Source organism: Triticum aestivum, chromosome 1B (assembly GCF_018294505.1).
Source record: "Triticum aestivum cultivar Chinese Spring chromosome 1B, IWGSC CS RefSeq v2.1, whole genome shotgun sequence".
In the NCBI taxonomy this organism is placed as follows: Eukaryota; Viridiplantae; Streptophyta; class Magnoliopsida; order Poales; family Poaceae; genus Triticum; species Triticum aestivum.
In genome coordinates this window covers 325,406,942-325,479,030 of record NC_057795.1, presented here as the reverse complement: position 1 = coordinate 325,479,030, position 72,089 = coordinate 325,406,942, and the positions used below count along the sequence as shown (strand labels likewise).

Genomic DNA, 72,089 nt, shown 5'->3' with positions numbered 1-72,089 from the left:
GTCGATGCTAGCTTCGACACAGATCTGGATGACTCTAAGTCACAAACCGGATACGTGTATATTTTGAATGGTGGGGCAGTAAGCTGGTGCAGTTGCAAGCAGAGCGTCGTGGCGGGATCTACATGTGAAGCGGAGTACATGGCAGCCTCGGAGGCAGCGCATGAAGCAATTTGGGTGAAGGAGTTCATCACCGACCTAGGAGTCATACCCAATGCGTCGGGGCCGATCAAGCTCTTCTGTGACAACACTGGAGCTATTGCTCTTGCCAAGGAGACCAGGTTTCACAAGAAGACAAGGCACATCAAGCGTCGCTTCAACTCCATTCGTGAAAATGTTCAAGATGGAGACATAGAGATTTGTAAAGTACATACGGACCTGAATGTAGCGGAGCCATTGACTAAACCTCTCCCTAGAGCAAAACATGATCAACACCAGAATTCCATGGGTGTTCGATTTATCGCAATGTAACTAGATTATTGACTCTAGTGCAAGTGGGAGACTGTTGGAAATATGCCCTAGAGGCAATAATAAAAGCATTATTATTATATTTCCTTGTTCATGAAAATTGTCTTTATTCATGCTATATTTGTGTTATCCGGAAATCGTAATACATGTGTGAATAATAGACATTAACATGTCCCTAGTAAGCCTCTAGTTGACTAGCTCATTGATCAACAGATAGTCATGGTTTCCTGACTATGGACATTGGATGTCATTGATAACGAGATCACATCCTTAGGAGAATGATGTGATGGACAAGACCCAATCCTAAACATAGCACAAGATCGTATAGTTCGTTTGCTAGAGTTTTCCAATGTCAAGTATCTTTTTCCTTAGACCATGAGATCGTGTAACTCCCGGATATTGTAGGAGTGCTTTGGGTGTACCAAACGTCACAACGTAACTGGGTGACTATAAAGGTATACTACGGGTATCTCTGAAAGTGTCTGTTGTGTTGACATGGATCAAGACTGGGATTTGTCACTCCATATGACGGAGAGGTATCACTGGGCCCACTCGGTAATGCATCATCATAATGAGCTCAAAGTGACCAAGTGTCTGGTCATGGGATCATGCATTACGGTACGAGTAAAGTGACTTGCCGGCAACGAGATTGAACGAGGTATTGGGATACCGACGATCGAATCTCGGGCAAGTAACATATCGATTGACAAAGGGAATTGCATACGGGGTTTGATCGAATCCTCGACATCGTGGTTCATCCGATGACATCATCGAGGAGCATGTGGGAGCCAACATGGGTATCCAGATCCCGCTGTTGGTTATTGCCCGAGAGCCGTCTCGGTCATGTCTACGTGTCTCCCGAACCTGTAGGGTCTACACACTTAAGGTTCGGTGACGCTAGGGTTGTATGAATATGAGTATGCAGCATACCGAATGTTGTTCGGAGTCCCGGATGAGATCTCGGACATCACGAGGAGTTCCGGAATGGTCCGGAGGTAAAGATTTATATATAGGAAGTCTTATTTTGGTCGCCGGAAAAGTTTCGCACTTTATCGGTATTGTACCAGGAGTGTCGAAAGGGGTCTGGGGGCCACCGGGGGGGCTCCACCTGCCCCGGGGGGCCACATGGGCTGTAGGGGGTGCGCCTTGGCCTATATGGGCCAAGGGCACCAGCCCCAAGAGGCCCATGCGCCTAGAAGACTTGGAGAGGGGAGAGTCCAAAGAGGGGAAGGCACCTCTGGGGTGCCTTGGGGAGGATGGACTCCTCCCCCCCTCTTGGCCACACCCCTTCCTTGGAGGAAGGGGCAAGGCTGCGCCCCCCCCCCCCCTCTCCCTTGCCCCTATATAAAGGGAGGGGAGGGAGGGGCAGCCGCATCCATAAGCCCTGGCGCCTCCCTCCTCCCTGCAACACCTCCTCCTCCTCCCGTAGTTGCTTAGCGAAGCCCTGCCGGAGTTCTGCTGCATCCACCACCACGCCGTCGTTCTGCTGGATCTTCATCAACCTCTCCTTCCCCCTTGCTGGATCAAGAAGGAGGAGACGTCATCTGCTCCGTACGTGTGTTGAACGCGGAGGTGCTGTCCGTTCGGCACTAGGTCATCGGTGATCTGAATCACGGCGAGTACGACTCCATCAACCCTGTTCCATTGAACGCTTCCGCACGCGATCTACAAAGGTATGTAGATGCATCCGATCACTCGTTTCTAGATGAACTCATAGATGGATCTTGGTGAAACCGTAGAAAAAATTTTAATTTTCTGCAACGTTCCCCAACAGTACTAGTATCTCCTTTCCGGTTTGCAGGGCTTAATTCAAACCTCTCACCAACCAAGGTACTCCCTCCGTCCGGGTTTATTAGTCCCGTGAGCAAAGCAGCAAGACCAAGGCATGGCAATAATTAACGGCATGCAGAAGTTTAAGCCTAATTAATTCCAGCGATTTAAGTGGCTGCATGCGTGCCCTCGGCTGCGACTCATTGCATGCTGCTTCGCATACTGCCTGCGAGCGATTCTGAGTGCCTGCATGCAGCCGGCCGTAATTAAGGCAGCTAAGTGAAGCAAAAAAAGATACGCTTTAATTGTTGCGGGCTTTTTAAATCCATGGAATCATTACTGACAAGGAGGGAGATGATTCGAGTTCACTCGTTTGACCGCCATGCCGGCGTGCGACCCAGACGGGACGGGACAGCACAGTCATAAATTCAGTTTCTCTAGTTTTCCACGGCAAGCTGGCGCGCTAAGCCATTATGCATTGAATTCCGATGATCGTCGTGCTACCTTCCCCCTATAAGTACTGTTTCTCGGCCTTCTCCGGTACCACCGTGACCCAACTCGCCATATCCTCATGAGCCCCCACCGGCCCGACGTTGCTCGCCACGTCCGCCATGCCCCCGCCCGTCCGCGGTAGGTGACGCCGGAGGCGGTCACTGCCGGAACTAGTGTTCGGTTTTTCACCGGAAGGTAGATGGAGGGAGGAGGCATTCTATCTGTCTTTAGATGGCAATGCGGAGATCGAGGAGTTGTTGGAGCACGACCGCATGGCGGAGGAGCAAGAGTTGTTGGAGCGCGACCGCCTGGCGGAGGAGTAGCATATCGCTGATTTGTGCCGCCAGCGGGACATGGAGCAGCAGCGCACCGACGCTCTGAGTCGCGAGCAGAGCGCCCACAACTGGGCCGACTACGTGGAGGCCGGCGCCCGACAAATAGCCCTGGAGGCTGTCGGGCATGCACGCGTTCGCGACGCTGATTTTTACTACCAGCTCGTCAAGTGGGTTTCCCGCTTGGAATCCGAAGCTTCGGTGGACCACACCGGCGTGGAAAGGGCCAACGCGCACGAGCAACGCGCCCTATCGCACCTCTTGCAAGTCCGAGGCGAGGCACAGGACGCCGGTGCCGACGTTTAGCGTGTACCATAGATGGCGGCCGACATCGTCTAGTTACCTAAGAGTAAGTTAGTACTTGTACGCTACTAGAGTATTAGTGGGAGTAGATAGTTAACTTGGCTATGATGGTTGTCAACGTGGAAGTTCAGTACTCTATATGTGGATCAGACCTGTTACTTTGCTCTGAATGTTGAACTTTCTGTTTGAACGTATGGAATGGGCTGCTATCTTTTTAAATGGGTTGTATTTGTCCTCCACGGGTTTAAGGCTGGCTTGTGCGCCTAGCAAGTTGACACGTACACAATCAGGAGATGATTGTACATGGAGAGGATGACAGTAGGGACCCGCCAAGGTCATGGCAGTATGCAAGCAAGTGCCTCCTTATTTCAAGCCAATAAAAAATGGCTCCTCAGTGGATTTCTGACATCTGGGTCCTATGCCATTGTCAACGTAGTCAATAAATGAGAGAATTGCACAACGAGCGGCTGACACCAGGGACCCAGCAGCTCGCCCAGTTATTTTTGTTTTGGGTTAATTTGATAAATGCCACTCCAAATCTGGTGTATCCGAGAAATGCCACTTCAATTTCCAAACTTTGAAAAATGCCATTTCATGCCATTTCTAGTGGCATTTTTCAAAGTCTGGAGTGGCGTTTTTCAAAGTTTGCAAACTGCAGTGGCATTTTTCAAAGTTTGCAAAAATTGCAGTGGCATTTTTCAAAGTTTGGAAATTGCAGTGACATTTTTATGAATCGCCATAATTGGAGTGGCATTTATCTAATTTGGTTTTGAGACGGAAGCAAGGTGTCAACTGGGCTGTGCGGGACACTCTGGCCTGTCTAGACAGCCTTTTCTTTTATGTTTACCACAGACCAGCCCAGTAGTTTTTTTTCTTTCTGAAAATGGCTCGCCCAGTTTTTTTGTGATTTGTCAAGTAAGTCGCTTTATCAGGCCTGTTGGGCTGGAAATCTTTCAAGACGAGGAGAGCTTCATTCGGCTGGCCGAGAAAATGGCCTATCAGTAATGAGAAATGGGTTGTACATTTGTAAAACACATCAAACTGGCAATTAGTTTCAAATATCTTTTTTTCATTTCGAGATTTTAAATTGCATTGATTTTTATGCGTGGACAATTTATTGGATTTTATATTGATATACATTTATTTTTAAAATCAGTCTGAATGTGACTCGAAATTTCGGGATTCAAAACAGTTCAGACCGCACCGACATATGCAAAATTTCGTATAATTTTTTAACCGTGGCCACAATATGGGCTGTAATGCTAACAAAAAGAATATGGGCTCCAAAAAACTCGTAAGAATTAGCAAATGGGCTATAAATTATTTGAAATAATGGCAGATGGGTTGTATGCTGTTTTCCACAGATTTGAGGCTTTCCACAGATGGCATGTATACTGTTGGATGTCCATCCAACGGCCGTCGTGCTTCTTCAATCTCTGCTCTTCCTGCTCCAGCCGCTCAAACAAGAGCCGGCGGGACCGCCTGCTCCCTCCTCCCCGCGGCCGGCTGTGCTACCGCGCAAGCCTCACTGCCCCATCGTACTCCCATCGCTGGCCTAGCCATCCCTCTACTCACCCACAGTCCCACACCTGCTGTTATTCTCCGGCGACGGCAAACGAACCAGTAAACCCTCGTACAGTCGTACTCCCCTCCGCGTGGGAAACAACTGCCGAGTCTTCCCTGACTCCGTGTCGTTCCCTTCCTAGGCCTCTCCGTCGTCCATCGCCCTGGTGCTCTCGGCATGGCGTGGTCAACGTGGTCAACGACCGACATGCATCTGAAGTGGACTGTACGTGGAGAGGCTGACAGCTGGGTCCACGACCGCACGCAAGGAAATGCCTCCTTATTATGCGCAAAATAATGATTCCTCCACCTGACATCTAGGACCCACCGAAAGGGCCTCTATATTTCGCGAAAAAAACGTTACTGCCGCTGACAGCTCGGACCCACCAGCTATATCTTCGCACGCAAGTAAGTGCCTCCTTATTACGCACAAAAAATGAATACTCCCCCTGCTAGCTGGGACCCAGTATAGTGGGTCTACTAAGTTGACGAGGACGAAGGGCTTTGTCAACTTAGTTAATGTGCACGATTCTAGCTTGACTGACCGTACAATGTCCATCCAAGGGCCGTAATGCTTCTTCAACCTCTGGTCTTCTTGCTCCAGCCGCCCAAAGCAGCGCCGGTCGTGTCGCCTGCTCCTGCCTCCCGTGGCCGGCTGTGCTGCCGCGGAGGCCTCACTGCCCCCATACTACTCCCACCGCTAGCCAGGCCATCCCTCCACTCCACTCACCCACACCCCCTATTATTCTGCGGCGACGGCAGCGCAACCGAACCAGTGAACCCTCGTACTCCTCTCCGCGTGGGCATCCACTGCCGCGTCTTCCCCGGCTCCACGTCATCCCCTTCCTAGGCCTCGCCGTCGTCCACCGCCGTGGTGCTCTCAGCGCGGCGTGGTCAATGTGGTCAACAACTGAATTCCATCGGAAGAATACTGTACGTGGAGAGGCTGACAGCTGGGTCCACGGCAGCCGCAAGGAGGTGCCTCCTTATTATGCGTAAAATAATTATTCCTCCACCTGACAGCAGGGACCCACCGGACGGGCCACCGGTATTTCGTGAAAAAAACGTTTGCCCCTGATTGTTGGGACCCACCCGACGGGCCACCATATTTTGCGAAAAAAACGTTCCCCCTGCTGTCAGCTCAGACCCACCGGAAGTGCCTCCTTATTACGCTCAAAAAAATGAATACCCCCTGCTAGCTGGGACCCACCTTGGTGGGAGGCTGACTTGTGGGCCTACTAAGTTGATGGGGACGGAGGGCTTTGTCAACTTAGTCAATATAAACGATTCTAGCTCCAGTGATCGTACGATGTCCATCCAATGGTCGTAGTGCTTCTTCAACCCCTGGTCTTCTTGCTCCAGCCGCCCAAAGCAGCGCCGGTCGTGCCGCATGCTCCTGCCTCTCGTGGCCGGATGTGCTGCCGCGGAGGCCTCACCGCCCCTACTATTCCCACCGTTGGACAGGCCCTGCGGCGACGGCAGCCTCACACCGCAGCCGAACCATTGAACCCTCGTACTCCACTCTGCGCGGGCTTCCACTGCCGCGCCTTCCCCAGCTCCCCGTCGTCCCCATCCTAGGCCTCGCCGTCGTCCACCGCCCTGGTGCTCTCGGCGCGGCGTGGTCAACGTGGTCAAGGAACGACTTCCATCGGACGTGGACTGTACGTGGAGAGGCTGACAGCTGGGTCCACGGCCGAAGCAAGGAAGTGCCTCCTTATTACGCGGAAAATAATTATTCCTCCACCTGACAGCGGGGACCCACCGGACGGGCCACCGTATTTTGAGAAAAAAAGTTTCCCCCTGACTGCTGGGACCCACCATCTACATCTTCGCACGCAAGGAAGTGCGTCCAGGCAAAAAAAATGATTCACCCCCCTGACTTCTAGGACCCACCAGCTACATCTTCGCACGCAAGGAAGTGCCTAATAGTCGGGACCCACCTGGTCGAAGCGTACGTAGCATTGTCATTCTGGTCGCGAACGTCTATGTACATATATACTGGTCGATGTAGAGGCACGCACGTGCCGTAGTAGAGGCGCACACGTGTCGTAGTAGAGGCGTGCACGTAGCATGTACACGTACATACAGCGGCCAGGGTGCAAGAAAGAAAATACGGCCACGTACGTACATACGGGCAGGGTCTCGAACGCCTACTCGCGCACACATACATGGCTGGGTCAGAACGGAGAAACAGCGTCGTCGTCGTGTTCATGGGGAGCCAACCAGCTGGGTCAAAACGGAATGCGTGGTCGTGTTCATCAGGAGGGCTTGGACGGAACAGGCGATGGAAACGAGGCCTAGCGTACCTCAGAACAGAGGAAACGGACCTCCTATGTTCGAAACAGGGTCATGTTGATCAGGAGGGGTGTGGCGTACCGCAAAACGGAGGAAACGGGCCTCCAACGGTCGAAACGGGGGTCCTGTTGATCGGGAGGGGTGTGGCGTACCGCAAAACAGAGGAAACAGACCTCCTACAGTCGAAACGGGGGTCCTGTTGATCGGAGGGGTGTGGCGTACCGCAAAACGGACGAAAGGGACCTCCTACGGTCGAAACGGGGGTCCTGTTGATCGGGAGGGGTGTGGCGTACCGCAAAACGGACGAAACGGACTTGTGTTGGAGCGCTACGGTCGAAACGGGGGTCCTGTTCATCGGGTGCGGTGTGGCGTACCGCAAAACGGGACTCCATGGGATACTGTTCATCTCCACCGTCGACCTCCTCCAGCCTCCACGGGCTACCGTCGACCTCCTCCAGCCTCCACGGGCTCCTATTCATCCAGCCTCCACCGCGCGCTACTCCACCGGCTACTGTTCAACCACCCCTCCACGGGCCCCCCTCCATCGTCTACTGTTCATCCAGCCCTCCACCATACCACGGGGTCCTGTTCAACCACCCCTCCACAGGCACCCCTCCACCGTCTATTGTTCATCCAGCCCTCCACACCATGGGGTCCTGTTCATCCAGAGGCAACACCACCGCTCACTGTTCATCCAGCCCTCCACCATACCACGGGGTCCTGTTCAACCACCCCTCCACAGGCACCCCTCCACCGTCTATTGTTCATCCAGCCCTCCACACCATGGGGTCCTGTTCATCCAGAGGCAACACCACTGCTCACTGTTCATCCAACCCCCCCCCCCCCCGCAACGCTCACTGTTCATCCAATCGATCGGCTTCAGTTAGCAGCAGTAGCGAAGGAATCGCTCGATCGGGTTCAGTTAACAGCCATCGATCGATCGCTCGGGTTCAGTAATGTGTAGCCTGCAGTGCAATCGCTCGGGTTCAGATAGAGCCCAACGCCTCGCTCGGGTTCAGTTAGAGCCAACGCCTCACACACACGCGCGTACGTGTACGAGAGAAACACGCATCGCTCAGCCCCCGACCTCCCACCGTAACCGGGAACTCCCCGAAATTTTCCTCGCCCTCGCTTCTACCATGGTTTTTTCCGTCATGGACGGCCCAAAGAATGTCATGCAGCTGCGTCTCCGGCCCGCCCAGGACAAAAAGCCCATTTTCTGTCATGATTTTTTGTCATAGAAGTAGGAGCCCACCACATCTATGATGATACCGGGTTTCGTCACAATTATTGTCATAGAAGTGTCATATGTAGGACAGAAAAAAAATTGTTCGGCCCAAAATGTCACGGATGTGTCTTTTTTTTGTAGTGTTGGTGGGCATTGGAGCGCACAGCCTTATTGATGATCTTGTCGGGCCCGTAGGAGGAGAGCAGCAGCAGGAGGAGCCACTAGGGGCCACCCCCGACACGCTGCCCCCATCGACTACGCCAACCAGAGGGGCGTCCCTAGCAAGGGCACCCACCGAAGAGCCCATGCGCATGGAGGAGGAGGTGGCGGGCACAGGTGCTGGTGACCCTATCCGGCAACGGACATTGCCGGGGAGGGGGATGCATCCTTCCCACTTGACGTGGGTAAGTTACTCGCCTCTGCCCATTGCCATCGTCACCTTGATTTCTTTCGTTTTCTCTGTCTTGTATTCTTTTGATTTTCGCCTTGCCTCACTCCCCTCTTTTTTTGCTTCAGATCCTCCCCTAGTAAACCAGGCGGATGTCAACACTCTGATCATGGAGAACACCAAGGACGCCGAGGCCGAGGCCACCAACATCGCTGCCCAGGAGGCCGCCAGGGGATCCGCTGGGGAGGCCGGCAAGGGCGCCACTGAAGAGGCCGCCACGGGGCCCGCCAGGGAGGACGGCAAGGCTGTTGCCGAGGAGGCCGCCACGGGGCCTGCCGCGGAGGCCGGCGAGGCCGCCGCTCGAGAGGCCGCCAAGGATCCTGCCGGGGAGGAGATGCATAATGATCAGCCTTCCTCCTCCTCAGCCTCTACCCGAGCAGTTACTTGAAAGTTGGAGATGATCTTTTCGTCAGCATCCCAGGAGCGGCAAGCACCACGGCGCCAACCGAGGGGGAGGTCTTTGATGAGGAGATCCTCATTGCTACCGGGCTCCAGGTTGTTGACGAACCGAGCGTCGGCAGTGGTGGTTCCAAACAGGACCAACTCCTTCAGGCCATGAGCGCCAACTTCCACAAGCTCCAAGCCCTCCATCGGGCTCACAAGGAGAAGGTGGATTCCGGGATGGAGGCCATGGACAAGGCCGAGGCAGACTTCCAAGAGCGCGTCACTCGAATGCAGGGCTGGTTTGCCGAGGCCCGGCAAGATCTGAGGGCCGCCTGGGACTAGCTGGATGAGCGCCGGCGCGAGCTCCTCTTGAAACAGGCCGACATCGAGAAGGCTCAAGAGGAGGCGAAGATGAAGGCCGCCAAGGACGAGTCTGACCATACGCAGCGTTGCATCTCGCTCGATGCCCAGGAGGAAGACTTGGTTGCTCGCAAAGCGGCATTTGCCGCCACGCTTCACACCAAGGACGAAGAAATTGAAAAACTCGTCGCGCAGCGGACTCAATATCTGATGCAGAAGCACCAAGAGGCACTTGATGCCCTGACCCTGGACCGTGCCGGCAAGCTGAAGGAGGCCATCGAGCGTGCTGAGGCCGCAGAGACCGCCAGGGTAGAGCTGGCCGACAAGGTGAAGAAGCTGGAGGTGGACCTAGCAAAGCTCGACAAAGAGCTCTCCACACTCAAGGGCGATAGAGAGAAGACTCTCTACAACCTGGCGGAGCTGCATACCACCATATCTGACAAAACCAAGCTGCCCTCCAAGGCCGACGATTCCATTGCTGATCTAAAGCTGAAGCTGGATAGCCAGGAGACGATGCTCTCGGAGTCCCAGGCTCATGAGCAGACCCTGACCAAGGAGCTCGCGGACGAGCAGCTGCTGCTGCGGACTGCCGTCACTTCCCACAATGAGCTCATGGTCAGTGTGAAACTTTGGACCAGCCGCCTTGTGGACATCGCGGAGAAGCTCACTGCACAGCTATCTGCCATGGGCATGCCAAGTTTCAGGTTCTCCCATGAGGCGAACGTGACTGACAGTGCCAGGTTGACTCTGTTCTTCAAGCGTCTCCTTGACGCCCTGAAGTTGCTCCTTGTCGAGCTTTGGATGTAATATAACTTTTGTAACTTAAGTTAGAATCGTGGCAATTTTGAATGTAATATAACTTTTGTTGTGCCTTGAACTGATTGAATGTTATCTTCCTATTTAGTTCCTCCTTGTATGTTCTGCACCGAACACTTGACTAGATAGGCTTGTCGGCGCATGCACCCCTTGCCGCAGGCGCTAGAAGGACGGATGCTAAGCAACCTGCAGAGGGCGTCGATACCAACAAGTTACTCCCTCCGTTCGGAATTACTCGTCCAAGAAACGAATGTATCTAGATATATTTTAGTTATAGATACATCCATTTTATCCATTTTTGTGACAAGTAATTCCGAACGGAGGGGGTACCTTGCTGCTCTTGGCGCAGTCACTGAACTGTCGAGCGGACTCGAAACAGAATAGGGGCGTTGTTGATTATGGCAAGGTACCCTGCCATCCTTAGCAGAGCGCAGCACCCAAACTGTTGAGCAGACTCGAAACAAAACAGGGGCGTTGCCAATCGCAACAGGGTTCCTTTTGCGTGCAGGTTCTTCATACAATTACCATAACCATCGAGGAAGATAACCTTATAAAAAAGCAAGAATTACTCATGGTTTGGCATGACTTAGCTCTAAGTTGTTCTGCGGGTCGCCGTCGCGGCTGCAGACAATGCCACTCGCCTGGCTTCTCGTACCAGGGCGGCGCAGACGATATTGATCTCCTTCACCACTGGCATCCGCCTCATCACCCGTCTGCGTGGGCACAAGCGGAGCGGCTTTGGACAGGCCGATCGCCGCGGTCGTCTTCTTCTTCGGCACCATGGCAATGAAGAAACTATTGTACTAACTAACTGACCAGATTCCCACAGCTAGCCCCCCCCCCTACCTGGCGCGCCAAAGATGTCGGGGAAAACGAACACCTATGGGGTCACAAGGATCCCTTCTATGTTCGGTGGGGGATTACCTGCATGAAGAGCAGGTCGAGCTGTTAGCACACAGGGGATTTTACCCAGGTTCGGGCCGCAAAGATGCGTAATACACTGGTCCTGCTTGTGTGGATATATGTGTTCTTGAGCTTTTGAACTAGCTACGATGTGAGCACGGTCCAAAAGTCTGAATCCCCTCTCTGTATGCCTTGGGCCTTCTTTTATACGTAAAGAGGTTGCCATAGTGGCACACAGGAGGTGGCAAGCTATAGTGTACGAGCTTCAAACGCATTTAATGCACTGCCTACGTGCCCTCTTGCTTTATCGGGGACGGCAACAGAAGCCTTCCTGTATGTCGCCGCTCCTCCATGTTTCGACACGCGTCCAGGCCGACGAGGCATGCGGTGCCATGCTGGCTAACTAGCTGCTGTGTTGGCGTGATGGTAGAGCTTCCACAAAGATCTGCATGCCGCCATGGAGGCGCCTGCTTAGTTGGCACGCCGATCGTCGCACTGGAGTGGTGGTGAGGTGGCGAACCCTTGCCGGGCGCGGGTCTGGCCACGGCCCAACGATCGTCCCCGGCAAGGGTCTTGCCAGGGGTCTTCATCTTCTGGTCCCACATGGCCCATGGGCTATCAATCTTTATGAGGATCTGCATGCTACCAAGCATGTGTTCTCGGATCTCGGTCTTAACGTTGTCGATGGTGCCAGTGCTCTCAGCCCCAAGGGTGATGGGCTTGCTGGTGCTGCACAGGTTGCCCCAGCAAGGGTGTTGCACAAGTTGCCCTGGCAAGGGTGTTGTCGGGGGAGGTCCAGCCTACCTTCTGCTCCTTGTTCTTCGAGTATCTGTCTTGGTAGTCTTCGGGTTTTGTCTTCCTCTACCTCGCCAAGCCCCGCTGCTGGTGTGGTTGCGACTGCCCGTGCACTAGTAAGGGGTACAAAAGTACCTATACTTTTGTACATTGACACCCCTACAAGGTCCAATTTCTAAGCGACTACAGCACTATTCAAGTCGAACATATGGTACAAGTTTCCTTCAAGATCGGAGCATACGAAGACACTTTGGAGTGTGATGTCATTTCGATGTTCGTTTGCCACCTCCTTCTTGGACGTCCATGCTAATTTGACCGAGGCATCATCCACAACGGGCGAACGGATCACTATAGCTTCAAGATGAAAGGAAAGGAGTATGTGCTGCGACCTATGTCTCCAAGTCAAGTGATCGCCGACAAGTAAGCCACCCATCATGGAGAGAATAGTGAGAGAGCGAACCACCAAAAAGAGAGTGAGCGCCACAAGCCAAAATCGAGTGCCTCCACGATGAGCGATAAGAAAAACTTAGTCCTATTTTCTACCAAACGTGAGATGAGAGAAGTGTGTGAGAACCCATCAAGTGTTATGCACTATGTCCTCTTGTGCAAGGATGGGGCAACTATAACTAACACCTCACCCAATCTACCTCTAGTGTTGTCTTCTCTTTTGCAGGAATTCCAAGATGTTTTCCTCGACGAGCTACCTCCGAGACTACCACCCCTTCAAGGCATTGAACACTGCATCGACCTCATTCCTGGAGCACCTCTCCCTAACAAAGCACCCTACCACATCAACCCCGAGGAAACCAAGGAGATCCAACGGCAAGTGCAACAACTCATCGACAATGGCCATGTACGAGAGAGCTTGAGCCCATGTATCGTATCGGTAATCCTTGTTCCTAAGAAAGATGGCACATATGCATGTGTTCGGATTGTCGTCCCATCAATGCTATCACCATTAGATATTGTTACCCCATTCCACGCTTAGATGATATGTTAGATGAGCTTAGCGGAGCCACCATTTTCTCTAAGATTGATCTTAAGAGTGGCTATTACCAAATCCGCATACAAGAAGGTAATGAATGGAAAACCGCATTTAAGACCAAATTTGGTTTATAGGAATGGCTTGTTATGCCAGTGGGTTTACCCGAAGCACCTGGTACTTTCATGAGAGTCATGCATTTTGTTCTTCGACCATACATTGGTGTATTTGTTGTGGTCTATTTTGATTATATCCTTGTCTTTAGCAAATCCCTCAAAGATCATGTCACCCATCTTAGAACTGTGTTGCAAACCCTTAGAAAAGAGCGACTTTATGCTAATATGGACAAATCCTTTTTGGTGTTGACAAGCTTGTTTTCTTGGGTTTTGCGGTATCTTCTAAGGGTGTGCATGTTGATGAATCTAAGATCAATGCTATTAAAACTTGGCCACAACCAACCAACTTGCAAAAAGTGCGAAGTTTCCTTGCCCTAGACGGTTTCTATCATTGATTCATTAAGGACTTTAGCACCATTGCTTCTCCTTTACATGCTTTGAGTAAGAAGAATGCACCTTTTGTTTGGGTACCATCCCAAGATACCGCATTCAATGAGCTTAAGAATTTGCTTATGCATGCTCCTTTGCTTGCATTACCCAACTTTGATCAACCATTGGAGATACATTGTGATTCTAGTGGGTATGTCATAGGAGGTGTGTTAATGCAAGAGAAGCGCCCCATAGCTTACTTTAGTGTGAGAAACTTTCCGGAGCGCAACTCAATTATCCCATATATGACAAAGAGCTTTATGCTTTAGTGCGAGTTTTGTGCGAGTGGGAACATTATCTTCGCCCTCATGAATTCATCATCCATACCGACCATGAAACTCTCAAGTATCTTAAGGGTCAAACTAAGTTGAACAAGCGTCATGCTAAGTGGAGTGAATTCATAAAGTCTTTTCCTTATGTCATCAAGTACCTTAAGGGAAAAGAGAATGTTGTGGCGGATGCGCTTTCCAGCAAATGCATGCTTGTTACTAAAACTAGAATTGAATGTCATTGGTTTTGAGCACATAAAAGACTTATATGCGCATGATCCTACTTTTGCTATTACATATGCCAAATGTTTGATGCATACATCTTGGGAACGCTATTACCTCAAGGATGATTATCATATGAGAGCTAACAAACTATGTATCCCCGAGTCTTCTCTTCATTTGTTACTTTTGCAAGAGGCTCATGGAGGAGGACTAATGGGACACTTTGGACGCGACAAGACATTCGCCACGCTCTCCAAGAACTTTTTTTGGCCCAAGATGTTCCACGACGTCTCATGCTTCATCAACCGATGTTCGACATGTCGCAAAGCTAAGTCAAAAGATCAATCCCATGGTCTCTATATGCCACTTACAATTCTATATCACCCATGGGAAGATATTAGCATGGATTTTGTGCTTGGTTTGCCTTGAACTAGAAATAGCAAAAAAATTGTGTTTGTTGTTGTGGACCGATTCTCTAAAATGGCTCATTTTATCCCATGCAACAAGATAGACAATGCTTCACATATTGCAAATCTTTTTTGTAGGGAAATCTTGCGACTCCATGGAGTGCCAAAGACGATTGTCTCAGACCGCGACGTCAAGTTCTTGAGTTACTTTTGGAAGACTCTATGCGCCAAGCTCGGAATCAAGCTCTTGTTCTCCTGGGCATACCATCCTCAAATCGATGGCCAAACGGAGGTGATGAACTGAACGCTCTCCACTCTACTATGTGTGTTGATCAAGAGGAACATCAAGGAGTCGGAAGAGTGTCTACCCATCACCGAGTACTGTTGGGGAACGTAGCATGCAATTTCAAAAAAATCCTACGATCACGCAAGATCTATCTAGGAGATGCATAGCAACGAGAGGGGGAGAGTGTGTTCATGTACCCTCGTAGACTGAAAACAGAGGCATTATGTTAAGGCGATTGATGTAGTCGAACGTCTTCATGATCCAACCGATCTAGCACCGAACGTACAACACGTCCGAGTTCAGCACACGTTCAGCTTGATGACGTCCCTCGAACGCTTGATCCAGCAGAGGGTCAAGGGAGAGTTTCGTCAGCACGACAACGTGATGACAGTGTTGATGATGTGATCCGCGTAGGGCTTCGCCTAAGCACTGCGATGATACTACCGGAGGAGTAAACGGTGGAGGGGGGCACCTCACACGAATAAGAGAATAACTATTGTGCTTTGGGGTGCCCCCCTGCCCCCGTATATAAAGAAGGGGGGAGGAGGCGGCCGACCTAGAGGGGCGCGCCAAGGGGGGGTCCTACTAGGACTCCCAGTACTAGTAGGATTCCCCCTTCCTTTCCGGAGAAGGGGGGAAGGGGAAAGAGGTGGAGGAGAAGAAGGAAAGGGGAGCCGCGCCCCCACCCCTAGTCCAATTCAGTTTGGGCTTGGGGGGCGCGCGCCTCCACCTGGCCGCCGGCCTCCTCTCTCCACTAGGGCCCATGAAGGCCCAATAGTCCCCCGGGGGGTTCCGGTAACCTCCCGGTACTCCGAAACTTATCTGGTACTTCCCGAAACCATTCCGGTGTCCGAATGTAACCTTCCAATATATCAATCTTTACCTATCGACCATTTCAAGACTCCTCGTCATGTCCGTGATCTCATCCGGGACTCCAAAAAAACTTCAGTCATCAAAACACATAACTCATAATACAAATCATCATCAAACGTTAAGCATGCGGACCCTACGGGTTTGAGAACTATGTAGACATGATCGAGACACATCTCCGATCAATAACCAAATACATTGTTCCCTTTGTCATCGGTATGTTACTTTCCCGAGATTCAATCATCGGTATCTTCATACCTAGTTCAATCTCGTTACCGGCAAGTCTCTTTACTCATTCCGTAATGAATAATCTCGTAATTAACTCATTAGTCACATTGCTTGCAAGGCTTATAGTGATGAGCATTACCGAGAGGGCCCAGAGATACCTCTCCGATACACTGAGTGACAAATCCTAATCTCGATCTATGCCAACTCAACAAACACCTTCGGAGACACCTGTAGAGCATATTTATAATCACCCAGTTACGTTGTGACGTTTGATAGCACACAAGATGTTCCTCCGGTATTCGGGAGTTTCATAATCTCATAGTCAGAGGAACATGTATAAGTCATGAAGAAAGCAATAGCAATAAAACTTAATGATCATTATGCTAAGCTAATAGATGGGTCTTGTCGATCACATCATTCTCTAATGATGTGATCCCGTTCATCAAATGACAACACATGTCTATGGTTAGGAAACATAACCATCTTTGATTAACGAGCTAGTCAAGTAGAGGCATACTAGGGACACTATGTTTTGTCTATGTATTCACACATATACTAAGTTTCCAATTAATCTCTCCCTAATAATAAAGCACGGATTGACTTTGTCGGGTTCACCGTCACAATACGCTTTCTTCTCATGTCATAATACGCTTTTACGATTTATAAAGACAAAATCGTAATATAAACGAGGTGGTACTAATCTGGGTTCGCACGTCCTTGTGGAAGCTCCTTCCGTCGCTCGGATGGGCCTGGCTTGGCTGCGCGTGGACTAGAGAGAAGGAGAGAGGGGGGTCGGAGAGAGAGAAGAGAAGGCGGGGAGGCTGGGTGCGGACGGATGAGGAGAGGAGCCACGGAGGAAAAGGGGGTGCCTGACTGCGCAGGATATCGGCCTCCTGACGGCGCGGATCCTCGGATTATAGGCGGAGGCGGCTGGAGCATCATAACAGTGTGCAAGAACTAACGGGAGGGAGTCCAGAGCGGAGGACCACTGGAGGCGGGGGGCGTCCATAGCCGCGTGCAGCAGAGCCAGCGGCTCGGGCGAGCTGCGGGAGGGCGCCAGGAGTGGCGGGGCAGCAGCGCGAGGAACGACGCGATGGTGGCGCGGTCTGCCTTGCCGTCTAGAGCGGGGGAAGATGGCGGCACTGGCGGGACTAGCAGTTGATGGCGCTGGCGGGACTAGTAGAGGTGGCTCTCGAGGGGAACGAGGGAGAGTGGGATCATGGAGGAGGACGAGGGGATTGGATTAGGGTTAAAGTTTAGGTGGGCCGCTGGTGGGCCGATTGCAGAGCAGACCGAGCTGCTAGGCTGCGCTGCTGCTCTTCTTCTTATTTTCTTTTACAAAAAAGGATATGAGATAGAGAGGGTTAGGGGATGAATATGTGCAAGGGATAAATTTTCTTTCCTTGAAATATTTTTTTTGCGGGGATCTTCCTTGAAATATGTGTGACCCAAGAAAACTGGTTGTCGGCATGATTTGGCAATTAGATTCCAAATCATCTAAATTTAATTAAAATGGGTTTGAAATAGGCCTAGGTTTTAGAAGTGTCCAAAATTTATGGAAATTTTGGTGGAGCTTGGATAAATACAACAAGAGTCAGTGGCAATGTTTGGAGAGCAAACTTCAACTAGTAAATGCATAGGATTTGGAGAAGTTTGGAACGGAAAAAGAAAGCACTTAAATTTAAAATATAGAAGGGGTGCTCATATTAAATTCTGAAGATGTTTATAGTTTTTAAAAAGGTGTGGTATATTAAATGGCACGATGACATGATGCAATGCAAAAATAACATAGGGCAAACAATATAATAATTATATTATGACAAGAAATCTAGAGAACCAGTCTAGATTCATGAAATCACTTTTATGGCCACGTGAAAAAATAGAAAAAGACACCTAAAATCTTGAACCATGTGAGATATTTTTTTCCCGTTGCAACGCATGGACTCTTTTGCTATGTATATTTAGACATGAATTATATTGAATCATCAAATATATATAGGCTCCGTTGCAACGCATGGGATTTTTTGCTATCTTTCCCTAATAATAAAGCACGGATTGACTCCGTGGATTCACCGTCACAATACGTTTCTTCCCGTGAATTAACGCTTTCAGGGTTTTTTCTTCAACACGTCTATATTTATTTTTTATATCCAAAGTGGTACTAATCTATATATATATCCCCCGTTGCGTTGTTATTTTCGTCCGCCCCGTTTAGGTGATATTTTTTGTCCTATATATGTTGCCCACTTGGAGTCTTTTCGTTCGCAAGCACTCCCGGTCTCCCCGCTCATGTTTGTTTCCTACACGAGACACCAATCTCCACAACCCTGGCTGTCGTCTCTAACCCTCCAATAAATACTGGCTCATGAAAGAGAAGGCAAAAGGTGGATCCGGCGGTAGAGCTGGACTAGAAGATGGAGCCATCGGACGAGAGGAGGCATACGATGAGGAAAATTCCACAGGGTGCTTTGTCCCTCCTGCCGCCCGTGAGCGAAAAGGGTGGAAGAGGAGGGCTAGGCGGCAAACCTTGGGAGTAGTTGAGAAGCAAGTCTCAGAGCCCTGTGGCGCTTTCTGGCAATGCTCAGACCGTCCGTCGCCTACGCGCCCGCCTAATCTTTCGAGGGAATTAGTATTTCCCGATTGGAGAGGAGGAAGAAGGGAACACGAGGATGAGACGTCCGAGACGTCCGTTGTCTAGCAGCAGATGGTGGGTTTGACGAGGACAACGGCTGTGCTGGTGTGCCACATGCGTCCAGTAACTGTGTCTAGCGAGCGTGACGTGCGAAGCGCGCTCATGTGCACCACTCGGGCGGCAAAGCATGCTGGCCGGCTGCATGTGTCTCCATCGTCATGTGTGTGGCGTGTGTCCAGCGTGTTGGGCTTGGTGTGCGTAATTATCTCATGGTCTGCTCTCTACACAAGCCACGGTCCTTCGGCATCAAGAACAACATGCATCAGGAAGGAAGCATCCGTGGGCTTTTTTTTGTTCGCTTCAGTGCTCTGGTACGCATCTCTAATTGTATGGTTGCATAGTAGGGGACGAGGGGTGGGCTGTGACTTGAACATATGATTTGGTCATCTTGATGTCATTTGTGAACTAAATTGACTATATTTCTTTGAGTTAAAAGAAGCACGGAATAGATATAGATAATAAACATAGGAAGTAACATGAGGGAGAATTCAGAGTCATAGCTTCAGTTCAGGGTATCGAGCATATATTTTACAAATTCTTTTTTTCATGGAATATATTTACATATTCAATTCAAACCCAGGAAGCATCAAACATTTAATATGAATTCCTCCAAGAAAAGATAAGTGTCTATAATTTTTTCCTAATAAAATACGTTTTGACGCGAGTTCCACACAAAAAAATATTTCCTAACTAAAAAATATGAGCTGATTATGCTTGCTGCATTATTATTTTTGAATAGATTCTTACTGCAACTATCACACTCGATTGGTTAGCTTGCTGCGGCTATTAATTTAGATTTGTTGATATTGCTCTTTATTTCATGTTCTACTTTTAAATTTTAGAATGTATCAGTAGTTATCTAAAGAATGAATTAACAATAAAGTTACGCTCTTCAGTCAGATCAATTTATTGGGAATCATAGCCATGCATGTCCCGATCAACGATCCATCCATTGTCTTATGGCATAGTTGCTTGACCTGGCCCACTCATAGGAACTGTTGTTTTTTTCCCGTTGCAACGCATGGGCATTTGTGCTAGTACAATTCTAGCATGAATAATAAACATTTATCATGATATAAGGAAATATAAATACCAACTTTATTATTGCCTCTAGGGCATATTTCCTTCAAGTATGCGTACAACCGAGCAAGAAATTCCACTACCGGCAAGTCCCCCTTCGAGGTTGTCTACGGTTTCAACCCGTTGTCCTCATTGGACATTCTTCCTCTACCACTACAAGAGCGCATCAACATGGAAGCGAGTGCAGGAGTGAGCTACCTCAAGAAGATGCATGAAGATACAAGGCACACAATCGACCACCAAGTACAACGACTCGCAAACAAGCTCAAGATCAACAAGCAACCCATGATATTCGATGTTGGAGATCTCGTCTGGCTACACCTTCGCAAGGAACGCTTCCCCAATGAACGCAAGTCCCAGCTTCTACCTCGAGCCAACGGACCCTTCAAGGTACTAGCACGCTACAACAACAATGCATACAAGATTGATCTCCCACGCGACAAGTACAACATGAGCGATGTCTTCGACATCAACGATCTCTCTCCCTTCCATAGTGATGAGGCTTTTGATCCCAGGTCGGATCTTTCCCAAGAGGGGAGATGATGCGGAGCATCCCAAGGTCATCCCCATGGACCTACCTACGTCTCCCACGACACCACTTGGACCAATGACAAGATCTCGAGCGAAGGCTATCGAAGATAAGGTGAACTCGCTCCTCTCTGAACTACCACTCTCTACCTATGAGACATGGATGCTACCTCAAGCGGGGACCCTATGTGTGATCAGGTACTTGGAAGAAGGACAGGGAACAACTACACCAAACGGACAAGACGGCGTGGTCACCAAGTACAAGGAGCGAGAAGAGAAGCAGCGTGGAAGTCTCCAATCGTCGGACGACCGACCCCGATCGAACGACCGACGCCTGAAGCTCCAGCCAGCCGAACAAGCCTAAGCCAGCGGACACTACAGCGGTCGGACGTCCGATGTTCATCGGACGACCAACACCTCCCAGCGCCTGGATGATCGAGCACCACCAAACGACCGGCACCACCACACCTGATCCAAAACATCAAAAGTATGGAAGCCCCCGGATGACCAACGTACCGGATGACCGACCGCAACCGGACGTCCGACAAAGCCCCGACAAAGCCAAAAGATCGGAAGTCCGACCCTTCTCAGACGTCTGATCCCTCGAGAGCCTCGGGATGACCGATGACGGTCGGACGTCCGACGCCTGTATATCGGCCATGTGTTGGGCTGAAGCCCACTTACCCTTTCGTGACACTATACTATAAATAGACCTCCTCCTCCCTCTTTCTAGGGTTAGCAATGGTTTAGCTCATTTGTGAGATAGAGCTTTGCTCATCCATCCAGATCTACTCCATCGAGAGAGACCGCTCCCTCTTCGGAGAAGATCCACCTTGGATTCAAGACCCCTTCATGGGAAGACACTTCAAGACCTCCTCACGAAGATGAACTAGTTACCTCTTTTATCGTCCTTTATTGGATTTGGATCTTGTATCTCTTTGTGTTTCGAGGATATAGCACATGTGTAATCGAATCTTGTTGGTTTGAGTGATTTCTCTCCTCGTGTTTTCCCCTCGTGTTCCTCGTGTTCTTCGTAGGGTCCTCTCCAATCGTGAAAGATCGGGCATCTAGGGTTCCACCCTACATCAGTAGTTGTTCGGGTCAGCATCTTGTTCGATGAAGAGTGGATTCGAAGAAGTAGTTGGCCTATCCATCATCTCAAGCAACATATGTAAGTGGAAGAAAGAAAAGAACTATACCAAATGTACCTTATCTGATGTTGAGAATGAATCAATGATCACTCGATAATGTACAAGGAAATAGCACAATTTGTACCGGATCCGATGTTGAGAATGAATCAATTGTGTGCACACGGAAACACACACATGGAAAGATAAATGGGGTCGTGCAACCAAAGAACGAGCTCAAAATGTGGAATCCACGAAAAATGCTTTTGTTGCGCAAGGCTATAGAGACGCTAACACGATTGCTCAATAGGCGGAAACGAGAGTTGTGCACAACCTACAAAGCAAAAATGCAACGACTTCTATCCCAAGTATGCTATATTTATGGTGTTCCGGTGATATGATCCAAGATGATCGAGTATGACAATCTTAATGTAGTATGATGTTATGGTTCTTGCTTAAAAGCTTTTTGGCTCTTTCTCTTTTGATCTCTTTCTTTGGCCACTTATGCAAAACTTCACAAACCAAGATAGCAATTGTGTATGCGGGAACAAGGATGTTGCACTAGTGATGATACCAAGATGGCATAGAATGTATGCAATGGGAAAGACGATCGCTAATGTGCACAAGTAACGTTGCCGACAATACTCAAATGGCTAGTCTCGATAGGTAAGTGACACAAAGATGGTCTCGGGGGGTTAACAATGCAATGGCAAGGGAGTACACAAAGGTGTCGTCGAGGTTACCGTCCCTTGCTTATGGAGGATGGTGTCAAGGTGATGGAGTGGTTGATGTCGATGATCAAAATGAGCGGTGGTGATGTCGATGTTGAACCAATCCTAGTTAGCCAAAACACCCTAGAAAACAGAGAACCACAACTCAAATTCTCAAAGAACAAAATGTGTCCAAATTGTCGGAGGTTGTAGCGGTTAAGTGATGGTGGTTGCGGAAGGCGGTGGTTGTATGCAAAGATGCAATGAGGGGTTATTGGAGTGGCGGTGCGGAAGTAGTGGTGGTTGAAAATTTTCGGATGAAAAAAATCGGTTTCGTCAGGTTTTGTCGAACGACCGGAGGTCGTCGGGCGTCCAGTAGCTACCGGATGTCCCGTCTCTGGGCGGCTGCAGGATGAACTCAAGAGGTCGTGGTGGAGAGGGAATTGGAGGTCAAAATTGGACGAATTTCGCGGATGGAATTGAGAAAATATGGGGGAAAGCTAGATCCACTCATGGCAAAAGAAATCCATGGATCAAATCCAACAAAACTTCATCAAACCAACAAATCACAAAAAAATTGGTATGGCTATTTTTGTGGAAATTTTCGAAATTGGACAAAAACACACAAATTAGGCTAGAAAACGGGGGTAGGGACTCCAAATTCGTGATCAACATTGGCTCATGATACCAAGATGATGTAGGGTGAAACCCTAGAGGCTGATCTTTCATGATTTGGAGGGGATCCCATGAAGAACACACGAGAGGGGAACAAGGGGGAAACACTCAAATCAACGAGAACGATCACACATGTGCTAGATCCATGAACATAAAGAGTGATACATGATCCAAACACAACAAGGGATGATACAAACGATAGGTAGTCCTTCCCGATCCGTGAGGATACAGGGTCTTGAATCCACGAGGGGGTCTTCCCTTTCGGGGCCTTGAATCCACTTGGGATCTTCTCTGTGGAGGCCTCAATCTCTAATTAAGTATGTATCAAGTAGATGAGCAAAGCTCTGTCTCAAAAACGAGTTAAGCCAATGTTAACCCTAATAAGAGGGAGCGGGAGTATATATAGTCTAGGGTGTCGAATGAGTACATGGACCTCAGCCCTAGTCACTGTGCACAAACAAGCGTCGGACTTCAGGAGGGTCTCGGATGTCCGGTAGCTCGTGAAGGTCCGGTTGTCCGGAAGGTGTCGGTCATCCGGAGGGCTTAGACTTCCATTAATTTCTCTTTTGTTGGGTGGCAACGGATGTCCGGAGGGCAGCGATCGTTCGGGCGCTAGGAGGTGTTGGACGTTCGGTCCGTGTCGGTCGTCCGGACACTGTAGCACTCGCTGACTGAGACTTGGGCTGGCTGGAGCTTCAGGCGTCGGATGTCCGGCGTGGTCCGGTCGTCAAGTGGCTCTGGTTTTTTTGGCAGCTCTTCTTATTGGTTCTTGTACTTGGTGTCCTCGTCGTCTTGTCCATTGGGTGTAGTTGCTCCGTGGCTTTCCTCTAAGTACATGATCACACATAGGGCTCCGCTTGAGGTAGTAGCCATGTCTCATATGAGGAACGTGTAAGTTCGGAGAGGAACGAGTTCACCTTAGTTTCGATAGCCCTTGCTCAAGCTCTTGTCATTGGTCCATGTGGTGTTGTAGGAGACGAAGGTAGGTCCATGAGGATGACCGGTGGGATGCTCCACATCATAATGGCAAGGAAGGAAAAGTTTATGGCATAATGGATACCTTCATCACACTTAACCTTTCACGAAGTCAGGGGTAACTGGCCGTGCTTCGGGTTGAAGATGGTCTCAAAGGATGGATGATCGTCGTTGATGCGGAATGTCATTGTGGTCGATGGAACAATACAAGTGTCCAGTGGTGGATGACGATGTAATCGTCCCTAAGTAGCCGAAACACCTTAGCAGACTCATATCACAACTCAAACAACCACAAATGCAAAAATGCACAAAATAAGATGGATTCAAATGATGGTGAAACCAAGATGCGCAGCTTGGGCACGTCGCTAGCTTTCCAATGAGCCAAAGAACACCCAAATCAGAGTTCAAAAGTGGGAGATATGACCGAAAACGTGAAGTGTGCGTGGTTGTACTACAGGGGGGCGTGTGCACGGGGTCAAAGGCCCGTGGTGTTGGGGAACGTAGTAAATTCAAAATTTTCCTACGATCACGCAAGATCTATCTAGGATATGCATAGCAACAAGGGGGAGAGCCTCTTCATACCCTTGAAGATCACAAAGCGGAAGCGTTTATCAATGCGGTTGATGTAGTCGTACACCTTCACGATCCGTCCCAATCAAGTATTGAACGTACGGCACCTCCGCGTTCAGCACATGTTCAAAAAGCTTGATGACGTCCTCGCCTTCTTGATCCAGCAAGACGGGCGAAGTAGTAGATGAGTTCCGGCAGCATGATGGCATGGTGATGGTGTTGGTGAAGAACAATCTCTGCAGGGCTTCGCCAAGCACAACGAAAACTATGACGGAGGATAAACTAGAGGGACGGGGTTGCCGGCACACTTCTTGGTGTTTCTTGATTTTTCTTGGGTGCTAGCCCTGCCCCTCTATTTATATGTTGAGCCCTGGGGTCGAAACTTGGAGTAAAAGCCTCCTCAAAGTCGGTTTTTTCCGAAAGACAAGAGTCTTTCCCGGACTCCAGGACTAGACGCCAGGGTTCCCGGCGTCTGACCCAGACACCAGGGACCCTAGCGTCTGGCCCCTGGGCTCCGCAAAACTTCCTTTTGCCCTTTCCAAAAACCTCGTGGGCTTTCCCCTTTGGCCCAAATAAAGTGTTCTCGTACCCAAACATTTTGGAAAACATCCGGAACCCCTTCTGATGAATTCCGGAACCCTTCCAGAGGCCGAACACTATTATCCCATATATCAATCTTTACCTCCGGACCATTCCGGAGCTCCTCATCATGTCATTGATCACATCCGACACTCCGAACAATATTCGGTCACCAACATACATAACTCATATAATACTATATCGTCAACGAACGTTAAGCGTGCGGACCCTACGGGTTCGAGAACTATGTAGACATGACCAAGACACTTCTCTGATCAATAACCAATAGGGAACCTAGATGCCCATATTGGTTCCTACATATTCTATGAAGATCTTTATTGGTTGAACCTTAAGACAACATACGTTATTCCCTTTGTCATCGGTATGTTACTTACCCGAGATTCGATTGTCGGTATCTTCATACCTAGTTCAATCTCGTTACTGGCAAGTCTCCTTTCTCGTTCCATAATACATCATCCTGCAACTAACTCATTAGTCACATTTCTTGCAAGGCTTATAGCGATGAGCATTACCGAGAGGGCCCAAAGATACATCTCCGAAACACGGAGTGACAAATCCTAATCTCGATCTATGCCAACCCAACAAATACCTTCGGAGACACCTGTAGAGCATCTTTATAATCACCCATTTATGTTGTGACGTTTGATAGCACACAAGGTGTTCCTCCGGTATTCGGGAGTTGCATAATCTCATAGTCTAAGGAGCATGTATAAGTCATGAAGAAAGCAGTAGCAATGAAACTATAACGATCATAATGCTAAGCTAACGGATTGGTCATGTCCATCACATCATTCTCCTAATGATGTGATCCCGTTCATCAAATGACAACACATGTCTATGGTTAGGAAACATAACCATCTTTGGTTAATGAGCTAGTCAAATAGAGTCATACTAGGGACACTTTATTTTGTCTATGTATTCACACATATACTAAGTTTCCGGTTAATACAATTCTAGCATGAATAATAAGCATTTATCATGAAATAAGGAAATGAATAATAACTTTATTATTGCCTCTAGGGCATATTTCCTTTAGTCTCCCACTTGCACTAGAGTCAATAATCTAGATTACAAAGTAATGATTCTAACACCCGTGGAGTTTTGGTGTTGGTCATGTTTTGCTCATGGAAGAGGCTTAGTCAACGGGTCTGCAACATTCAGATCTGTATGTATCTTGGAAATCTCTATGTCCCCTTCCAACATTTGAGGACGGATGGAATTGAAGCGTCTCTTGATGTGCTTGGTTCTCTTGTGAAATTTGGATTCCTTTGCCAAGGCAATTGCACCAGTATTGTCACAAAAGATTTTATTGGACCCAATGCACTAGGTATGACACCTTGATCGGATATGAACTCCTTCATCCAGACTCCTTCATTTGCTGCTTCCGAAGCAGCAATGTACTCTGCTTCACACATAGATCCCGCCACGACACTCTCCTTGGAACTGCACCAACTGACAGCTCCTCCATTTGATAAAAATATGTATCCGAATTGTGACTTAGAGTCATACGGATCAGTGTCAAAGCTTGCATCAACGTAACCGTTTACGACGAGCTCTTTGGCACCTCCATAAACAAGAAACATATCCTTAATACTTTTCAAGTATTTCAGGATGTTCTTGACCGTTGTCCAATGCTCCACTCTAGGATTACTTTGGTACCTCCCTGCTATACTTATAGCAAGGCACACAACAGGTCTGGTACACAGCATTGCATACATGATAGAACCTATGGCTGAAGCATAGGGAATGACTTTCATTTCCTCTCTATCTTCTGCAGTGGTCGGGCATTGAGTCTGACTCAACTTCAAACCTTGTAGCACAAGCAAGAACTCTTTCTTTGACTGATCCATTTTGAACTTCTTCAAAACTTTATCAAGGTATGTGCTTTGTGAAAGTCCAATTAAGCATCTTGATCTATCTCTACAGATCTTGATGCCCAATATGTAAGCAGCTTCACCGAGGTCTTTCATTGAAAAACTCTTATTCAAGTATCCCTTTATGCTATCCAGAAATTCTATATCATTTCCAATCAACAATATGTCATCGACATATAATATTAGAAATGCTACATAGCTCCTACTCACTTTCCTATAAATACAGGCTTCTCCAAAAGTCTGTATAAAACCATATGCTTTGATCACACTATCAAAGCGTTTATCCAACTCCGAGAAGCTTTCACTAGTCCATAAATGGATCGCTAGAGCTTGCACACTTTGTTAGCACCCTTTGGATCGACAAAACCTTCTAGTTGCATCATATACAACTCTTCTTCTAGAAATCCATTCAGGAATGCAATTTTGACATCCATCTGCCAAATTTCATAATCATAAAATGCGGCAATTGCTCATGATTCGGACAGACTTAAGCATCACTACGGGTGAGAAATTCTCATCGTAGTCAACTCCTTGAACTTGTCAAAAACCTTTCGCAACAAGTCAAGCTTTGTAGACAGTAACATTACCGTCAGTGTCAGTCTCCTTCTTGAAGATCCATTTATTTTCTATGGCTTGCCGATCATCGGGCAAATCCTCCAAAGTCCACACTTTGTTCTCATACATGGATCCCATCTCAGATTTCATGGCCTCAAGCCATTTCGCGGAATCTGGGCTCATCATCGCTTCCTCATAGTTTGTAGGTTCACCATGGTCTAGTAACATGACTTCCAGAACAAGATCACCATACCACTCTGGTTGGTTCTCACTCTGGAAGACCTACGAGGTTTGGTAGTAACTTGATCTGAAGTTTCATGATCATCATCATTAGCTTCCTCACTAATTGGTGTAGGAATCACTGGAACTGATTTCTGTGATGAACTACTTTCCAATAAGGGAGAAGGTAAAATTACCTCATCAAGTTCTACTTTCCTCTCACTCACTTCTTTCGAGAGAAACTCCTTCTCTAGAAAGGATCAATTTTTAGCAATGAATATCTTGCCTTCAGATCTCTGATAGAAGGTGTACCCAACAGTTTCCTTTGGGTATCCCATGAAGACACACTTCTCCGATTTGGGTTCAAGTTTATCAGGTTGAAGCTTTTTCACATAAGCATCACAGCCCCAAACTTTAAGAAATGATAACTTTTGTTTCTTGCCAAACCACAGTTCACAAGGCGTCGTCTCAACGGATTTTGATGGTGCCCTATTTAAAGTGAATGCAGTCATCTCTAAAGCATAACCCCAAAACGATAGTGGTAAATCAGTAAAAGACATCATAGATCGCAGCATATCCAACAAAGTACGGTTACGACGTTCGGACACACCATATCACTATGGTGTTCCAGGTGGCGTAAGTTATGAAACTATTCCACATTGTTTCAAATGAAGACCAAACTCGTAACTCAAATATTCACCTCCACGATCAGATCGTAGAAACTCTATTTTCTTGTTATGATGATTTTCCACTTCACTCTGAAATTCTTTGAACTTTTCAAATGTTTCAGACTTATGCTTCATTAAGTAGATATACCCATATCTGCTGAAATCATGTGTGAAGGTAAGAAAATAACGATACCCGCCACGAGCCTCAACACTCATTGGACCGCATACATCTGTATGTATTATTTCCAATAAGTCAGTAGCTCGTTACATTGTTCCGAAAAACGGAGTTTTAGTCATCTTTCCCATGAGGCACGGTTTGCAAGCACCAAGTGATTCATAATCAAGTGATTCCAAAAGTCCATCAGCATGGAGTTTCTTCATGCGCTTTACACCGATATGACCCAAACGGTAGTGCCACAAATAAGTTGCACTATCATTATCAACTTTGCATCTTTTGGCTTCAATATTATGAACATGTGTGTCATCACGATCAAGATTCAATAAAAATAGACCACTCAGCAAGGGTGCATGACCATAAAAAATATTACTCATATAAATAGAACAACCATTATTCTCTGATTTAAATGAATAAGCATCTCGCATCAAACAAGATCCAGTATAATGTTCATGCTCAACGCTGGCACCAAATAACAATTATTTAGGTCTAAAACTAATCCGAAGGTAGATGTAGAGGTAGCGTGCCGACGGTGATCACATCGACCTTGGAACCATTTCCCACACGCATCGTCACCTCGTCCTTAGCCAATATTCGTTTAATCTGTAGCCCCTGTTTTGAGTTGAAAATATGAGCAACAGAACCAGTATCAAATACCCAGGCGCTACTACGAGCATTAGTAAGGTACACATCAATAACATGTATATAAAATATACCTTTCACTTTGCCATCCTTCTTATCCGCCAAATACTTGGGGCAGTTCCGCTTCCAGTGACTAGTCCCTTTGAAGTAGAAGCACTCAGTTTCAAGCTTAGGTCCAGACTTGGGTTTCTTCTCCTGAGCAGCAACTTTCTTGATGTTCTTCTTGAAGTTCCCCTTCTTCCCTTTGCCCTTTTTTCTTGAAACTAGTGGTCTTGTTGACCATCAACACTTGATGCTCCTTTTTTGATTTCTACCTCCGCAGCCTTTAGCATTGCGAAGAGCTCGGAATAGTTTTGTTCATCCCTTGCATATTATAGTTCATCACGAAGCCTTTATAGCTTGGTGGCAGTGATTGAAGAACTTTGTCAATGACACTATCATCAGGAAGATTAACTCCCAGCTGAGTCAAGTGGTTATGGTACCCAGACATTCTGAGTATGTGTTCACTGATAGAACTATTCTCCTCCATTTTGTAGCTGTAGAACTTGTTGGAGACTTCATATCTCTCAACTCGGGAATTTGCTTGAAATATTAGCTTCAACTCTTGGAACATCGCATATGCTACATGATGTTCAAAACGTCTTTGAAGTCCCGATTCTAAGTCGTAAAGCATGTCACACTGAACTATTTTTTGACTATAAACAGTAGGGTAAAACCCCACTGCAATTTTTTATATTATAGAACAAAGAAACAAGTAGTCTTGCAGGCTTGAGGTAAGCCCACGGAAAGAAAGAAAAGAAGAAAGAAAAACTAAGAAAAGAAATAGAAATTACAAACTATAACTAAGAAAAGAAATAATAAAAATTACAGCAGGGTCTCCAGCCACAGGTTGAAATGATTCACATGTTTCCTCTTCATTCTGAACCTTAAAAGCTTTAGCTCCTCCAGGAAAATGAACTTCCAGCCTTGAAAAGATGGTGTAATGCTTTCAAATATTTTATTATTTCTGATTATCCATATGGCCCATGCTCCAAGAATGATGATCTCCATGTAAAAAGGGTAATTTAGTTTGTCCTTTAGATCTTGGAATGCTTCCAGTACTGACGGATTTGGTGTTCTTGTTGGACAAATGAAGTCCCAGCATTGTTGCACAAATGGGCATCCCCAGAAAAGATGATGAAGTGTTTCTTCCTGTTGACAATCATTAATTGCACAGTTGTATGCTTCCAGAACAAAATTCTTCCTTCTAAGCAGGTTTCTTGTGTTAACTCTGTCATGAAGTAGTTGCCAGAAAAAAACTTTATGTTTTGGCTGACATGCGCTTTGCCAGATCCAATTGAAATGGGGAGGTGTTTGCTTGTGACCTATTAACACTTTATATGCTTTGATGGATGAGTATGTTTCATTACCCCAGATATAACTCCAAGTATCTAAAGATCCCAGAAATTCAGATTGCCTCATAGAGATGCAAATGTCCTCCATTTCAATGAATTCCTCATATGCCTCTGTTGTCAATGGTAAGAAGAAAAGGTCTTGAAGGTATTCTGTCTGCAATACCTGTTGTATGTTCAACTGTGGGTTTCTCACAAAAGAGTACAGGTGGTGGAATTTGTGTTTGAGTACAGCCTGTTGCCAAAGATCATCCCAAAAATAAGCACTGGCCCGATCTCCCACATTGCATCTAGCAATAGCTTTGTAATGATCCAGAAGTGCCAAGTTTGATTTCCACCAAAAAGAACCTACCATGTTGTCTCCTGGTAACTGCCCATCATTGTAGTATGTTTCCCAAATCAAGTTGACCCATGGTATATCATGTCTGTTGAAAAATTTATGCAAATTCTTCATTAGCAAGGTTTTGTTGTGGGTATATATATCCAATACTGCTAGTCCTCCCTGATCTTTGGGTCTGCACACAGTAGTCCAAGCAACTAGAGCAGGCCTGCGGTCTTCCATGTCTGGGCCCCTCCAAAGACAGTGCCTAAGGTACTTTACTATCTGCTTTTTATAGTGATTGGAATATCCAGACATGTCATGAAGAACACTACCAAAGAAGTTAGCACTGACTTGACCAACATCAATTTTCCAGCCTGTGTCATGAAGATGGATATGCCTGCCAACCTTTTAGCAATCCTGTTGACCAGAGGTAAACATTGCTCCACAGTGGGCTTGTAGATTCCCAATGGAAGCCCAAGGTAATTGAAAGGGAAGTGTCCTCTAGCACATTGGAGTGTGTTTGTGAATAGTTCAACCCTGTCTTCATTAATGTTTAGAGGAACCAGAAAAGACTTCCCATAATTCACTTTGAGCCCTGTAGCTGAAGCAAAAGTGTTGAGTAAAGCTTTTAGATAGAAGAGTTGCCTAGTATCAGCTTGCATAATCACCAGAGTGTCATCTGCATACTGCACAATTGGGAAGTGTGGGCAAGAGTTCACTTGCAGTGGTGCAGATAGTAAGTTTATCCTCATTGCTTTGTTTAGGATAGATTGTAACAGATTTGCTGCCAGCACAAAAATTAGTGGAGAATAAGGATCTCCCTGTCTTACTCCCCTTTTGATGTAGAATTTTTTTCCCTGGTACTCCATTCAGTAGTACTAAAGATGTTGCTGTTGAAAATAGACTTTTCATCCAAGAGATCCATCTGTCACCAAAACCTTTGGCCTTAAAAATGTCCAATATTGCATCATGCTCAATTGTATCAAATGCTTTTTCAAAGTCCAGTTTAATAACTAAAATGCATTATGCACACTGAACTATTGAGTAGTCATCAGCTTTGCTGTGCCAGACGTTCTTAACATCATCACTAGCATCTGCAGCAGGCCTGGCACCCAGCGATGCTTCTAGGACATAATTCTTCTGTGCAGCAATGAGGATAATCCTCAAGTTATGGACCCAGTCCGTGTAATTTCTGCCATCATCTTTCAACTTAGCTTTCTCTAGGAACGCATTAAAAATTAAAGGAACGGTAGCACGGGCCATTGATCTACAATAACATAGACATGCAAAATAACTATCAGGACTAAGTTCATGATAAATTAAAGTTCAGTTAATCATATTACTTAAGAACTCCCACTTAAATAGACAACCCTCTAGTCATCTAAATGATCACGTGATCCAAATCAACTAAACCATGTCCGATCATCACGTGAGATGGAGTAGTTTTCAATGGTGAACATCACTATGTTGATCATATCTACTATATGATTCACGTTCGACCTTTAGGTCTTAGTGTTCCAAGTCCATATCTGCATATGCTAGGCTCGTCAAGTTTAACCCGAGTATTTTGCGTCTGCAAAACTGGCTTGCACCCGTTGTATGTGAACGTAGAGCTTATCACACCCGATCATCATGTGGTGTCTCGGCACGACGAACTGTAGCAACGGTGCATACTCAGGGAGAACACTTATACCTTGAAATTTAGTAAGGGGTCATCTTATAATGCTACCGTCGTACTAAGCAAAATAAGATGCATAAAAGATAAACATCACATGCAATCATAATATGTGACATGATATGGCCATCATCGTCTTGTGCTTATGAACTCCATCACCGAAGCATCGTCATGATCTCCATTGTCATCGGCGCGACACCTTGATCTCCATTGTAGCATCATTGTCGTCTCACCAACTATTGTTTCTATAACTATCGCTACCACTTAGTGATAAAGTAAAAGAATTACATGGCGATTGCATTGCATACAATAAAGCGACAACCATATGGCTCCTGCCAGTTGCCGATAACTTTGTTACAAAACATGATCATCTCATACAACAATTTATATCACATCATGTCTTGACCATATCACATCACAGCAAGCCCTGCAAAAACAAGTTAGACGTCCTCTACTTTGTTGTTGCAAGTTTTACGTGGCTGCTGTGGGCTTCTAGCAAGAACCGTTCTTACCTACGCATCAAAACCACAACGATTTTTCATCAAGTGTGTTGTTTTAACCTTCAACAAGGACCGACCGTAGTTAAACTCGATTCAACTAAAGTTGGAGAAACAGACATCCGCAAACCACCTATGTGCAAAAGCATGTCGGTAGAACCAGTCTCATGAACGTGGTCATGTAATGTCGGTCCGGGCCGCTTCATCCATCAATACAGCCGAATCAAAGTAAGACGTTGGTGGTAAGAAGTATGACAATTATCGCCAACAACTCTTTGTGTTCTACTCGTGCATAAAACATCTACGCATAGACCTGGCTCGAATGCCACTGTTGGGGAACGTAGTAATTTCTAATTTTTCCTACGATCACGCAAGATCTATCTAGGAGATGTTGGGTTCGACGGTAGGGTGCGTCGACTTCAAATTAAAATTTTCCTACGCGCAGAACAACAAGAACATGCTACGGGAGATGGATCACGGTTCATTACCACTAGATGTGCAGTGTCGTGTAGCGAAAGAAGAGTTGGGGCAGTGCGTCCGCGTGGATCGTCTACTCCTCGTCCGATCTCCCTCGAACAGTTGGTCGTCCGATCCCACGTACAAGTTCGCTGGAGCGGCGCAAGTGCACCGCCTCTAACGGTATCCGTGCGTGCAGGAGGAACACCGTGCGGCGGACTGCTAGGTCCGATCACACAGTCGGCGGCGAGTGGAGGTGGCTAGTTGCAACACATGCAAAGCCCTAACGATGGCGCCGAAGCGATCAACCTTTTTGAGTGTGCCGCACCTCCACTTTATATAGGCGTCCATTGCGGGATCAACACTTGGGCCTCGCACGGACCCTAAAGCCCAAAGTCTACTCGGTTGCGTTCCAAGTCCAGTTCGGATCACATCCGACCAGTGTCCTCCGGACCGACCTTGTAGGTTCCTTCCCTTAAGCGCGCGACCCCTTAGGTTCAAGTCGGCTTGGTCAGAGTTCGGATCACCTCCGACCTGCACGGTTGGTAGCGGCCTCTAGCAAGGCATGCCGACCACCAAGCAGACTATGAAGCTGGTTAGGCGAACCTGTACAACGTGTCACACTTCTGTTCCCTTTGCCTCACGATATATGTTGTCGGGCTCAAGGCGAGACTGTCATCCTTGTGCTAGCCCGACCTCTTTCTCGTTCCAGTGATACCGACCACAAACCAGATTATCTCATAATCCCTGTCGCATGGCCATGCTTATCCTAGTCGGATCACACGAGGGGCCCAGAGTATATCTCTCCTGATCGGAGGGGCAAATCCCATCTTGCTCGACCATGTCTCGCAGCATGGGACTGGACAAACCCGAAACCTACCTTTGTAACTACCCAGTCACGGAGTAGCGTTTGGTCGGCCAAAGCAAGTCTGTCACCATCCCGAGTACATGCGTCATCTCAGGTCTTAGGACATAGAACATATGTTGTACTAGAGACTCACAGATGACATATCGCTGTGTCTCATAGTTGGGTCTGTCCGTCTCGGACCTTATCTTGACTCGGATTTGACTACGTCAAATCCGACCAGATCCTTCTGAGTCCATATTATCCGGTGAGCATCCAATGCTCCATGGCTAGTGAGACCGAGCCATCCACCGTGTCATACGCTAGTCTAGTCTGGCGTGTGCCCACACGTCACTTGCGACTAGGGACAATTTAGGACGTATCATACAATACAAGATCTCACAGACAAGTCACGCACTTGCCAACAAGTATCATTGATTACATCCAAGGACTATCTTTATTCATAAACACACAGGAAATATCATCGTACATGATTGCCTCTAGGGCATATTTCCAATAGGAGATGCATAGCAACGAGGGGGGAGAGCATCTTCATACCCTTGAAGATCGCAAAGCAGAAGCGTTTATCAACGCGGTTGATGTAGTCGTACACCTTCATGATCCGTCCTAATCAAGTACCGAACGTATGGCACCTCCACGTTCAGATCGATGACGTCCTCGCCTTCTTGATCCAACAAGACGGACGAAGTAGTAGATGAGTTCCGGTAGCACGACGGCGTGGTGACAGTGTTGGTGAAGAACAATCTTCGCAGGGCTTCGCCAAGCACAACGGAAACTATGAAGGAGGATAAACTAGAGGGACGGGGTTGCCGGCACACGGCTTGGTGTTTCTTGATGTGTCTTGGGTGCTAGCCCTGCCCCTCTATTTATATGTTGAGCCCTGGGGTCGAAACTTGGAGTAAAAGCCTCCTCAAAGTTGGTTTTGCCTGAAAGGCAAGAGTCCTTCTCGGACTCCAGGACCAGACGCCAGGGACCCTGGCGTCTGGCCCCTGGGCTCTGCAAAACTTCCTTTTGCCCTTTCCAAAAACCTCGTGGGCTTTCCCCCTTGGCCCAAATAAAGTGTTCTCGTACCCAAACATTTCGGGAAACATCCCGAACCCCTTCCGGTGAATTCCGGAACCCTTCCAGAGGCTAAACACTATTATCCCATATATCAATCTTTACCTCCGGACCATTCCGGAGCTCCTTGTCATGTCCTTGATCACATCCGGGACTCCGAACAATATTTGGTCACCAACATACATAACTCATATAATACTATATCGTCAACGAACGTTAAGCGTGCGGACCCTACGGGTTCGAGAACTATGTAGACATGACCGAGACACTTCTCTGGTCAATAACCAATAGCGGAACCTGGATGCCCATATTGGTTCCTACATATTCTAAGAAGATCTTTATCGGTCGAACCTTATGACAACATATGTTATTCCCTTTGTCATCGGTATGTTACTTACCCGAGATTCGATTGTCGGTATCTTCATACCTAGTTCAATCTCATTACCGGCAAGTCTCTTTACTCGTTCCGTAATACATCATCCCGCAACTAACTCATTAGTCACATTCTTGCAAGGCTTATAGTGATGAGCATTACCGAGAGGGCCCAGAGATACCTCTCCGAAACACGGAGTGACAAATCCTAATCTCGATCTATGCCAATCCAACAAATACCTTTGGAGAAACCTGTAGAGCATCTGATAGCACACAAGGTGTTCCTCCGATATTCGGGAGTTGCATAATCTCATAGTCTAAGGAGCATGTATAAGTCATGAAGAAAGCAGTAGCAATGAAACTGTAACGATCATAATGCTAAGCTAACGGATGGGTCATGTCCATCACATCATTCTCCTAATGATGTGATCCCGTTCATCAAATGACAACACATGTCTATGGTTAGGAAACATAACCATCTTTGATTAACGAGCTAGTCAAGTAGAGGCATACTAGGGACACTTTGATTTGTCTATGTATTCACACGTGTACTAAGTTTCCGGTTAATACAATTCTAGCATGAATATAAACATTTATCATAAAATAAGGAAATAAATAATAACTTTATTATTGCCTCTAGGGCATATTTCCTTCACGTGGACACGGGGTCCGTGCGCACAGTACAAGGGCCATGGACACGGGGTCTCCTGGGAGTTTGCGGGGGGGCGTGGGCACGAGGTTGGGAGCCCCTGGACATGGGGGTGGCGGAAAATGCGTGATTTTGAGGTCAAAATTGAAGGGGGGAGAAAACTTAGGCTATGGGGACGCAATAGGAGGTGGAGCTACTTGCTAAACACCAGATCCATGGATCAAAATCAACAAAAACTCACATGGAAAAACAAATCACAAAAAAATTGGTATGCCCCTTTTTGTGGGGAATTTTTGAAATTGGGCAAGAACAAACAAAATTAGGCTAGAAAACTGTGGGGGAGACTCCAAATTTGTGATCAACGTGGCTCATGATACCAAGATGTTTTAGGGTGGAGACCCTAAGTGGAGATCTTTCACAAATTGGAGGGGGGTCCATGAAGAACGCAAAGAACACGAAGAACAAGAGGGGAAACCACAAGAGGAACACTCAAAAACAAGTCCAATCACACATCCACTAGACCAACAAACACATGAGATTCACAACGTACAAGAACAATCAAAGGGAAACAAGATACATGGTAAAGTTCATCCCAAATCCTATGAAGGAGATGAGGTCTTGATGATCTAGATAGATCATTCCCACAAGGAGGTCTTGATGATCTAGATAGATCCTTTCCACAAGAGGTCTTGAATCCCTAAGGATCTTCTCCAATGGAGGTCTTGAACTCCGATGAAGTGTTATCTCTCTCAAGAGGAATCCCACAAGGGGAGATACATGAGCTAAGCTCTAATGTCTAGATCTATTCTTAGCTAAGTCTAAATGGAGGAGGGAGAGGAGTTTATATAGGTCCAAGGCATGAAGGGTTAAGGAGGGACGAAATGGGGATTACATGGCAAAGCTCGCAGCAGTATACAGGGGGGCCCGTGCGCACAGGGTAAGTAGAGACCATGCGCACGGGGTCTCCAGCGACCTGACGTAGTAGCCCATGCGCACGGGCTTGTACCATGGGCATAGGGGTCCCGTGTGCATGAGGTCCAGGAGCCCGTGCGCACAGGGTGTCCTGAAGCTCGCAGCATGTCTTCTTCTCATGGACACTCGCTAGTGCAGATGGAACCTCGCCTTCTCCTTGCTGGTTCCTTCTCCGTTTCCAGGCTTCTCCCGTCGATGGTGTAGGCGCTCGCTTGTGGATGACCTCCTCCATGGCACGTTCATCATTAGGGTCAAACCTATATGTGCACATGGTAGGATGGTCAAGTAGTATACCATCCTCGAGGGAATTAAGAGGACACACATTAAGGATGGAATTCACCTTAGTATGATTGAAGTAGGAGTTGGGCGTGTCTCTTAGCAAATGGACTCTTGACATGCTGATGTCCGTAGGATGCTCCGCATCAATAACTTTTCAACGGTATATCATACACATCATTCCGACAAACGGTTTAAAAATTGGATCAAAAACAGTACCAAAAAAGTGTGCAGTTTTTTGCGACAAGAATTTCACTCGTCTTAGTATTACAGTACTCTTGCTTCAAAAATGATGTGCACTTGTGTTGAGCATGCAGTTCAAAAGTGTTAGCAATATATTATTCTACTAATATTAACAGAATAGATCTATACTATATATATAGCATAGCACTCTTAGAGCAACTCTAGCAGACCCCGCATCCCGCCGGCCCGCAAAACGCATTTGCGGTTCGCACAAAACTTTTTTGCGGGCTGACTCGAGCTGGCACAGATGCAGACCCCCCAAACGGATCCGTAAAAAAGTATATTCACGGAATATACCCTAGTACGGGTCGGCTTTGCGGGGTCTGCTCGGGCACCACCGCGATGACCCGCAAACAGAAAAACTGCAAATCTCGCATTTGACATAGGGTTTCACAAACAAGTTCAAATTCAAATGACATAAACAGTTTTACGCGCAAATAAAAGCCAAGTTCATGTCCGGCATCATCTTGGTCGATCTTCACTCCGCGCCATCGAGTCCATCTTGAAGTTCATCGACGCAACCGAATACACCTCCGGCGCTTGTTCCAACTCCCGCACCGAAATCATCCACATTGCCACCATATGGAGCAGAGAAAACATCACCGTAACTGTAACACGGACCGGCCGATGCGACCATTCTCCTCTTCAAGATTTCTCTCCTTGCCATATCATGCCATGTTTTGGTGAGGTCGTCCATGTCATTGTGGTTCATTGTCATGATCTTGTTCTCTTCGGCGAGCAACATTGGCATGGATTTGTTTTCAGGGGCGCGTGCTCTTCTCTCCTCAATGTCAGCTTTGCGGAGCCCCTCTTCCTTGAGTATTTGCCACCTTTCTTGCTTCTCTTTTGCCTTCTTCTCGGACAACTCTTTCTTGATCTCCAACGACTTCAACAACATCGACTCGTTTGATTGCACCATGGCATCAATCTTCTCCCTCAAGCTCGATGCTTCTTGCTCTCTTTTCATCTTCTCCTTAGTCTTCTTGTCGCCATCGGGCTTGTGCAAATTTCTTGGGCCATCATCATCCTCATCTTCATCCATGTTTGTAAGTGAGCCTCTCTTTGGTGGGGATTCTTTGTCGATCAACTTCCACTTCTCGCACTTTTGGAGCAACTCCCAACAATGCTCAGTTTGAAGAATCTGCCTTCCGAAGCTTCCATGTCCTTGTATTGATGTTGAGCAATCTTGTCCTACACAATGTGAACAAAGTAATCCAATCATTTCCCATGATGCAATATGATGATGCACAACTTGAACAAAGGCAAAACAAACTCACATAGTCCGACTCCACGGTGCCACTTGGAGGTGCATTGCGTACTTGCTCCAAGCAAGCTGCCCAACGGCTACACATAGGCTTTGTTGGGGATATAACTACTAGGTGTGACCCGCCCAGGAGGGGCCGGGTTATACCTATGGCGATTCATAATATGAAGCCCAAGACGATACTTGAAGACGGCGGTTCATTAAGGGCCCAAGGCCCAAAGGCGGCTTAAAGCCCGTAGGGATAAACCGCCATATGTGTATGACTTGTATTGTAAGGCAGGAATAGATAGACACCGAGCCAGACACTGTTTATGAGCCGACCGGGACACTGTGAGCCGCTGGGCGTCGACCTCTGTATATAAAGGGACGACCCGGAGGCAGTTCCAGACAAGTAAGATCAGATCGAGAACTAGGTCAAGCGGATTCGCTCCCTGGTAATCGAGACATAAGCAATTCCACCACAAACTGGATTAGGCCTTTACCTTCACCGCAAGGGGCCGAACCAGTATAAACTCCCATGTCCTTTTTCCCGTTTTAACCCCTTTAAACTTCCTAGTTGCGATGGCTCCACGACTAAGTCCTTTTGCTAGGACATCTGCCGTGACCTTTCCACGACAGGCTTGATATTCTCCCAACGCCCTTGAAGCGACCAAATGTGTGTGGAGTCCTATTGGGATGCTTTGCCATAAGAGGAAGTATTGATCTTCGATCCTTTGCCAATATCTCTTGGCGGTTTGAGAAGTACCCGTGCATGCATCAAGAGACACCGCACTCTATGCTTTGATCAAAGCTTGATCTTTCAAGATCGTGTAGTTCTTCGATCTTTGGCTTTTCCCAATTTTTGCTTGCGATTGCTCATACGCTTCTGCTTCGATATCCTCCAATTCGTCCGCACAACCATGATCGTCCACGCCTTCCTCCGTTTCATTGTAGTCGAACGGTTCAAAAGGGGCTTGATCAATGTCAACTGCGTTCGTGTCCAACAAGTTCACGAACTCGGTTGTTGCATTGTTCGAACCGCCGCTATAGCGAACGATAACAAGTCACGAGATATCGAGAATAATGGCGAAAATGAAAGGAAATCGCCAAGACCGAAGGCGCATACCTTCCGGCCATTTCGTCGAACACCTCGCTCACGGAGGGAGCGGCACCGTTGAACGGCATCGCCGGAGCACCTCCTTGCAGGGGAATGGAGTGAGAGGATGAAGAAGGTGGCTTCTTTGAAGCCGGAACCTTCCCCCCGCTTTACGCCCACGGCCTTGTCCACCTTCTCCGCCGCCGGTCGGGATCGCGCTGCCGCGTTGGCGCCCAGAGCGCGAGCCATCGCTGCAGGGTCAACCGGATTCCCGCCCTGCATGACCACGTTGCCCTACCGCTTGCGAACAGGCGCGGCGTGTGCTTGGGCGACAGCGGCGGGGCCAACATGGCCGACGACGAGATCAGCCCGAGGGGAAGGAGCGTGCGCGACCTCGACGGTGATGGGGGACAGCATGGGGTCGTCCATGGCGGCGAGGGACGACCGAGGAGGAACCGGAGCTTGCGAAGGGGGGGGGGCAACGGTGGCGCAGGGTGCGGGGAGCAGGAAAGGGCGCGCGAAAATGTCCCTCCCGCCAAATCTCGCGGGGGTTGAGCTCGTGTCAGCCTCCCAGCCCGTAAAGATAGAGATTGGGGGAGAAGATTTGCCGCGCCCTGCAAAAATATTTGCGGGCCGGGGCGGGATGCGGGGTCTGATCGTGCAGATTTTTCGGCCCCGACCCGCAATTTGACGGTTATTTTGCGGGCTGGCGCAAGATGCAGGGTCTGCTAGAGTTGCTCTTAGTCAAGGGGTTAGGGAACTCCTGAAGATATCGATAGAATTTCTTTTTCATAAGTTCCTTGGCCTGTAGAAAAAAACATGCACTGCAGGCCCTTCTAACATACTTTATTTAACATATGTAGCCAATTTAAATGAGGTAGAAACCAATTAATATTCCATATCAATTAATTAGCTTAATTTTCCCTAAAAAGAATTTTATATTAGTTAACATTAGCGACTAATAGCACAGCTGAAAACTATGCATTTTCTAGTCAAACTACATATATAAATTATTTTAATCCAAGTTACAGTTGCAAAATTATAGCATGATCATTTTAACATACTCTTTGTAAATAAAAAGATCATGGAGCTGACGTGCTAAAAACAGAATAAACTCGGAAGATGAACGCGGAATACTAACCAACACCCAGGTGCGTGCAATAGTGGATACAAAAGTTGGGCCAAAGACCAACAGATAGAGAGAAATGAGAAGGACTGGGTTATTTTAGAAAACACAAAAGAGCTTTTTTATAAAAATACATGACGACAACGAGCATAAACACTCCATACTTTATTAATATGTACGTATAGATATCACATGCATAATCCGAAACATCATCAACGTGTAAACATTTGTCTAAATACAGATATACTCCCTCCTGTCCTTTTTATTCCGCGTATTAGATTTGTATCAAGTGAAACTTCACAAAATTTGACCAAATTTATATTAAAAAATATCAACATCTACAATACCATATATATATACTATGAAACTACATTTCATAATGAATTTAAGAATGTTGATTTGGCATTGTGAGTGTGGATACTTATTTCGATAAATTTGGTCAAAGTAGAGATACTTTGACTTGAGACAAAACTTATATGCAGACTAAAAAGGACAAAAGAAAGTAGGTAATACTTACAATGCAACACCCAGAAGCAAATGCAGAGAAGAAATTTTAAGTGAAAGCAACAAACGAGGAAGTGCATGACGCGAGGCAGTCTAACACGCCTGCGGCTAAACAAGTCGACCTATTCAGGCACATAAATAAGAAGGTTGGAGAAAAATCGGATTATCCCATTTAGCCAAGGTACACTGAGATGAGAGGACATAATGGCTCTGCTATGGCTAGGGACCCTCTGCAAAATGGAGGAGGCAAGACTAAGATAACAGGTCTAGAGTCTAGAGTGTTGGCCCATTATGTCCCCATAATCGATAGATTCTTTAATTTTCAGATTTTTTAAATTATAATTTTTCACGTGATATGTGCCCATATTAGAGTACCTCCCACAAACTTTCCAGAACAATTCCTTCCTGCAACAAATAGCAATGAGTCATATCAAGTTTTGAGCACAAGCGCTCACTGAGGGATGTCACGCTAGCAATTTTGTTGCATGTAGTTATTCTGAAACCACAAAAAAGAAGACACGAGCCCCACCAGGCGTACTAAAAATTCAACAAATGCTAAAAGGGGGGGAAATGAAAGTGTAGAACGAATAGAACACATGCAGGGCCCCCTGTAGTTGCATCTCTTCTAATAATGGTAGACCGGCTAGCATGCCATGCTTCCCTTTGCTCTTTGCCGACCATAGCACCCCCACAAATTCTGCTAATTGAATGAAACAGAATGTGAGCTTTTTGCAGAAAAGATCATAACGGATACAACTACGCCTCCCATGGCTGGTTTACTATTGCTAGGATATAGCAATAGTAATGCACTGTAAACAGCACCTTTATCCAGGTTTTCTGCATTAATAAAGATAATAATGCATACAACTACTCTTTCGTTGGTTAGCAACTGAAGCGCATGCAAGAGCGCAATGTATGCACACATTTTCCATATAGTTGCTACCTCCCATGACTGGTTTTTTAATGCTAACAAATTTTCTCTGGAGACAAATATTTAAGGTGTTACAATGTATAAACCTGCTAGTTGAATTTACCAATATTAATTAGCACCAAAAGTAAATATACATCTTTTTACATATACTAGTTCACTAGTTAAAAAAGTACATCCATGTCAGCGAACATTAATCATAACTTACATCCATGTTGATTGGTCGACCAGATCTTTGAACCATATTTCACGACAAGAGAAAGAATAATCACCCACGTATGAAGAAAAAATTGCTTTCTATTTTTCTAAAAGTAAATCTTAAACTCCGCCAATGTTGTCTCAACATAGCCTATCTCAAGCCTGGATAAAAGGAGGGTTATGATAGGCTTGGCGAGCCAACGTTAAAACTCAGCCACTCTTATGGAGATGAAACCCAGAAGAACATCGTTGGGGTGTGTCCCTCTTAGCGACGCGCCATATCGGAACCCAGGTGTGATGTTAAATGGGCAAGGGTCGAGCCGTCATCCCCTTGTTGGCATGCCGTATGTTAAATGGGCAAGTGAGCAATGATCGGGTCATCGCATCCTTAGTGGTGCACTACATCAACACGGGTGTAGTGAAAAATGAGCAAGGGTCTTCGCATTCGACTCAATGAGTGCGAAGGATAAGGAAGCTAGTTGAGCCTAGTAGGATCCGCTTAGGTAGCTGGAACATAGGGACCCTGACAGGCAAGTTACGGAAGCTAGTTGATATCCTTTGCATCAAAGAAACCAAACGGAGGGGACAGAAGGCGAAGGAGGTGGAGGGTACTGGCTTAAAGCTGTGATACACGCGGACAACTATAAACAGAAATGGAGTAGGTATCTTGATCAACAAGAGCCTCAAGTATGGAGTGGTAGACGTCAAGAGGAAAGGGAACCAGATTATCCTGGTCAAGGTTGTAGTTGGAGACTTAGTTCTCAATGTTCTCAGCATGCCCCGCAAGTAGGCCACAATGAGAGCACCAAGAGAGAGTTACAGGAAGGCCTGGAGGATATGGTTAGGAGTATACCTATTGGCTAAAAGCTCTTCATAGGAGGAGACCTCAATGGCAACGTGGGTACACCTAACACATGTTTTGAAGGGAAGCATGGGGGCTTTGGCTATGGCATCAAGAATCAAGGAGATATCTTAAGCTTCGCTCTAGCCTACGACATGATCGTAGCTAACACCCTCTTTAAAGAGAGAGACTTTATTAGTGGTTAACACTCTAGCCGGATTGATCATGACCAGATATCAGTTTGGTTTCATGCATGGGAGGTCGACCATGAACGCCATTTTCTTGGTACGACAACTTATGGAGAGATACAGAGAGCAAAAGAAGGAACTGCATATGGTGTTCGTCGACTTGGAGAAGGCCTACGGTAAGATACCGCGGTATGTCATGTGATGGGCCTTGAAGAAACACAAGTGCAACAAAGTACATATCATCATCAAGGACGTGTACGATAATGTCGTGACAAGTGTTCCGAACAAGTGATGGCGCCACTGATGACTTCCGATTAAAATAGAACTACACCAAGGATCTGCTTTGAGCCCTTATCTTTTTGCTTTGATGATCGATGAGGTCACAAGGAGATGTGCCATGGTGTATGCTCTTTACTAATGATGTGATGCTAGTCGATGATAGCCAAACGGGGGTTAATAGAAAATTAGAGCTATGGAGACAAACTTTGGAATCGAATGGTCTTAGACTTAGTAGAACTAAAACTGAGTACATGAGGTGTGGTCTCAATACTACTAGGCAATACAAATAGGCACGAGGAAGAGGAGCTTAGCCTTGATGGGGAGGTGGTACCTCAGAAGGACGCCTCTTGATATTTCGAGTCAATGTTGCACGATATTTCGAGTCAATGTTGCGGAAGGATGGTGATATCGATGAAGATGTGAGCCATCGAATCAAAGTCGAAAGGATGAAATGGCACCAATCTTAGCAAAGGTGAAGAATTCACACAAATTCCATCTCCCTCGTTTTTGTTCAAGTACATGTATATTCTTGCTTGCAAGGTCATGTGGAGTGTGCATTTTTTTTCTTATGGTCGTTGCTGTTGTATGTGTAACTAAAAAATAGAGATACTTTGTTGCTGTTGTATGTGTAACTAAAAAATAGAGATACTTTGTTCAGAGACGGTTTGATTTGTTGGCCGTGGTTCTTTGTTCACAGAGGGTTTGATTTGTTTCTACCTCTATAGTCACATGCATACTACATTAATGTGCTGCTCATTTAAATGAGAAGTGGAGATAAAAAATGATCCGAGTTTTTCGTCTTGAATTTTCAGGGCTTGTTGCAATCATCACACATTAGAGTAGACTTTCTGGTGCAACCTACAGTTTGATTAACTAGCACTGGAAGCTAAAGCAACTAACCATGCAAATAGTATATGCTAACAAACACATGGGTCATCAGATCAATTGTTTCGGATGCAGGATTGCAGGTTCAGTGGACAAATATGTAAAAGAAAGGTGCACATCTAAGAATGACAGTAAGAAGTTTGAACTACGGGCCAAGACATGAGGTATTTAACCGCCAACAGAGGATGTGCTGCGCTAAAAAAATAGTGCATCTCGGTTCAAAATTCTTAGGTCTCTGGCCCAGATTAATGTCCATGGTCATTGTGCATCTCTGTTGACTGTTTTAGAACTAGCACAAATCTGAGTAGGACTGGAACAAGATGAACGCCCAGGGTTGGAGTGCCTCTACTTTGATAGAATTATCTTCCAAACATGTGTCATTGCCTAATCAAGATGGTTCTCGTGATTCAGGAGACCCAGCAACACCTCAATGGTTCCATTTTCTCGAGCATTTCGATTTTGGTGCACTATTTAGATACTTCCATACATATACTTGGCTAAAGGTTACTTTGACGGAAGGTTAGCTTGAAAGCTTTTCCATACTTTCCGTAAATATCCTTCAGCAAAACTAGAGACAATTTCCGTTGTGAGGAAACTGAGATTTGCTGACAATATTTTGCAGGATAAAACTAATTAGTACTATGTAAGTTCTTTGATTGTAATCCATTACAGTACAAGAAGTTTGTGCTTTATGCCCTGAAATTTCACTTAATAATTGGTACTTGAATTGATCTTAGTCCGCTACACTGTTCGCATTTGTAGCTTGCTTTGTTTAATAGATGAATTGATCTTATCTTCTATTAACTTTTTTTCTCTAACCTCCTAACTTTAAATACATTACTTGTCATCCTTCAAGGGCCAAAAGAGTTCAGCTCTTTGTTTTACAAGCTTCGGAACTGAAGGGTGAGATGCTACAGCAGTACAGCTTCAAGTTCCCTTGCTTCTTTGCAAGGGAAACAATCAACTAACTTAATGAGATCAATCCACCAGAGCTGCTTGATGTTCTCGATTTGGATATTCAGTTTCACCAGCTATGCTAGACTTGCTTGTGTCGAAGTTTGACAAGACTGGGGGCAACAAAGTGGTTGATTCATTGAGTAAGTTCATCCCTCAATTAATTTAACTTGGCCGATTGTTTCCCATAAGGCTGTACAACCTTTTGCAGCATCTAATCTACTGAAATATGGATAGATTAAATTTGTTTACTTTCTAATTATTTTGTATAACATCAGAATTGGCAAAACCCACAGCATCATGTTTCAGTTAATTATTAAAACAAGGACAGATTAAATTTGTGTAGTTTCTCATTATAAGTTCATGCTCTGTAGTCACCATCTCGAAATATTTAATTATTTCAGTTAATTCCATTGATTAATCTGCACTCTTACTTTATTTGGTTACAAATATAAATCTGGATTATTCATGCCCTTGATATATAATATCATTCGTTCAGGGTGGTTGAATCAACTATAGGGAGTTTGTGGCGATGATGAAGGGGATCATTGGGAATGGAAGGCTGACCCTGAGGCACACCTCCAACGATAGCTTTCTCCATAGAGCAGGTGGCCTTAGATAGCTTCCTAGCGCCCCCGCCATTAATTGATCACCGTCATGCCAATTACATGTATTAATTACTTGAGGTTTAATCATTCTGGGGAATAACTGAAGAAGAAATAAGAAAATTAATTATACTACATAGGCATATACAAGCTGGCTCCTAGCATGATTATTTACTATGCATGATACAGGAAGTGAAGTCCCTGTCTTTTTCCGTGTTATTCTACAAATGATATCAATATATTCAACCAATTCATTATTCCTGGTTCAAATTTGTGTAAACTAATTGAGATATAAAATTTGTTCACATCATTTATGTGGCTTGCTTCTCTTTTTTTAGCAGTCCATCCCCGTCGCAATGCACGGGCAATTATTAGCTAGTACTCCCTATGTGAAGAAATATAAGACCGTTTAGATCACTACACTACTTTAGTGATCTAAACGGTCTTAGAGCATCTCTAGCAGACCCCTTATATCGCGCCGAACTGCAAAATAACCGTCAGTTTACAGTTTTGCGTGGAAAAAGCAGCCCGAACAGACACCTTAAACGCCCCCAACCCTTAAAAAATTTTGAGGGGCGCGGTAAATCCCCCCCCCCCCCCTCCCCCACCCGCGAAAATACAGGTTTTCCCCCGCCCCTTCGGTGCCCTGTATCGTGCAAAAGCAGTTGGCGGGAGGGACATTTCAGCCTGCTAGCGTTCCCCTCCCCCATTCCGCAGCCACCCGCCGCCTTCGATTCCAGCCATATCAGCCGGCGGAAACACACCGCCGGGCCGCTGCAGACCCGGGTCCACCGCACCGCTTCGCCAGCGCCCTGGATCAACCGGCCCCGGGTCGCCGCCGCCCCGAATCCGCCGGTGAGTCCTTTTCTGCCCCTTCAAGTTAGATTTAGCGAACGATTTCCGTTCATGCGAGCTCTGTTGCGATTTGTACATGGATTTGAGCCCTTGCGAGGAATTTTTGCTCGAGGATTCGTCCTCGTCCAACGACTTGGACATAGAGACGCTACTCGAGAACAAACGGCAGCAGATGGTGGTGGTGGTCCTCGCCCTGAAGGGGCTCGAGGATAGGAACAGAAAGAGACGGCGAGGATCGACCGCTGGCCGTCTTTGCATCCCTCGCAACCGCCACTCAGGAACATGATGCTGATGCAATTCTTGTATTGAACTATAAGTTACTAGATTTGAATAATTATTGTAATTTGGATGATTGTTGTATTGTAATATTCAGATTTAAATTTATATTGATTTCATATTTCTATGTAATATGACACATGTGTCAAATTGAGAAAAAACCACGTGTTTTGAGGGCTGGCGCGGGCTGCGGCCGAACAGGCCCGCGCCAGCCCTCAAAACACGTTTTCTGCTGCCCTTATACTCACTTTATAGGTCGCGATAAGGGGTCTGCTAGAGATGCTCTTATATTTCTTTACAGAGGGAGTACATTGTAAGAGAGGAAGCAGAGCAGATGATAAGATAGCGGAAGGTTGCAGCAACAGCTGGTGTTGCAAACACCAGTGACGCCAGTGGCCGCCTTGAAAGGCTCAGGTTAGCAACACCCAGGAGGTGGTATGATCTGGAGGCTGTAAGATGAGTGGGTGTGAGGGAGAGACTAAGGTTCAGGGGGGCAGCCTTAGACCTCCTCCTGATCACTTTTTTTAAGAAAAGTGTGAGCCCATTTTGAATTGCTCGACTCAAAAGACTAGACTAGTCGACCAATCGGGGACTGCCAACTAGTGGAGTCAAGCTGCTCAGTTAATCCCAAGCTACGATACTAAACTAGTTGTGCAACTAGTTAAACACTGTGGGGACAAATATGTACAAGCAAAAATAATCCCAGAATGCTGAAAACTGAATAACTAAAGGAAATGAAGGCTACCCAATCATCTTATATCTCTTCACATTTTGCGGCTACGGAAAACAGAGGTCCAGATTATTCATTATTGTAAGTAATTTCGAATGATGACTATGCAGCTACCTTGTCGTGGATCATGACAAAACAGGTGATCACTACCATTATTTAGTATAAAGAGTATAATATCCCCATAACACGGTCACTGATTTTACAAGCTGAAATTATTACCACATGATGCACACCACCAAAGCATCTAAACAAACTAACCAATAATGAGATACAAATGCAAGCCAGAATAACCAAGCTATTTCATTAGCACAGCAAATTATTTCTAATGGCTGAAACCAATTACAACTTCATCGAGAGCTACAGAAAAATCTTACTCCAACTTATATGAGTAGCATATACGAAAGCATATCAAATGAAATGGAGAGAAAAAGCAAAAGCTTACAATACATAATTAATTTACAGTACGATTAAGAAAACTGACAATGACAGGAGGTAAGCAAAAAGTGGGTACCTTCAAAGATTACTTATCTATCCTACTCAGGCTCAGCTAAATAAAACCACCTGAAAAGGTAAACATCGTAATCATTAAGTGAAAAGGACATCAGAAAATGTACAAACCTATGAAAATGCGCTTACCGAATTTTCGTGCCCTTCTTTTTGGAGCATGGCCTTGGTGGCATGGGCCACAATCTGCCTCTGTGCTTTCCTATGCCGCTATGCTCTTCTACAGTGAAAAGTGTTCCTCTTCTGAGATTTGCTGCGAGTACTCTCTCTTTAAAGTGCTTATCACTTTCATCATTTTCCTTCATTATAGCATCAGTTTCCTGATTCATGAACTCAGATTTCTTGTTCGGAAGAAAGAACCTGGTTTTGACCACTTTTCTTCTTCGCAACACTACATAAGCATCAAGGCACTGGGATAATTTGCGAAACGGTACACCAGTCACAGTCTTGTATGCCTTCTCTTCCTCCTCCCGCCTCTTCTCCTCCTCCCGCCTCTTCAACTTGTCCTCCTCAACATCATCATCTTCAGCAGGACCCATCACAATGCTGCATGAATTAGTTCCACCCCCTTCCTGCTCCAGCCCCTCCTCGTCCACCTTCCCCTCAACGGCATCACCGTTAACATCAGCAGGACCAGTCAAAATGCTGCCTGAATTGGTTCCACCCTCTTCCTCCTCCAGCCCCTCCTCTTTCTCCTTCTCCTTCTCATCATCGCCGTAATAGGCAGCAGCAGCAGCAGCAGGACCTCCATCTTCTTTCTCCTCCTCCTCATTCCCCTCCTCTTGCTCATCATCATCAGCAGCAGCAACAGCAGCAGCAACATCAGCAGCAGCAGCAGCAGCAGCAGCAGCAGCATTAACAGTGGTAGCAGCAACAATATTGTCATTAGAAGCAACAAAGGTATCAGCAGCAGCAGCAGCAGCAGCAACAGCAGTACTAACAGTTGAAGCAGCAACAGGGTTGGCATCAGGAGCAGCAGAAGCATCCACTGATGTTTTTTGAGCTATTGTGTCAAGGGCATTCAGAGCACTATGGGATACCTGTCTGTGATTTGTGACCGTACCATCCAAACAACAAGGTACTGAAATAGGTACCTCCACCTGTTTTCTCTCCAAGGACTTCATAGTGTATTGAAATATCCAGTTGTTCTTTCCAGCCTCCGTTGAATACAGAATGAGCATATCCGAAGCATTATGGCAGGTGCTCCTAAAAGACATGTTCTCTTTGTGATTACTAATAGCAACGACAGCACCACGCACCGCGTGTACTTCTAGTTTTAGCTGTGACACACTACCACTGTATTGACCACCTAAATCCGATAACATCAAATCAGAGGCAATAATATACTCTTCAAAGGTTCCTTTACCATTGCTGTCAGTGTGCTTTAAGCTGCCAGCACAGAAATGAATCGGAGGACGATAAGTAAAACTGCCGCTATCATTACAGGTCCTTCGGAGGAAACCATCTATCCAAATGCTCTGGCCATCAATTACCACACCGACGTCATTCTTCTTATACCTGAACCAGAAAACAAACGTCCCATCTTCTCTCGAAACAGTGATTTTATTGCCACCAGGACCAAGTTCATAAACAGCATCGGACCTCGCAAAGTGCCAAAGTCGATAAACACTTATAGCTCTGAGATAACTCGCCTGCACCTTTGTGGGACTAGCACTTGTTGTGTCAAAAATGACACTACTCTGCATGTATACAGAAAGATGTATAAGGGACTAAGGCAATTAAGACTTATACATTGAGAAGGAAAGAAGTAAGAGACTAAGGCAATTAAGAGTTATACATTCAGAAGGCAAAGATTATACCGTTATAGTTCCAACATCATAATTGAAAATTCGCTTTGGTTCTGGCAGTCCGTACAACGTAGACTCATAAAATAACCGTTTCTTTGTAGCTGACCATTTGGAAAAGAACTGGTACTCTTCTTTCGGTACCATTGCCTTGATTTTAAGGTTTATTTCTTCATCTGACAAAATACTCACATTCATCTGAAAGCAAAATTGACAAATCATTTCATTGAACAACATAAAGAATGCAAATATTTATGCGGTGAATTCTTGCGGCCTTAAATATTTGCGCAATGAATTCAGCTTTTAATGTAGGTAAGAAGTCCACGAAATATGTATACGTGGTAGCTAAAGATTGTCCTTTGAGGACTGTGCTAAGTAAACTGAAAATAATTAAAAGCTGAATTCAGTAATGTCGGTGATGAATGCATTAAAACCGATGGAGTTGTGTAGGCCAGGCTTGATATGTGCGCTATGCAAACTTGGTCAGATTTTAGAATGGGAATGGCTATGGACAAAGAGCAAAAAAAAAAAGCACGTTCTTAAGAGAGTCTTCTCAAGAAAAGAAAAGGCTACCAGTGAGAGTTTCGCTCAAGAAAAATAAGGTACCAGTGAGAGTTACTCAAAAAAAACTATTAGAGAGATTCTCTTATAACGTGCAAATGCGTGGGTGCACCTGCTAGTATCAGTTTAACACACCTTAGTCGATGAAATTCTTCTCGAAATGGCTTCCTTATGAGTAACGTCTTTTGTCTGAAAATGCATTCAACTATTATCATGAGATTTATAGAATAAAGGATTTCAATTCATGAACATGTAATGATACTGCATAATCAATATAAAATTCAGTTGGCACCTTGTTCTCAACAAAAGTCTCGATGATACCGGCCACTGACCAGTTCAGAACACCTGAAATTCTTCTGGTACATGGGAAAAGTAACTCAACAACATCAACATAATTACGCTGTGCAGCAACTTGTATGGGTTTCAATCCATCGACACACTACAGGAAAGAAAGCATAATAAACACTGTCAAAAGTTAGTTTACTTGGCAGTAGAAGAAACATACAAAAGTCTATGAAATGTGATTGTATAATATGACGATGCACCAAATGCTCATAGTACAACTACAATGCAAAAAACAAAGTTACGATGATTACATGTTTTGTAGTATGATAAAAAAAGCAATAGCATCACTAAAGCAGCAAATACATGTACGATCAGATGAGTATGGATACAGTAGCTGCTCTTTCTAATTTGTCAATAATAAATATCAAGAATATGAAAATTTATTCAGAAGTGTCAGAGTACAAAAAGAAAAACAATGTCCACTAGGGTCAGTTCTAGATTTAAAATGAAACAAGCAAACACATATACCATCAAAGCCCTTTCGATCTGTCAATACATAATGAAAATATAAAGGTACATGTGAAGTGCGACAGTACAAGAAAGAAAAAAACTGAAGTTCATAAATTACATCACAAGAATCTGGGTCAGCTCCAAATTGTAGAAACCAAGCGACCAGTTTGACACTCCCACTAGAAGCAGCAATGTGTAGAGGATTCTGGATTAACTTAGGATCTGCACCGGCCTGTAATGCAGACAATGTAATTAGTTTAAAAAGTAAATACAGATATAGAAGAGTAAATACAGATATGTCGCATCCTGAAATGAACCCAAAACAGAAACAGCGCAATAATGAACCCAAAAGGGACTTGATTATATGATGTACCTTTATTAAATGATCAAAACATTCAATGGAACCAGAGGAGACAGCATAAGATAAGGGTGTGACTTCATGACTGGAATTAAACTCTTCTTGTGGCTGCACCTGTAAGATCATTGTTGTATGAGCTACATGTCCTATAAACCTGCGTGAGGAAATTATAATGAAAACTCACCTTAGCACCATGTTCTACAAGGAACTTGACTGCACCGCTCTGGCCAGCATTAGCAGCACACACAAGTGCAGTAATACCCTCATAGCTTTTCGCATCAATATTAACTCCCTTATCAAGTAGTAGCTTCATTATTCTTAGGCTTCCTGTATTAAGAAACATACAAAACATTACATTTCTCCCATTTAAATTAAAACAAATCACAAGGTATCATCTTACCAATCCTCGCAGCCTTACACAATATAGTAGGTCCAAGATTTAAAACACATGGATCGGCCCCATGATTAAGCAAGCATTCAATAGTTTCCATGTTACTTTTCTCTGTAGCTTTCTTCAATGGTGTTTGACCTGAAATTCATTCAGAAATTACATAAGCAACAACACTAGGTACAACTGACACCTATATCTCATCACACGATAGAAGTATTTTAATGATATAGCATCCATCTCCTACTCTTTTATTTTAACATATTATATCCGTCTTCCAATCTTTCCTTCTTGATGAAATTTGTGCAGCAATTAACATCACACAGTGGAACTATTTCAGGAAGATGACTGTTTGCTTTTACTAAAAACATCGAGCACATCATGACATACGACACAAGGAGTAAAACTTGTAAAACCGATACAAATTGCAGTTTACACACATACCAAACTGCAATAACACTCGATCCGTCTCCAATTTTGTACTCGAAACGAACTAAACAACAACAACAACAACAACAAAGCCTTTAGTCCCAAACAAGTTGGGGTAGGCTAGAGTTGAAACCCATAAGATCTCGCAACCAACTCATGGCTCTGGCACATGGATAGCAAGCTTCCACGCACCCCTGTCCATAGCTAGCTACTCGAAACGAACTGCAGCACCAAAATGTGCTGCATGGGTCGATTCAGATTTACAATTCTACACCCGAATGCAATTGCGGTACTGTAATTGAATCAAGGAAATATAGCCTATGAGTATGGCAACCACCTTTTACTTTACTCTCCACTTGCTACTTTCTACAACGGTGTAATCACATATTGTTAATGATAAAACTCAAAAAAAAAACCAGGTGAAAATGATCCAAAAAATAACCATGCTACACATACATCGACATAATAAATAGTACCTTCGCCATAAAAAGCATTCACATCAATGCCAATTTCATTGATGAGATATGAGCAGATATTTGCTTCCCCTTTTGCAGCGGCATAGTGCAGAACCGTTCGCTTTCTGTGATCACGAAAACTGGCGACTACACTCTTCCCCTCTTTGTCAACGACCGCCATAACATCTTCGTAGATAGAAAATCATCAGTTGGTGACACGGAAAGAAAAGCATCGGGTCAGATCAGACGGTAACCTACCTTTGAGTGTCATATGCCCACAGCGTGCGGATATCATCAAAGCCTCCATAGAGGGAGGATTCTTAGCCGCCAACACCAAATGTAAGGTTCTGCGTCCTGATAATCAATTAGAGTATGGTTCCGAGTCTAAGGAAAGGAAGGGCAGGGAGCGGATGAGGGGAGTCGGAGCTTACTGCAGGTCGCGGTGCACGCTCCAGTCGCCCCCGCCGCCTTCAATCGGGAGGAGGATGATGTAGTCGGCTCGCCTCGGTCGCTGCAGTCCTGGACTTAGGAAGGAGAGGAGGCAGCAAGGCGGCGCCGGCTCGTCCCGTTCCAAGACGGAAGCGACGGGGGTGGCGGCTCTGGTCGTCGAGCTCGCCCCGATTGGAGAAAAGGCGCCGGGGGTTGGACCGGGAGGAGAGGAGGCGACGGAGCTTGTCGCGGTGGCGGAAGGGCGGACTCGGGGTGTGGCGGCTGCGGCTGCGACTGCGCTAACTCTGGCGCGCGGGGTGACTCCGGCGGGTGAGGAAATGGGCCAGTGGGTGTCAGGACCCAGAAGAGATCGGAGAGAATTTGAGATGGATTCAGAATCGAGAAACAAGAATGACGGGAGGAACCCAGTCTGAGCGACGTCGGATCTAGTCTAGAAACAAGAATGACGGGAGCCTCCTTAGCGATTTGGGCTCCCTCACCGTCGGATCGTTTGCTTGATGTGTTCTAGGTCGTCGGATCACGAGATGGAGAGAACAGGACCGTCGGATAGAAAGGAAACACGGTCGCAATGAATAGTTGCCACCGCGCGTAATTTCTATGACCCGCCGAGGGCATTTCTGTCATTTAACATGGCTGGAAAAATATGTAATTCGATAGGGTGAGCACGGGGTCGTCGCTCCTCCCCCACTCGCGCCGCGCCCTCTCCTCTTCCTCCTGCCCCGCCTCTCTCCCTCCCTCCAAACTCTAGACCTGCCCGCGCCTCCATTCCCCGCCGCCGTCCAGGTCCAGCCCCAAGCCGTTGTCATCTCCTTTGCCCAGTCGGTCGTCGCAGCACCGCACGCCCGTGCGCAGGGGCGAAAAGGAGAACCACCCCCCCCCCCCGAGCGCAAGGAGGACGACCCCGACGTCGAGATCACGCGCATCGACCCCCCCCCCCAAGGAAGTGGCCGCTCCTCGTCGTCACTCTTGCAGGCGCCACCACACTCCCGTTCTCCTATCCTGCTCCGTTCCTTCCCATCAGCGACCTCACCGCTGCCACTGACGCGGTCCTCCGTCCTTCCCGAGCCCGGCAACGATGGAGGTGCGCGGCCATCCCTCCCCGCGCGGTGGTGGAGGAAGGACGGGGCCTCCACGGTTGTTGGCGACCTCCTCCCCGACCATCGACCCCTCTATTAGGGCGCGGGGACGGTTGTCGGTGGTGCCTCTCTCTCACCCGTTCTTCTCCTTACGCATCCTCTCCACGTGTCGGACAGTGCCGCTGCTGGCTCACTCCTCGGGACTAGGAAGGGGCATCCTGGGTAGGGATTGGGTTGCGATGGATTTCGTGTGGCGCAAGGCTGGTTGAGGTTTTCGTTTGGTGCATGATTTTTTATCTCGGTATTGATTCTTTAGCTATTCATCTTAGGTGCTCCTTTGGTACATGATGTAGGTCTATTATTGTTGCCATTTCTTTCTCCTGGCGAAGATTCCGACGATTCGTGCTCCGACTCTGCTTCCAGCGAGCCCGCTGATTCCTACTAGGTGAGCTTGTCAGCCTCCTATGTTTCTGATTTTACTCTATTGTTCATGTCCATGTTCATGATGGTGCTTTTGCTTTCTTCCTGTTGACGACATGCTCACCTCTAGCTATGGTCTATTGTTACTTATTGTCTAGGAGACGAACATATCTAGATGCCATCGAAGCGTAAAAAATTGTTGTCCCTTTTTTAGCCCTTTTGGGTACCTTGTCTTCTATAAAGGTGGAATCTGAGCCTTCCTGTCAAGGAGATGATGTTGTTTAGCTAGATTCCATCGAAGGATTTTGTTGCCTTTCTTGCTTTGTTGGGTACCTAGCCTTCTCTTTGTCATGGAGGAGCACAGTTTTGTCCGGGAGCCAAGGCTTTTTGTTCCTTTGCATGGTTAGTTTTTCCCCTGTCCTTAAGTGGTAGGACTTTAGGTATGGAATTGTTCTTTTTATCTATTGTTTTTGCATGTTGGAGTGTAGTGCTAGATTAGCTGTCAACTTTGTTTGGGTATGGCTAATAACATGATAAATAGTTGTCAACTTTGTTTGGGTCTGGTAAATAACTCCCCATTTTGATTTCTTCATTTTTTTACAACGACCCTTACTGTTGTTGTATGGCAAGATTGTCTTAACAAAATGTTCTATATATAGTTCATTTGGTATTGTTGGAGTAACGTAATAATGTCTAGAAGAAACATGTAATGTAGCGCAGCCAACAATTGCCATATTAGATTACCAATGGAGGTACTTTCTTTCAAAAGTTAGTTTCGCAAAAATTCTTTTTAGTGTTGCAGGATGTGATGTAAGTCTATTAAAGTAAACCGATTTTAGTTTTACTTCTCGTCTGCAGCCTCTTATATCATAGCTATGTGGGGTAAGTTTGTTTTGATATTCTAGAGGCGCATGGGAGTAAGCTCTGAGCTACAGACGAGCTCAAACTCTATTGGAGGAGCATGGTCTGCTGCGCCTCTCCCACCTCCTCGGCGCTCAGCAGGATGGCCAGCGTCGCTCAGCAGTAGGGTGTTGATCACAAGATACCAGATTTCTCTATTAGTAGAGGTCTAAAGATAAGGAAGCAAATGAGTTATTAATATGTCTCCCTCGTTTTGATTTCATAACATAATGTATGTTTTATCTACACACCATGTTTGCAGGTTCGAGAAGGAACGAAAGATGAAGAGTTTGTCTCAAGAAATTATCGAACAAAATGTTTATATATCTCTCTTTCACCATAATAGTAAGTAACCAGCACTTGCTTACTTCCTAATACTGATTGTGCCCTCAATTGTATTTTGATTACTTGTGTCTTGGAAAATATTCTGAATATAATAACTTATGCTTTTGTTTGATTATGATAAGAAAATAAGAACTACTTTGATACATGATAAATATACACGAGCGCATACTCATGCAAATTTTCTATTAAATTTGTTCACTTAATTGTAGTTTCGTCAATCACTCTGCAGGGCGTCGTGCTGTCTCTCAACGTGCATTGGATTCAAGCGTGTGCAGGGAGCTTTTCTTCACCGACTATACAATTTGCTATTATATTGGGTGTGTTGGGGACACAAGAAATTTCTTGTATTTGATTGCAGGGTTGCTTCAGAGAGATTATCTTCATCTTACGCCTCCCACGGATTGATAAACCTTAGGTCATCCACTTGATGGAAAACTGCTACTGTCCTACAAAACTCTGTGCTTGGAGGCCCAACACGTGTCTACAAGAATAACGTTGCGTAGTAGACATGGCGCCGTTACCGCGGAGGTGAGTGCTTGAAGGTATATCTTTAGATCTTGCAATCGAATCTTTTAGTTTCTTGTTTTATCACTAGTTTGGTTTATAAAAAAACTACATAAAAATGGAATTGAGGTTGCATCATATTATTGATCATCTTTATAATGTCTTTCTTGAAAATGATGGTTTGGAAAATTGTGCTCAATTGTTAGAAGAAGAAGTCAATAAAATGTTTGGCACAAATTAATTGAATGATGAGCATGATTGCAATGTTGTTAGTATGAATTCTTTGAATATCCACAATGCTAATGATGATTGCACTAGCCATGATAATGATGTCTCCTATAAGAATGTCAATTTTTGTGGAGTGAATTGGGAGTGCAAAAGCACAAAAAAAGGAAGATAAATTTTGTAACAAGCATAAATATTTAGAAACGAAAAAGTTGCAAGAGAGGCTAGATGATTGTGCTGAAATATTTAATATTTCTCGCCATCCTTGTTAACTTTGCAATGAACATGGTCATTTAAATCTCCAATGCTATTTGTTTCATGATCAAATTGTGTCCAAAAATTGTGATAACTTGATTACCCTTGAGCATCATAAAGAGCTTAGTCTTCTTTTGGGGTATGAAGAGATGAAACATATGACTAAGGGTATTCCAAATTTTAACCTCAATAGATTTCTTGATTTTGATCTAGAGGAAATTTATATGTTTTGTGCGGAAAATTGCATTGAGAATCCTTATATTGCCAACTATCTAAAGACAAGAAAACAAATAGAGTATGAAGAGAATACTAATGGAAGGGAAAATATTTTCCAATACCCTCCTAGTGTTTCTTATGATGAATTAGGTAACGAGGAGGAGCTTCCTATCCAATCAATCTCTTCAATAAGAAGCTCGAAAAAAATGATTAAACCCACACATGAGGTGGTGAAGAAGAAAAAGAAAAGAAGAAAAAGTAGAGGTAAAACGTAACTCTCCCAATGCTCCTATCACCATTGTGCCTCATGAAAGTGAATCAAATATGTTGATGGAGGATGATGATATTTAGTATGATTTTGTGATGCCTACTACTTGTTGTAGTGATTATGCTTGGGAAGACAATGATGTCTTTTATGATCTTGGATATCTTTTTGGCACTTGCTTGGAAGAATATGATAATAATGTTTGCTATACTATTGGTGCCATTCATGCTATTGATAAGAATGATTATGATGGTATGCAAAACCACAAGCTTGGGGATCCTATGTTTGATGAGTATGAAATGTTTGAAGATTTATTTTCTGAAAACAATGCTTGTCCTAAGCTTGGGGATGCTTTGCATAATGAATATGATCCTTTGATTCCTTCTACTTTCGATAATAAGATTTATTATGATGATAGCATGCTTCCTATTTATGATGATTACAATGATGAAAGTGGGTTTGGAAGAGTGTCAACTCTAGGTAGTAGTGATCCCACTATTTTGGAGGGTGTTGAATCTTATTACAAAATTGATGAAAGAGAGGTCATGACTTTATTTAGTGATACATCCACTATTTTGGAAGAGGTTTCAATTGACTATGATGAGAACAAAGTTGCTACTTATGATGTTTATTATGATGACATGTATGCCATAAAGAGTAATAAATTTTCTATGCTTTTGGATCATGAAAAGAATGCTTTATGTGATGGTTATATGGATGAATCTATTCATGATGCTACTAAAAATTATTATGAGAGAGGAACTTATGATTCATGATGCTCTTGTTATGCTTCAATCTTTATCTTTATGCGAGCATCACTGAACTCATCATGCCCAACTAAAAGGCATTAAAGAAAAGCGCTTGTTGGAAGACAACCCAACACTTTTATCTATTGTTTTTGTGTGTTCACATGATTATGCTACTGTAGTAATCATGTTTTATTGTTTTTGTTTCAATAAAGTGCCAAGTAAAGCCTTTCGGATCATGTTGGGTGATAGGTTATTTGATCTTGCTGAAAAACAGAAACTTTTGCGCTCACGAAAATAACTCTCATTTTTAACATGAGTTGATTCTTTTTGCAGAAGATTAATATACAAATTGCTCACGTGGTACTAATTTTTTCATAGTTTTTGGAGTAGCAGAAGTATGGTTTGAGTACAGATTACTATAGACTGTTCTGTTTTTGACAGACTATGTTTTCAATGCATAGTTTGCTTGTTTCCTAGTTTCTATAGCTTATATTGCTGAATATAAATTGTAGGAATGATATGATACAGTAGGCATTGTGTGGAAAAATTATGTATCTTGTCTTTGACAGTACCAAAAGTGAAATGATTTGCTTTTTATCATACTAACCTATCTCACAAGGTTCCGTTAAGTTTTGTGTGATTCGAGTTTTCAAGTTTTGGGTGAGATGTCGATATGAGGAGAATAAGGAGTGACAAGACCCTAAGCTTGGGGATGCCCAAGGCATCCCCAAGGTAATATTCAAGGAAGATCCAAACAACTAAGCTTGGGGATGCCCCAAAAGGAATCCCCTCTTTCGTCTCCAACATTCTCTGTAACCTCACTTGGAGCTATTGTTGGGTTCTAAGGTAGGGTGCATCGACTGCAAATTAAAATTTTCCTACGTGTAGAACAACCAGGAACATGCTACGGGAGATGGATCACAGATTGTTACCACTAGACGTGCAGTGCCCTGCAACGGAAGTAGAGTTGAGGTAGCGCGTTCCCGGAGTCGCCTCGCGTTCCCGGAGTCCTCCTCCTTGCCGGTCTCCCACGTAGCCGATCGGATCCCGCGAACAGGTTCGCTGGAGCGGTGCAAGTGCACCACCTCTAATGGTATCCGCGCGTGCAGGAGGAACGTTGTGTGGTGGACTGCTAGGTCCGATCACACAACCGGCGGCGAGTGGAGGTGGCTATTCGCAACACATGCAAACCCTAGTGACAGCGCCGAAGTGATTAATTGCACGAGTGTGCCGCACCTCCACTTTATATAGGCGTCCGTTGCGGGCTCAACACTTGGGCCTCGCACGGACCCTAAAGCCCACAAGTCTACTCGGCCACAATCCGAATACAGCTCGGATCACATCCGACCAGTGTCCTCGGATCCGACCTCGTAGGTTCCTTCCCTTAAGCGCGCGACCCCTTAGGTTCAAGTCGGCCTGGCCATAGTTCGGATCACCTCCGGACTGCATGGTTGGTAGCGGCCTCTAGCAAGGCATGCCGAACACCAAGCAGACTATGAAGCTGGTTAGGCGAACCTGTACAACATGTCACACTTCTGTTCCCTTTGCCACACAATATATGTTGTCGGGCTCAAGGTGAGATTGTCATCCTTGTGCTAGCCCAACCCCTTTTTTGTTCCAATGATGTCGACCACAAACCGGATTATCTCATAATCCTTATCGCATGACCATGCTTATCTTGGTCGGATCACGCGAAGGGCCCAGAGTATATCTCTCCTGATCGGAGGGGCAAATCCCATCTTGCTCGACCACGTCTCGCAGCATGGGTCTGGACAAGCCCGAAACCTACCTTTGTAACTACCCAATCATGGAGTAGCGTTTGGTCGGCCCAAAGCAGGTCTGTCACCATCCCGAGTACATGCGTCAGCTCACGTCTTAGGACATAGAACGTATGTTGTACTAGAGACTCACATATGACATATCGTTGCGTCTTATAGTTGGGTCTGTCCGACTCGGACCTTATCTCGACTCGGATCCGACTACGTCGAATCCGACCAGACCTTTCCAAGTCCATATTATCCGGTTAGCATCCAATGCTCCATGGCTAGTGAGACCAAGCCATTGACCGTGTCATATGCTAGGCTAGTTGGCTGCTCGTCCACACAACCCTTTCGACTAGGGATCTTTTAGGACAGTCATCATACAATGCATAGTCCCAAAAACAAGTCACGTACTTGCTGATACACATCATTGATAATGTCCAAGGACTATCTTTATTCATAAACAAATAGGAAATATCATCAGACATGATTGCCTCTAGGGCATATCTCCAACAGTCTCCCACTTGCACTAGAGTCAATCAAATAGACATCGAATTCCCATAGCTCTAATGTGCCCCTCATGCTTGGGTTGTGGAAGCGGCCTAGTCAACGGATCTACAACATTTGCATCCATGTGAATTTTGCATAACTCTACATCACCATTATTTACGATCTTTCGTATCAGGTGATATTTCCAATCTATGTGTCTGACCTTGTGGTGATTCCTCAGCTCCTTGGCTTGTGCGATGGCACCAGAATTATCACAATAAAGGTCCAACATTTTTATCGAGGCTGGGAAAATACCAAGATCATCCAGAAAGTTCCGGATCCAAACACCTTCCTTTGCAACTTCACAAGCCGCAATGTATTCGGCTTCTGTGGTAGAATCAGCCACCGTATCTTGCTTGGAACTCATCCAGCTCACTGCTCCTCCATTCATGACATACACGAATCCGGACTATGATCGACAATCATCTCTGTTAGTTTGGAAACTAGCATCGGCGTAACCCCTTACGACAAGCTCTTCCTTACCTCCATAAACTAGGAACATCTCTTTAGTCCTTTTCAGGTACTTCAAAATAGTCTTTACCGCTGCCCAGTGACTCTCACCGGGGTTTGCCTGGTACCTGCTTGTTAGGCTTATTGCAAAAGCAATATCAGGCCTTGTACATATCATGGCATACATGATGGATCCGATTGCCGAGGCATACGGAATCCTACTCATCCTGTTTCGCTCATCAGATGTCGAAGGACTCTGAGTCTCGCTTAGCCTTATACCATGTGAGAGTGGCAAGAACCCTTTCTTCGCCTCACTCATGTTGAACCGCTTCAACACTTTATCTATGTATGTTCTCTGGCTTAAGCCGAGCAGCGTCCTCGATCTATCTCTATAGATCTTAATGCCTAAAATATACACTGCCTCACCAAGGTCCTTCATTGAAAACTTGCCGTTCAATGACTCCTTGACATAGTTCAGCATCGAAACATCATTCCCGATCAACAATATGTCATCCACATACAAGATCAAAAACACTACCAAGCTCGCACTTAACTTCTTGTATAAACAAGCGTCCTCTTCGCTTTTGATGAAACCGAGACCAGTGACGACCTCAAAACAAATGTTCCAGCTCCGAGATGCTTGCCTCAACCCATAAATGGATCCCTTAAGCTTGCATACCTTACTAGCGCTAGTCGGATCAACAAAACCCTCGGGCTGTATCATATACACGTCCTCGGTTAAATTTCCATGAAGGAAAGCTGTCTTGACATCCATTTGCCATATCTCGTAATCGAAATATGCAGCTATAGCTAGTACGATCCTCACCGACTTCAGCATCGCTACCGGCGAGTAAGTCTCGTCATAGTCAATTCCTTGAACTTGTCCATAACCCTTAGCAACAAGCCGAGCTTTGTGGATCTGAACATTTCCATCCACATCGGTTTTCTTCTTAAAGACCCATTTGCAACCAATGGCTGTTACGCCAGGCGGCGGATCAACCAAGTCCCAGACTAGATTCTCATCCATGGACTTTAACTCGGATCTCATGGCCTCCAGCCATGCCTCCGAGTCTGGGCTCACCATCGCTTCCGCATACGTGGTCGGCTCGTCACTTTATAGCAACAATACATCATGCACTCTGCGCAATCTTTCCGACCTCCATGGTTCCGGTGCCGCTTCCACTACAGGTTTCCTGACTGACTCCGGTATGATCTCATCACTAGCCGAGCCATCCCCGAGTGGTCCTCGAATTTCTTTGAGTCGGACCCCCACTGGCCTCCCAACTGAGAAACTCTTTCTCAAGAAAAACCCCATTCTGAGTAACAAACACTTTGTTCTCTTCCCGGTTGTAGAAGCTATATCCCAAGGTTTCCCTCGGATATCCCACGAATATGAATTTATCCGACTTGGGTGTAACTTGTCTGACATAAGTCGCTTGAAAAATGCTTGACAATCCCAAATCTTTAGAAAAGACAAACTGGGACTCTTCCTAGTCCACATCTCATGTGGTGTCTTGTCTACGGATTTTGAAGGTACCATGTTAAGTGTGAAAGTTGCAGTTTCTAGAGCGTATCCCCAGAATGACAAGGGTAAATCCGATTTGCTCATCATAGACCGGACCATGTCCAACAAGGTCCTATTCCTCCATTCTGACACGCCGTTTCTCCGTGGCATACCTGGAGGTGTGAGCTGAGGTACTATACCTCGACTTTTCAGATGATCATCAAACTCCTGGCTCATGTACTCACCTCCACGATCAGATCGCAGAAGCTTTATAGCCTTGCCAAGCTGATTCTCAACCTCATTCTGAAACTCTTTGAACTTTTCAAAAGTTTCTGACTTGTGCCTCATCAAATAGATATATCCATATCTACTCAAGTTGTCGGTAAAAGTCACGAAGTACTGATAGCCGCCTCTGGCAGTTGTGCTCATTGGACCACACACATCACTATGTATAAGTTCCAATAGCTCGGACACCCTCTCGCAACTCTTTGCAAAAGGAGACTTAGTCATCTTGCTGAGTGATACGTCCATTTTGCATCATGATTTTATATCAATATTTATTGCATTATGGGATATTATTACACAATATATCAATACTTATGGCTATTCTCTCTTATTTTATAAGGTTTACCATGAAGAGGGGGAATGCCGACAGCTGGAATTCTGGCTGGAAAAGGAGCAAACATTGGAAAACTATTCTGCACTCTCCAAAAGACCTGAAACTCCACGAAACTTATTTTTGGATTTAATAAGAATTACTGAGCGGAAGAAACACCTCAGGGGGCCCACACCCTGGCCAGGAGGGTGGGGGCGCGCCCACCCCTACTGGGCGCGCCCCCTGTCTCCTGGGCCCCTTGGTGGCCCCCCCAGTGTCCATCTTCTGCTATATGAAGGCTTTTACCCTGGAAAAAATCATGGGAAAGCTTACGGGACGAAACTCCGCCGCCACGAGGCGGAACCTTGGCGGAACCAATCTAGAGCTCCGGCAGAGCTATTCTGCCGGCACACTTCCCTCCGGGAGGGGGAAATCATCACCATCGTCATCACCAACGATCCTCTCATCGGGAGGGGGTCAATCTCCATCAACATCTTCACCAGCACCATATCCTCTCAAACCCTAGTTCATCTCTTGTATCCAATCTTGTATCCAAAACCACAAATTGGTACCCGTGGGTTGCTAGTAGTGTTGATTACTCCTTGTAGTTGATACTTATTGGTTTACTTGGTGGAAGATCATATGTTCAGATCCTTAATGCATATTATTACACCTCTGATTATGAACATGAATATGCTTTGTGAGTAGTTACGTTTGTTCCTGAGGACATGGGTGAAGTCTTGCTACTAGTAGTCATGTGAATTTGGTATTCGTTCGATATTTTGATAAGATGTATGTTGTCTTTCCTCTGGTGGTGTTATGTGAACGTCGACTACATGACACTTCACCATTATTTGGGCATAGAGGAAGGCATTGGGAAGTAATAAGTAGATGAGGGGTTGCTAGAGTGACAGAAGCTTAAACCCTAGTTTATGTGTTGCTTCGTAAGGGGCTGATTTGGATCCAAATGTTTAATGATGTGGTTAGTGAGGGAGTCCTGGACTAGGGGGTGTCCGGATAGCCGGACTATCATCATCGGCCGGACTCCAAGAATATGAAGATACAAGATTGAAGACTTCGTCCCGTGTCCGGATGGGACTTTCCTTGGCGTGGAAGGAAAGCTTGGCGATACGGATATGTAGATCTCCTACCATTGTAACCGACTCTGTGTAACCCTAGCCCTCTCCGGTGTCTATATAAACCGGAGGGTTTTAGTCCGTAGGACAACAACCATTACAACAATCATACCATAGGCTAGCTTCTAGGGTTTAGCCTCCTTGATCTCGTGGTAGATCCACTCTTGTACTACCCATATCATCAATATTAATCAAGCAGGACGTAGGGTTTTACCTCCATCAAGAGGGCCCGAACCTGGGTAAAACATCGTGTCCCTTGTCTCCTGTTACCATCCGCCTAGACGCACAGTTCGGGACCCCCTACCCGAGATCCGCTGGTTTTGACACCGACATTGGTGCTTTCATTGAGAGTTCCTCTGTGCCGTCACCGATAGGCTTGATGGCTTCTTCAATCAATAACAACGCAGTCCAGGGTGAGACTTTTCTTCCCGGACAGATCTTCGTGTTCGGCGGCTTTGCACTGCGGGCCAATTCGCTTGGCCATCTGGAGCAGATCGAAAGCTACACCCCTGGCCGTCAGGTCAGGTTTGGAAGCCTAAACTTCACGACTGACATCTGTGGAGACTTGATCTTCGATGGATTCGAGCCACAACCAAGCGCGCCGCACTATCACGGTGGACATGATTTAGCTCTGCTACCGGATAGTGCCCTGGAGGCCGCGCACGAGTCCACTCCGACCCATAGTTCGGAGCCGACCGCGCAAATCGAGGACAGGTGGCTGGACACCGCCTCGGGGGCTGCGATCTCTACGGCGATGGAGCTGAACACTGACCTTGTCCCTTGCAAAGCCCGTGACTCCGAGGCGCCGGACTCCTTGCCGGACTCCAAACCTCCTACGCCCCTGCCAATCAAATCCGATTGGGCGCCGATCATGGAGTTCACCGCTGCGGACATCTTTCAGCACTCGCCCTTTGGCGACATCCTGAATTCGCTAAAGTCTCTCTCTTTATCAGGAGAGCCCTGGCCGGACCATGGTCAGGACAGTTGGGATGCGGACGACGAAGAAATTCAAAGCCCTCCCACCACCCACTTTGTAGCCACTGTCGACGACCTAACCGACATGCTAGACTATGACTCTGAAGACATCGACGGTATGGACGACGATGTCGGAGACGATCAAGAACCAGCACCTACGGGGCATTGGAAGGCCACCTCGTCATACGACATATACATGGTGGACATCCCAAAGGATGGAGACGGCGAAGAAGCAGCGGAGGCAGATTCCTCTAAGAAACAGCCCAAGCACCGACGTCAGCGGCGCCGCTCTAAATCCCGCCACAGCAAGAATGGAGATTCCGGCACCGGAGATAATAACACCCCAGAGAGTGCCGAAGACAACCCCCTCCAGCAAGATTCAGCGCAGGAGGACGGAGAAGCCAGCCCTCAAGAGAGGGCGGCAGACGAGGAGATTGAGGATGACAATTACATGCCTCCCTCCGGAGACGAGGCAAGCCTCAACGACGACGAATTCGTCGTGCCCGAGGATCCCGTCGAACAAGAGTGTTTTAAACGCAGGCTAATGGCCACGGCAAACAGCCTAAAGAAAAAGCAGCAACAGCTTCAAGCTGATCAAGACCTGCTGGCCGACAGATGGACCGAGGTCCTCGCGGCCGAAGAACATGAACTTGAACGCCCCTCCAAAGGCTACCCAAAACGCAAGTTGCTCCCCCGATTAGAGGAGGAGGCATACGAACCTTCATCACCATCGCATAATATGGCTGACCGACCACCTCGTGGCCGCGACAGAGAGGCATCTAGACCCTCCACCAGAATCGTACCCCGGCACCGCTCGAAAAGCGCGAAGCCATGGGGAAATGCGCCGGACTTGCGAAACATATTGGAGGACAAGGCAAAACAATCAAGATCTATCTACAGATCACGCGGGCGCCCCACGATCCACGACGATTATCGTCGCGCCGGACACAGCAACTCCGGCCGGGCCAAACACAGCAGACACAACTCTCTTGAGCTACGTCGTGATATTGCCCAGTATAGAGGCGCCGCACACCCACTATGCTTCACAGATGAAGTAATGGATTATCAAATCCCCGAAGGGTTTAAACCCGTAAACATTGAATCCTACGATGGCACAACAGACCCCGCGGTTTGGATCGAAGATTATCTCCTTCATATCCACATGGCCCGCGGTGACGATCTACACGCCATCAAGTATCTCCCACTCAAGCTTAAAGGACCAGCTCGGCATTGGCTTAACAGCTTGCCAGTAGAGTCAATTGGGTGTTGGGAGGACCTGGAAGCCGCATTCCTCGACAACTTCCAGGGCACATATGTGCGAGCACCAGACGCCGATGACCTAAGCCACATAATTCAACAGCCAGACGAATCGGCCAGACAATTCTGGACACGGTTCTTAACAAAGAAAAATCAAATCGTCGACTGTCCGGATGCAGAGGTCCTCGCAGCCTTCAAACATAACATCCGCGACGAGTGGCTGGCCCGGCACCTAGGACAGGAAAAGCCGAAATCCATGGCATCTCTCACATCACTCATGACCCGCTTTTGTGCGGGGGAGGACAGCTGGCTAGCCCGCAGTAACAACCTCCGTAAAAATTCTGGCAGTCCGGACTACAAGGACCGCAATGGCAGGTCGCGTCGCAACAAAGACAAATGCCACGTTAACGGCAATAACACTAAAGATACGGCAGTCAACGCCGGATTCAGAGGCTCAAAACCCGGTCAGCAGAAAAAGCCATTTAAAAGAACTACTCCGGGTCTGTCCAATTTGGACCGAATACTCGACCGCTCTTGCCAGATACATCGCACCCCCGAAAAGCCAGCTAATCACACCAACAGGGATTGTTGGGTATTCAAGCAGGCAGGCAAGTTAATTGCCGAACACAATGACAAGGGGCCGCATAGCGATGACGAGGAAGAGACCCGGCCGCCGAACAGTAGAGGACAGAAGGGGTTCCCCCCACAAGTGCGGACGGTAAACATGATATACGCAACCCACATACCCAAGAGGGAGCGGAAGCGTGCACTTAGGGACGTATATGCGATGGAGCCAGTTGCCCCGAAGTTCAATCCATGGTCCTCTTGCCCGATCACTTTCGATCGAAGGGACCACCCCACCAGTATCCGCCACGGCGGGTTCGCCGCATTGGTCTTAGACCCAATCGTCGATGGATTTGACCTCACTAGAGTCCTGATGGACGACGGCAGCAGCCTGAACCTGCTTTATCAGGATACAGTGCGCAAGATGGGCATAGACCCCTCAAGGATTAAACCTACAAAGACGACCTTCAAAGGCATCATACCAGGTGTAGAGGCCAATTGTACAGGCTCAGTCACACTGGAAGTGGTCTTCGGATCCCCGGATAACTTCCGAAGCGAAGAGTTAATCTTCGACATAGTCCCGTTCTGCAGTGGCTATCATGCCCTGCTCGGACGAACCGCGTTTGCAAAGTTCAACGCGGTACCGCATTATGCATACCTCAAGCTCAAGATGCCAGGCCCTCGCAGAGTCATCACGGTCAACGGAAACACTGAACGCTCCCTCCGAACGGAGGAACATACAGCGGCTCTCGCGGCAGAAGTACAGAGCAACCTCTTAAGGCAACTTTCGAGTCCGGCTGTTAAACAACCAGACACGGCCAAACGCGTCCGGAGCAACATACATCAAGACCACCTGGCACGTTCCGAGCATAAGTAGCAGTGCGGCCCCAACCCCAGCCCTTGCATGATTGCAAGACCAGCTCTCCGCGTACATCATTATGCTCTGGAGATACCATGGGCATCGGGGGAGGGGCTCGACCACGACAGGCCCAGAGTGCGGCTCAACCACACCAGGGGCTCCCAAGTGTGTCGTTCTTTTTCTTTTCCTTTTTCTTTTTTTTTCCACAGGACTCCGTTTGTCAGAGACCCTGTCCGGCGGCGAATCTGCCGAACTCACGATGCAACAGCCAGGGAAGAACGAAGGCTACGACGAACAATCAGGTGGTCTCCATTACGAGCATTAAATCTGTTAAATATACCATTCCGCAGCCTACCCCTGGAGGGGGACATGTCTAATAGTCCAATCCCTTGCCTACCGCACTATTTGTATCGTTCTGCACTCATGGGAGAATTCCTTGAATGAACAATGCATCACTTTTCGCTTATAATTGCATTCCCTTTTTACATATATGTTCATTTATGACGTTTTGCAACCGTACACTTTGGTACGGCCGAATGCACCAGGGGCTTATGTTCCCCGCATTATGGTGTGACAAGTCCGAATACTTTCACAAGTGCGGCACCCTGAACTTATAGCATTATATGAATCGGCTCCGAATCATGTCTTGGGTCAATAGTTGGGTTTGCCCGGCTCCCATGTTTTGGTACCTTACGTTCCGTTACATCGGCTAAGGTAGCACTGGGAGAACCACTGCGATTGCGCCCCAGTTGAGCTGGGTTAACGCCTCAGTGGAGAAAGCTAAAACTGACCGTCATGATAAGGCGAGAGCTGGTCCCTGTTCGAGAGGTCTTTTCGAGTCCCTAAAGACTTATGCCGCTTAGAGCGATGAGCCAACTAACTGTCCGGCCCAGGCGTGGATAGCGCCCCAAATTCGGCCTTCCGAACACTAGGGGCTTCGCCGAAATTTAAAATTATAGAATTCTATGGCTAAGTGAGAGTGTTCAAGCATTATAAGTCCGGTTGCCTAGTTCGTTGTGTTGAGCGCCTCCCTAGATGGACCCAAATATGGGAACAAGAGTGCTCAAATTTATCCCGAACACCCCAGCACTCGTGGCATGGGGGCTGAAGCCGACGACTTGCCATCTCTCAGATTTGATAAACGGCCAAACAGAAGGTAATATTTTAAATAAACAAGCGTTGCTTAGCGCATATGAACAAAGTTTTCAAGCGCACAGGATAACACATTGCGAGTCTACTCAAATATTACATCTTTGGGGCACTCGTCCGCAATCTTGCGGGCACCCTTCAGGACACTCTTATAATACATTTCGGGCGTACGATACTCCTTGCCCGCCGGCGGCGCGTCTGTCAGAAGCCTCTCAGCATCCAGCCTGCCCTAGTGCACCTTTGCACGGGCAAGGGCCCGACGGGCACCTTCGATGCAGGCGGAGCGCTTGATGACTTCCACCCAAGGGCACGCATCCACCAGCCACCGCACGAGGCCGAAGTAGCTCCCAGGCATGGCCTCTTCAGGCCACAGCCGGACTATGAGGCCCTTCATGGCCTGCTCGGCTACCTTGTGGAGCTCGACCAGCTGCTTCAGCTGGTCGCTAAGGGGCACCGGATGTCCGGCCTCAGCATACTGAGACCAGAAGACCTTCTCCGTTGAGCTCCCCTCCTCGGCCCGGTAAAATGCGGCGGCATCGGACACGCTGCGAGGTAGATCTGCAAACGCTCCTGGAGAGCTCCGAATCCGGGTAAGTAACAGGTAATTCACACTCACATGCTTGCTTTGCATGAAAAATGCCTTACCCGCCGCTATTTTCTTCACCGCCTCAATCTTCTGGAGGGCCTTATGGGCCTCGGCCTTCGCGGCTTTGGCACTCTCAAGAGCCGAGGCAAGCTCGGACTCTCGAGTCTTCGAGTCGCGCTCCAAACTCTCATGCTTTTCCATGAGAGCCTGGTGCTCTTGCCGCACCTCTACCACCCGCGCCTCCTGCTTCTCTCGCTCCGCTCGTTCCGCGGCCGCATTACGTTCAGCCGCGGACACGGCCTCCTTCAGGGTCGCCACCTTGTTAGTTGCCCCTGCAGTGCCCATGTTATCCTTGTTATTTCTATTGCAACCAAAATCCTTTTCTGTAAGGTACAAATTTAATACGGTGTTACTCACCTTCTTTGTCCTCGAGCTGCCTCTTGGCAAGGCCGAGCTCGTTCTCGGTTTGCTCGAGGTTCTGCTTCAAAGCACCGACCTCCGCAGTCAGTGCGGCAGAGGTCAGCAGCGCAGCCTGCAATCCCATATTGACATAATTTTTAGAACTCCTGTGTATATCTTTTTAGATCCTCAGTCCGGCTTTTCTTTCCGAACACCGAACCGAGCATCAGGGGCTACTGTCTATGCGGTATTACATTACATATTTAAAAAAAACTTCTTACCTCAAAGCCTGATAGAAGGCTGCTGCAGGCCTCGGTCAGCCCACTCTTGGCGAGCTGAACCTTCTAAATCACCGCACTCATGATAGTGCGGTGCTCTTCCTCGATGGAAGCGCCATTGAGCGCCTCCAGCAATGAATCCGGCGCCTCCGGTTGGACGGAGGCCGCCGGTGCCACGGTCTTGCCCTTCTTACGAAGGGGCCGCCTGCCGGACTCCGGAACCACTGCGGGTTCTGGGTTGGAGTCTGGAGCGAAGTCCGGGAGGCTGCCTTGTGGCACCTCCGGAGCCTCACCCTCCTGGCGGGTCCCCTCCTGGGACCCCACCTCGGCGTCCTCGGCGTCACGAGGGGTGGAGGCGGTCGGAATGGAATCCACGTCCGACGGAGCCAAGGACCCGCTCGAAGAAGCGGGAAGATCATTCTCGGCCGGACTACAGGTTGTATGCGGCATTAGAAGGACACTGTGTGGCGAAAAAGAGAAATTATAAATCATGTAGGAATCCGGATACTTACGATCTTGCCAGGGGCTTGGCCCTTGAGGGCCACCCCTCGTCGCCTTCGTTTGCGTTGGCGGAGCTGTCCGGAGGAAGGGTCCTTCCCCTCTTGGACCCTTCGGCCTCCCCCATTAGGGAAGCCTTCCTCTTCCTCTCTCCCCCCTCCTGGGGAGAGCCCCCTCTCTTCTCCTCGTCCTCGGGGGCGGAATCCGCCTCGGAGTCGTCGGACACCTAAAAACGGGAACTCTTTCGAGTACCCGTGGCCTCCTTCTTGGCCTTCTTCTCCGGCACCACATG

General features: G+C 46.6%; 1 protein-coding gene across 1 annotated transcript; it reads right to left on the bottom strand.

Moving 5' to 3' along the window:
• Positions 1-42,165: 42,165 nt before the first annotated feature.
• LOC123121859 (uncharacterized) lies at positions 42,166-54,667 on the bottom strand. The gene is made up of 13 exons (XM_044541942.1): positions 54,265-54,667; positions 54,092-54,180; positions 53,855-54,019; positions 52,962-53,090; positions 52,746-52,888; positions 52,577-52,675; positions 52,322-52,435; positions 51,701-51,847; positions 51,544-51,597; positions 50,863-51,045; positions 49,175-50,742; positions 49,050-49,099; positions 42,166-42,496 (listed from the first exon to the last, which is right to left on the bottom strand). Exons 2-12 carry the CDS (start codon positions 54,138-54,140, stop codon positions 49,072-49,074), a joined length of 2,679 nt encoding a protein of 892 aa, XP_044397877.1. The 5' UTR covers positions 54,141-54,180; positions 54,265-54,667; the 3' UTR covers positions 42,166-42,496; positions 49,050-49,071.
• Positions 54,668-72,089: the final 17,422 nt, after the last annotated feature.

Excerpts from the sequence above, each read along its gene's own strand:
- LOC123121859 (XM_044541942.1), bottom strand. The coding sequence starts at position 54,140 with ATGGAGGCTTTGATGATATCCGCACGCTGTGGGCATATGACACTCAAA. Across the intron at positions 53,091-53,854 it reads GAATGCTTTTTATGGCGAAG|GTCAAACACCATTGAAGAAA; the intron begins GTACTATTTATT and ends AATGAATTTCAG. Across the intron at positions 49,100-49,174 it reads AAGAAGGGCACGAAAATTCG|GTGGTTTTATTTAGCTGAGC; the intron begins GTAAGCGCATTT and ends TTACCTTTTCAG.